This window comes from Neltuma alba, unplaced genomic scaffold (genome assembly GCF_004799145.2).
Source record: "Neltuma alba isolate B1F8T4 unplaced genomic scaffold, ASM479914v2 tig00013509_pilon, whole genome shotgun sequence".
Lineage (NCBI taxonomy): Eukaryota > Viridiplantae > Streptophyta > Magnoliopsida > Fabales > Fabaceae > Neltuma > Neltuma alba.
In genome coordinates, this window is record NW_021637732.1 from 5,659 (window position 1) to 58,444 (window position 52,786).

Below are 52,786 nucleotides of genomic sequence, written 5' to 3' on the forward strand. Positions count from 1 at the left end.
TAAAAAAGTAGTTAAAGCTGCTGGTATTCTTAATTTTAATTTAAAAAATCATATCACGACATTCTGGATCATTTTTCATTAAAATCATTATGCGAACCCTTTTTTTGTCAATGCCGAATAGCATGATTTATCATGAATAAATCTCATGACACGCAGAAATTTTTTTTCCCCAAAAAACGTTTTATTTGGTGTCAGTTTCTACCAAATATAGGGTTTTCACTATTAGTGTTTGTTCTGGATAAAAAAATTTAGGTGAGTTAAGTCATAGAGACTCACAGGACTAGGGCATACCTCAAGATTCAAAAAGTACTTATAAAAATACTTACAAATTATTTACTAGTAAGATTCTCATTAGGGCTATGCAAAAATACTCATAACCCGGTCTCCCTTGCAACTACGCAGCCTAACCAGATTAGGAAAAAAGCTCCTCCTAAAAAAAAGACTAGACCAATTGGGTTAGACTGGGCAACCGGATAAGATCGGGTTCAAGACTAATGTTTTTGACCATTTGATCTGGCCCAGTCCAGGTAGATTTTTTTCCTCTTCTTCGTATATGCCCTAACCCCTTTTAGCCGTTCTATCTTCCCTCCTCCTCCTTCGACTTGGCCACCCCTCACTTCTCTCAACTGTGCATCTTCGAAAGGAAGATGAAAACGGGTTGGATTATTGTTCTCTTGGTGCATTGAAGATGCAAAAGGTGATGATGGTTCTCAGAGGGTTTATTGTTCGAGTTTATAGGAAGAAGACGGAGGCTACTGAGAGAGGAAGAATAAAATATACTTTAACCTTTTTTTTGTTGAGAAAAAGACACAAAAATACTTTTAAATGTACAAAATTCTATGTTAGTGCTAGTGACAAGCAAAAACCCAAATTAGAATAGAAGTATTGATTTGGTATTTCCAAATTAGCCAAAAGACAAGCTTGCCCTCATAAATTGACAAAAGGAAAGACAATACAAAAAGCAAATTAGTGTAATTCATCTATATAAAAACATTGTCAATTGATATAAGAGAGTTGTCAATACACCAGACAAGAGGGCAGTATACGATTTGCCCAACTTTTCTAATTAGTTTGTTATGTAATGAATTTTGCTAATTACTTTTTAATATATATATAATTGTTTTCAATCTATTTGAAAGAGTTGTCAATAGCCTTAACAAGTTAGTAGCATGTGATTTGCCTAGTTGTGACAATTGGTTTACCTTGTAATAGATTTTTTTGATTACTTGTTAATACATATAAAAGTATTATTAATCTATTTAGAAGAGTTGTTAATATACCTAACAAAGTTGTAATTAATTTTTTAATTACTTATTGCCAATACGTATAAAAGTATTATTAATCTGTTTGAAAGAATTGTTAACGCAATTAACAAAGTTGTGATGAATTTACTTATTACTTATTGTCAATAAGTATAAAAGTGGTGTTAATATAGTTGGAAAAATTATCAACACGACTAATTAAAATAAACAAATGAGACCACTCCTTCAAAGATATTTACAACTTTTGCTCATTTACAACCGCGATATAACAATTCACTGCATCCCATTAATTATTCACCATCACAATGTTGTTGTTGATAAACACTTTTCCAAATTACAAAAATTGTTATAATGAATTAATAGTCCTTCCTCTGTTTCGGATGGAAGAAAGCCAGGCAGATTCTCCATCCATTATTGTGACACTTGGCCTTTTAGTCCATTGCCCATCTTTTTCTCAATTAAAAGTGTATCCAACACTCCTAAGTATTTTTCTGGGTATATCCAGTGACCTAAAATAATTTATGGTGCAAGTTCATCCTTAAAGTAATTAAAATAGTATACCCATATCCCATAGTAAGAGATCGGTTAATTTGACTGTGAAATTGATGAGTCAGCCTATGTTTGACCAAAACAATCTTATCTAGTGTGTCTAATAAGCATGTCACGTGGCTTTTTTTTTTGTTTAAAAATTATTTCTGCGGCGTCTTCTCTGATCCCTCCTTCAATCGAATGAACGCACACAGTGTCTCTCCCCAGAACTCATCCGGCCTCGCCGCCACCGTCGCCTCGTTCACCGCCGGGTGGTTGTACAGCATTGATTCAGCCTCCACGCCACTCAGATTCTCACTCCCACTTATGATCACATCCTTTGATCGATCTTTAATCTCTAAGTACCCATCTGGATGCATCACTCCCACGCCCCAACTGTAGAACCATCCATTCTTGAAGCACCTGGAGTTCTTTTGGATCTTTCAAGTAGCGCAACGTGAGGCAACCACCTCGAAGAACTACTTCACCAAGGGTCAACCCATCTCGCTCCATGCTTATACCCGATCCGGATCCACCACGTCCAACTCCGTCATCCCGATAGTTCTCACCCTCTGCCACTCTGGTTTCAGAGATAATTCTCAAACAACAAAAAAGATTTAACAAAAAAGCCACCTCACATGCTTATTAGACGTGATAAATAAATTGTTTTGCTCAAACGTAACCTAACTCATCAATTTCATGGTCAAACTAATAATCTGTTGTCATGAGATGAGATATGTGTGTACCATTTTAATTACTTTAATAGTAAATTTATATCATAAATTATTTTAAATCACTGGATGCACTCACAAAAATACTTAGAAGTATCGGGTTCACCTTAACCCTTCCTTCTACCTTGAATCCATCTCTTTCCATCGGCTTCTTCTTTTCATCTTTCTGTATTTAGTGACCACTTACTGCTCTTCAACCCAGCAAATCAAGTCCGTTCAGCTCCTCCACGTTGCTCAAAATCTTCTTCTTGTTACCCCCAAACCAAATTCGTGAATGCCATCAAGAAGGGCGAGGACGCAAGGTCGACAGAGTCAGGTTCAGCAAAGATGGTTCTACCCTTCAGCTTATCGTCGTCAATTGCCACCGAACCACCATCATCAAACTCGATGACCCAAACCTTATCGATATTCTAGCCATTAATGGTGTCGATACTTCTGTCTTCAAATGTGATTTAGGTATGAGTTGTTTGATTTCATTGGCAATTTGTTGCTCCCTTTCCTCACGTTTGCTGGGTTGTTCTTAACTCTTTCACCCAGTACAAGGAGCACTTAATCCGGCGGAGATAGAGCTAGTAGTGGGGGTATGGGTTGCTTGTGGTACAGAGAAAGTGAGCAGGCGATGAAAAGAGAGAATGGAAGAAGGAAGAATCAGACTACAGTAAATCAACAACATTCAAAAATCCCAATTTGATATCTGGATACCGATTTGAGATAAGTGGAATTGGAGTCACTAATATGGGATTTTCATATTTTAAAGGTATTTATTTGGGATTTCCTCAGTTTTTTTTTTCAAATTATTTTATTTATATGCTATAAAAAAAGCTGAAAGGACCGTACACATCCAAGTGTTTACTGTTTAATGATTATGTTTACATGTATTGTAAGCATTAAAAAAAAATTGATAGTCCTAGTCCAAATCCAGTTTTTCTCTGCCATGTATCATTTTCTTTTAAAGAAAAGGAAGCAGCAAAGCTGGGAGACTAAATCCAACCCAGTCTTTATTTTGGGCTCAACCAGATTAGTCCGGTCTCCAGACCAAATATTATAGCCCAATCATTTTTCAGACCAGATTTCGAGCTAATACCTAATCCAATCTAACTTGCTCTTTGTACAGCCTTAGTCCTCATATTAGTAATAGGGTTTTAATTAATCATTTTATAAGTTATGAACCAATTTTCTTACCAATTAGACTAATTCTTGTTGGTGCTATCTGTGTTCTTTTCCATCCGAAGGAAAGGAGATGAAGTTTGGCAGTTGGTTTGTTTGTAGGGGTGAGCATTCGGTTTTTTGGTTCGGTTATCGGTGATAATCGAATTAACCGAATAACCGAATAGAGTAAATTTTAAACACCGAACCGAAACCGAACAACCAAACTAACCGAAACCGAATTAACCGAAAATTTCGGTTCGGTTAACCGAATAACCGAAATATATAAATATGAAAAATAATTTTAAATTAAAAATAATAATAAAACACAATTTAACCATTAATTAATAAATATTTCATCATTCAATGTGATTTATTATAATAATATTTATTATAATCATATTTATTGAATATAAATATATTTAAAAAGTTCACATATACCCACATATATATTTATTATAAAAATATTTATTAAATATAAATATATAATATATTTATTTCGGTTATTCGGTTATAACCGAATTTTTTTTTCTACTAACCAAACCGAACACCGAAACCGAATTGTTTAAGAAATAAAAACCGAATATATAACCGAAAACCGAAATAACCGAACCGAAAATCGAAATTAAATTCGGTTCGATTCGATTTTCGGTTACGGTTCGGTTTTGCTCACCCCTATTTGTTTGGGTGATCAAAGGGGCAAACAAACAAGGGGCGGGAAGAATTCTAAAATGGAACCTTGCGCCCATGTCACGTGGCTCTTGCTAATTCGCCATTTGAGCGTCACATCGAGTAGCGTGCAAGATGCCTTACAACTTGCAACAATGAACAATCCAAATTATTGAAGCATAGAATCTCAATTTGACGGAGAAAAATAAAATCGAAATAACATTAAAAGATAACAAGAACCACGAACTGCCCAAACAACATAAAATTTGCGCGCATGAGCTTGATGTGATCAAAACCATCAAACGAGTAGGAAAAAAATATGCTAACTTAATCAAACACAATTTTAATTTTAAATCAGACAAGTTTACATTTTTTTTTTCAGCTAGCAAAATTAACGCTGGTTTATTTATGGCCCCTCGGTCATGTTTTTTCAAGTCATTATATTTTTACTTATTTATCTGATGGCTTTAATGCGGTTAATTCAATGTCAGCAAAATTAATACTGTTTGGAGTCGCTCCTGGTTTTTGTGACTATTTTTCAAATTGAAAGGACTAATATTTGAGAAGAAATACAAAAATAAAATATAAGAACTGAAAACAAAACATGATCAAAGTATAAGAATAAAATCAAATTTAATCATTTAAAAAATACTCTCTTATCTTATTTATAAGTCACTTTTAACATATTTCATATAAATAAAAAAAATTTAAATTTCATTAACTCTAATTTAAAATTTAATAACTTTTTATTTTTATTTTTATTTAATATATATTACAGTTTGTAAAAACAAACCCAACATAATAATAAATGAAAGAAAAAATTATATAATCATGTGAAAATTTTTCTTTCTACCTACTAAAAATTTTTTTCTCTTTGTTTTATAAACAGGATAATAGGATAAAAGGAGTAAATAAAGCTATCTAATTATATTATTATGCAAAATTCTCGCGAATGCCCTGTTTTTCTCAACGGATAAGACAATAACGCAGCTATCAGTGCAGCAATAAAATATTTCCGAATTTTATCCAAACAAATTGCAATATTTATACTTAAAATAATTCGACGTCAGTTTTCTCCGATGATATATATCCCTCCTCTGTTCATCTCCCCACCCTCCTCTTCTGCCCATTTCATTCGAAGCGAGCTCTCTTTGACCCTTGATCTTCCTTGAGCTCTGCTATAGATGGCGAATCGCTGGCTCAGGCCCGAGGTGCTTCTCCTTCGCCTTTTCTCTCTTTTCGATTTTCGCATTTCTTAAGTTTTTATTGCATGGATTACTGAACATTTGGGCGTTTAGGTGTACCCTTTGTTCGCGGCTGTTGGAGTTGCTGTAGGGATCTGTGGGTTTCAATTGGTTCGCAATATCCTTATCAATCCTGAAGTCAGGTTAATCCCTCTCGCTTTCTATTCCTGATGTGTTAGGTTTCAACCAGTGTAGTGGAATATTCGTCTTTGATGCCAAATTTTTTATTTTGCTTCCGTTGATTTTTCGTGGACCCTGTTTGATTTTCTTGTTCAACCCCTGGTTTGGAAATGGATTGACTAATTTAGTCAGCAGAAGCTTGGGGGTTAAAATATTTATGCTTCGCCTGAATTTCTTGTTTGTTATTTTGATTATCGTAACTTTTTCCAAATGATTGTCACAATCGGTGAAGAGAAGAGGGCTGATTTGATCTGTTAGGCATGACGCTGAGTTAAAATATCTTTTGCCGGCTAAGTCGCTGGATTTGTACAATTTTGCTGATTGCTACTATTATGGAAGGGTTAGCAACTTAGCATAGGGAAGATGGATCCTATTTATCAGCACCTACCAAGCATGGATGCCAGTTAGGACAGGAGACCCGGTGTCACAATAAAATCTGAAGTGTTTATCTGTAATTGGAAGTGGTATTTAGTATGAGTGTCTTCCATGTGGTAGGTCGACAAAAACTGCATTTGAACAACCATTAAGGGGGATTCTTAGGTAGACTAATCCAAGTCAATCCTAAAATTATTGTAAGATTGGCATTACTGAACAATGAAATACTTGGAGTTGGATGTCTTTTTAACGTTGATGCAACCTACTTGTTTTCCAGAAACCGGGTATGACAGAAAAATTTAAATAATCGATTGGAAAATAAAATTTGAAAATTTCCTCAAGAATTATGCCATGATCACAAGTGTTGATCTTTTCCTTGTTTAATTAATATCTGGATGAGAGGGTAATGAATAATAGTCTATTTTTCTGTCTTGTGTAATAATGTATTCCCAAAAATAGGGTAAGCAAAGAGGGGAGGGCTGCAGGAGTGCTGGAGAACTTTGCTGAGGGAGAAAAGTATGCAGAGCATTTCTTGAGGAAGCATGTGCGCAACAGAGCCCCAGAGATCATGCCATCCATCAACAGCTACTTTGCTGACTCAAACCGCAACTAAGTCTGTTTGAGATATAAGTATGTCTTTAATGTAAACCCTGTTATGTCCAATATAAGGCTTTCAGGTGCATTGATGAAATGGGAGTGATATTAGGCTGACCTGTGTGATGTCAGCGATGGAAGATACACTAATAATTTTTATGTGTGGGTGCTTCAATGATAAAGACTTGGAGGATTTATCTATTCGTTCACCTCAGTTATCATCATATCATCAATCTGTGCTTCAGATTAATTTACTAATTCGCTGACTTCTGCATATCAGTTAATCGGTAACTTCATCAGTTCAACCATTCATTTTAATCCCAGTGTATTGAGATAGTGATAATTATTAAGCTCCGTATGCCATTTTGTGGTGGTAGGAAATAAGCATGAATAAAAAAGACGGGCATCTGGATGGCTGTCTGCATAATCTGGTACAATCTGGGTAATCTCAGGGCTTTTGTATTGTTATAAATACTTGTTTTTAACGTTAATATCAGGGTGGCAAAAGGATTCCTCACTATTGGTTCATCACCGTGGGACCCTTTCACAAAATATAGATGATGCATTTAGAGAGAGAGAGAGAGACTCCCGCGCACACAATACGATGTGGATGAAGAACGTAGGATGCGCGTCTAATAAAATTATAGATAAGGCTCTCGCTCCGCTTTTTAATTTTTAACCCTATTATATATTTACTTTTTTTATTTTTAATATAAGTGCTACTTAATTAATTTTAGTAAATTTAAAAAAATTAGTGAAGCTAATTATTTATAATAAATATGAATTGAGTTTTTTAAAATGCTTTTCTAAATTATGATTATCCTCAAATGGAAATCCCTTGATAAATTAAAAAATTGTACGGAGGGGTTTTTTTAAGAAAAATTAGCACAATTTTTTTTAATATGAATTAGATTACAAGCTTTTACATTTAAAATTGAAAGGAGCATAATCGATAATGTCAACAAAGGATTGGTGCTTGATGCTACGATTTCGTTGCCTCGTAACATATAGACGCCGCATTATTTACTGCTCAGGCTCTTCCCATGGAGTAAAATGAATTCTGATTGTAAGCGGCTTTGGTTCTTATCGCAATTAAACCTTCAACAAAGAGGGATTGGCAAACCTTGCATGTACACTGCGTGTGTAATCTTGGGGTGTTCGCATAAGTTCATAACTATGAACTCCAGCACGGTGGCTCTGGGTTTCTTCTGCAAGACTAGAACAAAAATACTCTCCTACTGTCGTTATGTGCCGGGCTAAAAGAAAGACTGACTCAAGTAAGGAGTTTCACTTGGAGGTCGCCGAATGAGAGGAGGATGATGCTCTCGGTTGGATGGAATATTCTCTGAAAATCCAAGGAGCATGGGGGCTATGGTTTGAGAGATGCAGAGAGTGTGAACATGGCTCCATTTTGGGAATTTTGGCTGGAATTTGTTGGCCAACCCAGAGAGAATGTTGAACTGATGAAGGCTTATCTCTGGGGGGATTGATATCTTGGAGATTAGAGCACAGCCTGCTCCTAGAAGTGAAGATGGATCAGATAGGACGGCGTGGCTGAGATCTATGAAACCAATTGAATCGTAGAAAGGTACTGTGGGGGAAGTCATTTTGTTTCAATTTAACTTCTGTAAAAATCACAAGTAAAAGTTAGGCAGTGTAATATGATTTATATTTGGATTGGTTTTTTAAGAAAAGTCAATTTGAGAAGCTGAAACTTGTTTGAATAATTAATAAAAAAGTAAATTTACACATAAAATAATTGAAAAGGACATGAATTTTATTAAGTAATATATATATATATATGAGATATTATATGTATTTAATGTGACAACTGCAAAAGAAATATTGACAATAAAATTAATTTATTAGGAAGAAATTGAAAAATACTGTTCAAATATAAAATAAACTTTGTTGGAGGAGCTGAGTTTTTTCGTAAGATAATATTTATTTTTGTCTAAGCATTTAATGAGTTTTTTCAAGCTTTGCCACCATATATTTCTTTTCCTCTTTGATTCATTTGTTGCACATTTTATTTATTCTCTTCATTAATAATGATATATTTGAAAAAAAAATATATGCCTTAAATATTTATTATTTTAAACTGATTTTAATAAATGGATAAAATTTATCTTATTTTTTAAACCAGAGAAAATATTTAATTAGATATATTTAATAGACAAAAAATATAAATTAAAATAGTACATCGACGTAGCACCTTTGCCCTTGTCTTCTTACGGCCACAAATACATACAAAAGGCATACAAAAAGAGACTAAAGGGGTGTTTGGCAACACGATGAAACCATGGTTTTGAGATTAAACCATGGTTTGGGTTTCAAATTTGTCAAACGGGGAGAAAAAATTAACAAACCGCGGTTTCAGGCTAAAACCATGGTTTTGGATTCAAAATCATGGTTTCAGAAAAAATGAATCTATTTTGCTTCTAGCTTAAATTAGAGAGTGTGATTGTATCTATCAGAGTAGATCTTAATGATAATATGACTTTAACATCCCTCAATTATTTTTTATAAACATATTTAATCTTATATTTTATAAATATATACACATATTAATTAATTATTAATTATATTATCTTATATATTATTGATTATGTTGATAAAAAATATACTACCTCTCATCTTTAATATAATTAATTAATCGTTACTACGTGTGTAAAAACATTTATAAAGTATAAGATTAAAAATGTTTTTGAAAAGATAAATAATTTTTTGTGAACAGAAATAAAAAATGAATAAAAAGAAAAGTACTGAAGGCGGAAGAGAATGTAACAAATCCTACCTCTAAACGTTAGTACCTCTTTTTTGATTGATTAAAAAAAAAACATACTACCTCTGAACAGTGAAGGACTGAAGGCGGAAGATGAGGGGTATATGTGTCTGGTAAAAAAAATCATATCCATTGGCAAGCATCTGATATATGTGTCTGGTAAAAAAAACATATCCTCATATCCATTGGCAAGCATCTGACACTCTTCCGCCTTCAGTCCTTCACTGTTCAGAGGTAGTATGTTTTTTTTTAATCAATCAGAAAAGAGGTACTAACGTTTAGAGGTAGGATTTGTTACGTTATCTTCCGCCTTTTGTACTTTTCTTTTTATTCATTTTTTATTTCTGTTCACAAAAAATTATTTATCTTTTCAAAAACATTTTTAATCTTATACTTTATAAATATTTTTACACACGTAGTAACGATAATTAATTATATTAAAGATGAGAGGTAGTATGTTATTATAAAAACTAGTTATGAAAAAATGTTATAGAATTTCATGTTTAAAATATTTAAAGCAAATTAATATTTTTCCTGTTAATTTCTATAAACATATTTAATCTTATAATTTATAAATATATATACACATATTAATTCATTATTAATTATATTATCTTATATATTATTAATTAAGTTAGTAAAAATTATTTTATTAACAATTTTACTTCTTCAAATTAAAATATATTATAAAATTATCTTTCATATGATTATCATATTAACTTATATCCTTTTTATTAATTTGCACATATAAAAAGTCTTTCTGATAACAACTATCCAAACACTCTCACTTTATCAGAATCACTTTTTCACAAAATTTATTCTTTACAAAATCTATTCTTCCTAGAAACTATTCTCCAAGCCCTGGTTTGGTTTCATCTAAACACCCCCTAAAACATAATTAATGCTTCTAGCAGCTTCTCTTATTGCACCATCCTGTGAAAAGCAAAAAAATATGGAACTTCACTCTAAAAGCTCATTCAGCCTCAAAAGTCAGATTATGAAAACGTGAACCCAAACAATATTTTAACTCAAAAAGTTACTTTTGCTTGTGGAGAAATTCATTTAGACCTTCAACTTTGATTCCAAGCACACCCTAATGGTAACTTGTTCATATTAGATGAGCTGCCCTAGCTTTTTATAAATTTTTCATGGGAAATTGTGTGATTGGGATGTGTTTTTGCCGTGTGCTGCTGTCATCTGTGGAATTAGAGGAACATTGTGCTTTTCGATTATGATTTTAGATTTCCTAATCAGTCTGATATGGTGATTAACAAGTGTTTGCGACATTTTGTATATGACTAGAAATTTTGGGAAGGACGGACTAGGCAAACAAGTTGTGTATAACTTCTCCCGTTTTATGCATTTCTCGCCAACTATGGAGGTGTTTGGATAGAAACAAAACCATGGTTTCAGAAGTGCTTTTACGGTTTACGAAGTAAATATGTGGAGGAGTTTGTCTCGTTTTGCGAAAAAGTGCTTCTGAAACCATGGTTTTCATATTGCCAAATACCCCCTAAAATGAAGTGGACCGAACATTAGTGAAGACATTTTCCCCTCAGTGAGCTGGGAGCAAGATGTTTGAAGATTGAGAGAGGCTTAAATACTACTCCTCCGGTTCTAAATATGAAACATATTTTGTAGTATAAATTATAATATAAATTTTACATTACAAAATAAGTTTTATATTTATGACTAAAATAGTAGTATTATTAATATCCCGCAATGTGATAGGCGGAAAGTCTTTGAATCGTGTTTAGATTTTATGGAAGTTTAAACAAAGGAAACAAGTAAGCGGACTGTTTAACTAATTATAGTTTAAATTTTGTTTTTGAGACGGGTCTTTATGCTAGTCATTTGAAGAAGTGTAGGATATTTTGCACAGTGAATTCTTAGCCTCACGGTGTCCAACAAAGGTTTTGAACTTTTGATTGTGTAAACGGCAGGCAATTGATCCGTTGATAATAGGAAAAATGATACCATTATTTAATAGTATTAACCATTATGTTTATGTTTGTAAAGTAGGTAGCCACATGATTGGGAATTCGGAAGCGAAAGCACATCCGGGAAAAACTAACGAACAAGGGTGAAAAGTGTAATTACAGGTAGGTGGTGCGGCGCGTCAAGAATTCAAATTCCCGCTTGTTCGAAAATACTGAAACTATAAAACAAACGAATTGAAAGACAGGTATCAGATCCAAACCCTCGCTATTCGCAAATTTCAAAATTCCGACCCCGCCATTTTCTCCTAAACGCCCCTAATTTTTCCTCCCTATTTCATAACGGTCCCCTCTCTCTCTTCTTCCCCCCATTTCTCTTCCCTCCAATTCTAACTCACGGATCGCTCCATCAGATCTAATCTATGGCCTCTTCTTCTGCACTCGTAGATCCTTCCAGGCACTACACCTATAACCGCAAGCAAAAATCTCTCGGCCTCTTGTGCACCAAGTACTTTTCCCTTCCTGCTCTTTTCTTTTCTTCCTTTATATCATCTAGCTTTCTCCTTGGCATCGTTTGTTTTAAATTTGATGCGCATCGTGCAGTTTCCTGAGCTTGTATAATCGAGATAGCGTTCACTTGATCGGCCTTGACGATGCGGCTGCGCGATTAGGTATTTATGCACCTGATTATGCTTGAGGAGCTTCGTAAACTCTCAATTTTGGTTTTGAAGAACCCGTCTCCGGATACTCTCTTCTATTTTGTTCCCTTTAAAATTCAGCAGTTAAAAGTTCATTTTTTTCAAGAAAAACTTGAAACTTTTTGAATATTGATATTTTCCTTTCTACTTTGAGGAATCCAACCAGTGAGTAACGTTACGAATTCGAGGTCCTATCTTATTTAAACGACTAAAAATAAGAGTTTAAGTAGAAATATGCATCCTTTTAAGGAAAATATAGTGTAGCTACTCTATCATTCTTGAATATTGCATTGCCTTTGGGATAGATCTAATTGTTGCTTTCAATTTTGGTGAAATTTCAGGGGTCGAGAGGCGGCGGATCTATGATATAGTTAATGTACTGGAGAGTGTCGGGGTAAGGTGCCTGAATCCTTTTAAATCTCCCTCCCGTTTTCTCTTAATTTCCGCTTTCTTATTCATGTGTCCCGCGCTGTCTGTTAATTTTTAGGTGCTTGCAAGAAAAGCTAAGAATCAATATACTTGGAAAGGATTTGAGGCAATTCCTGGGGCCTTACAGGAGCTCAAGGTAAATTTAGTTTTTAACTTCTAAGAATTCTGTTCAGGACTAGATTTTCCGAGAACTTGTCATGTGCCGAGGTGCATGCCGTGCATCAAATTGATGGTTCAAGGATTGACAATAATTTCAATTTCTAATTGTATCATAGGAAGAAGGTTCAAGGGAGAATTACGATGCTTTTGATGGCGGCCACGAAAATGCAAAAGTAAGTGGAGTCGAAATTTCAGAAATTATTTCATTTATTTTTTCTTCCTGACACTTAAAATTTGGTTGGAACTTGGAAGGGTTATACTAGTCTGATATGAGCTGTTTGACTTCAATAATCCGTTTCAGGTATCAGACGATGAGGACGATGAAGAAACATTGTCCAATCCTAGTACTGGAAGTCAGAATGACAAGTCTTGTCCAAACTCCACTCTTCCCAAAGCCACGAAGAATGGTATTTTAATACTTTTCCATGGATTAAAATTCAGTTACAATTTGAATCGTAAATTGCCCATGCATCTAGTTTTATGGTCAATATGTCGCATTGCATTTCATTGTATTAGAATGGTAAAAATAACACCATGAATTTGAGAGGGGAAGGTAACTTTCTTTCGTTTTATTCATATTTAGTCTGGGTTGCCATTTCTGTAGGAAGCGGCGGGCTCTGCTTTTGCCTTTAGGGAGCATAATAGGTTCTCTTACGTCTTGCCTGCAAAAAAAGCTTTGATGAATTTTGTAGTTTTGAACTGTGAAGCATTGGGATTTCGTTACATCTTGCAATGGCACTATACTGGTTCTGAAGGTTGACACTGCTTCAATTGCACTTTGCAGATAACCGAAGGGAAAAGTCTCTGGCACTTCTCACTCAGAATTTTGTCAAGCTCTTTGTTTGCCATAATGTGAGGGTTACCATCAGTTTCTTGATAATTAAGCGGTCCATTTTCCTACTAGCCAAATCTATTATGTCTTGTTAAAACTTTCCAACAATCACTCTACAGATGGAGTTGATTTCCCTCGATGAAGCTGCCAGGTTGTTGCTAGGAGATGCCCATAATACGTCAATAATGAGAAGTAAATACTTTACTGCGGTTATTCATTATCCAGTGATAGAGAAAGAAACGTTGAACTTTTCACTTATATCTTTTGACCTTTTGACCTTTCAGCGAAAGTAAGACGTCTATATGATATTGCGAATGTGCTGTCCTCCATGAACCTCATTGAGAAGGTGCTATTCCATTCTTTCTTGTTATTTTTTGAAGTAGAATTGAGCGGGCAGTGGTAATATATCTGCCTCTTTGCGTTAACTGCTGTTGAAATTAAAGTTGCATATCGTTTTCTGTTTCAACTGTAAGTTTTTGACTAATCTGTTATGGTTGTAGACTCATACATCAGACACGAGAAAACCTGCTTTTAGATGGCTCGGCTTGAAGGGGAAGATAGAGAATGAGTCTATTCACAATTCAAAACCCAACGAATCCAGGAAAAGGATATTTGGTAATGATATCACAAACATCAGTTTTAAGAGGAGTAAAGTGGATTCATTCTCTAGTGGGGGCTCAAGCCACAATACTAAGATATTAAACAAAGTGGATGGTGATAGTTGGCTCGGTCAGGCAGACAAAAGCCATCAAGATCAGGAGGACTCAAAGCAGAGTTCAAGGAGCTATCAGTTTGGTCCTTTCGCTCCCGCCTTCGTCCCCAAAGTGAGTGCCTCTGAGAATAATAATGCCAAGCGGGTCCATGATTGGGATAGCCTGGCAACTGCCTATCGTCCACAGTATCAAAACCAAGGTATTTTTTTTTTAAATTATATTTTATAAACACTGTCGAATCTGAAACTTTGTTGGGAAGTTGCTTAGATCCATCTGTCCTAGGGCTATATCAGTTCTAGATTCATGAGGAAAACTGAGAATAGTCATGGATCATGTGATTGCTTGGTGGCTCTTAACTTATTCGATGGCCACTTGCCCACTCCTGAGTAATGAAGATTGATTTCTTAGTTGATTGGCGTTATTTATTCGACGTCAAATGGATTTGATACCGATATATTCTTGAATATTCAACTGATTTGATGTCTGATATGAAATCCTTATCGTGCAGCTTTGAGAGAACTCTTCAGTCATTACATGGAAGCATGGAAATCATGGTACTCAGAAGTCGCTGGCAAGAGGCCCATCCATATTTTGTAATTTTTGTTCGGTGTAGTCAAATAACGAGGTACATCTTTCTCAGGAGAATCTAATGTTGGAAATGCATGTTCTCCGTGCGCCAGCATAGAGCTGCCATCAAGAAATTGTTAAAGATCTTTCTGCAAAATTGAAGTTAGTTAGGATCAGTTAAGGCAGTTCTTGTGATTCTTTTTTCGTTCTTTTTTTTTTTTTGGGTGATATTATTCTATATAGTGGCATTTTTAGCTGTTTTATGTTAAATGATTAGTGTTCTGGGAAGTTTGAGCCCAAGCATTTCCTCTAGTTTGTGAAGCAATTACAAAGAGAAAAGCCAACTTCCTTCCTTATACTAGTCTAAATTTCGGTCAAAAATAATCTGCACCGAAAGAACTTTTAGCGAACATTGTAAAAAGACTGATAAATTTTAGAACTTTTGCAATTTTGTAAAATTTTTTTAGTAATAAAATGAATTCAGTTGGCGCAACAACAAAAAAAAAAAGGCTTCAGTTGGAAATAAATTAATAACAAATGCTGGATAAAATTTTGGGGGTTAAGACTTGATAAATTACACGCGTTTGCCAAAGAATATGGTCCAAAGTTTGATTTGCCTATCAAAATTTGACATGATTGCGGCTTTAACTAGTATCTAATTTGGACCCCAAAAAAAGCTCGTATCTATCTTTTTTTTTTTTTTACCAACGTGTATCTTAATACTTATGCTGGTAACAATCTTTGTTAGTTCTCTTTTCCCATATAATTCACAAACTCGAACTGGGAAATTTCAATGTAAAATTCCCCCTCAGGATTATCAAATAAGAACCCTCACTTATTTACTCACATTTAAATTAATTAAAAAAAAAACGATAGCTGTTAATACCGTCAAAATACACGATCAACATAACTCAAAATTATATAAATACTCAAAATATATATACTTAGGATGCATTGCAATAAAGATCTTACATTTATGTTTTGTTTAAATTATTATTTTTTACACTTATTCTAAATTAATTGTAAATTTTTTTAATTAATTAACCAAACCTCTCTAATTAATGACTTTTATTAAAAATCTTTTTAAAATTTTATGAAAAATAATTAATTTCACCTAATTTTTTAACTAGTTTTGAGATTAATGTCCAGAAGTCATTGATGGATAACCTTTTGTTTCTTTTACTGAGAAGTCGTTATTTCATTGTGATGAGCTCATAGTAATAACTAAGTTACTTCAACATTGATTCTTTCAATTAATGGGAAAGAGTTGAGTCTAATTAAAAAAGTTAGTCTCCCACAATTTCGAAATGCTCTGGCAATTTTATGTCCGTCTTTCAAATTCTTGAATGACCTACCCATCTCTGCCCTTGAATAGTCTGATATCCCACTTGATGATGTGAATTTCAAGACTATATTTAGCATTTAATGCAAAATATGATTACAAATTAATAACCAAAGGGGTTATTATAACAGCTATTAATTACATTTCTCTGGGAAAACGGTTTTCTCGGGGATACTGGTTTGGAGAATTTAAACGGCATAGCACAGTGCACTTTTTTTAGAACACCAATTAGTAGTGTCCATGCTCATCAACCAACAGCTTGATCAATAAAGGTCACTTTACAAACGCAATAAATAGCACGCTACATTTTCTGTCCTTGGCTTCCAACATGGAACTGTCACCCACTAGTAATAATAACAATAATAAAAAGCAAATACAACTATAAGGAATCAAACAGAGTCTTGTGAGGAGGACCTATAAGAGTATCTCATCTTGAACACCCACATTTAGGGTCTTGTGAGGAAGAACGATGCTATTAACAACCACAACCTCGTCTTCTACAATAACAGATTCACCTGGATGCAACATGCAAACAAAGTTGCCACAAAGTAAAATATATAAATGCTCTAGTTATGGTCCTTTATAACCAAAAAAAGAAAGAATATCCATAGAAGGTTCGAAAAAGGTACCAAGAATTGTGACGCCAAGTTTTGCATTGTAATCTCCACTAGCCTGAACATTAGTTGGTTTAATTTAGTAAACAAATTGCAATAATATATGGTAGAATTAACCAAGGATTATCCAGAAGTGAAATTGAACAGTGTCTTTGCGTACTAGGAAGTTAGACTATGCTTAATTGTATATGATATGAGAATTAATGAACTATGTTATACTCCAAAAAGGAGTCTGTTTAACAAAAGCTTGTCATACAGATGGATTTCCATTTTCCAAGACTGCATCACTCAAAGTGTGTCTATGCAACAGGCAGCCCTGAGAATATTAACAGTAATAGGGAGGGAAAAATGCATGTCCTTTATGAACAGAACATTTAACTTTATAGTTACAATTTTTGAACTTGCCTGGACGCGAGCCCATTTTCCAATGGAGGACTTCCACCCAACAATGGCATGACTGACAACCGCATTTTCCTGTCAGAAAAAAACATATAATCACAGGAATAGGAAAAACTACGTGTGCGTTTCAAAACCAATGAAGGTTTACACTTGCCTTAATTTCAACACCATCGAGGATAATACAACTAATAAGCCTTGCACCAGCTCCTATACGAGCATTTGCAGATATTGATACATTCGGGCCAATCTGTTCAACCATAGTTATATGAGTCAATTTGAAGATAAGCAAGAATTAATTTCTCTTTACGTGCAGCCTAAAAAATGGTTGGCCATAAATAACCTTTTTCTAGGATAATGAGGGTTACAAACACAAGTAATGTCCTGTAAGGAAGAGTTCTTGTGGGCACAGATATGTACAGTTTAATGGAAAAAGAATTAACACTTAAATAGTAACTTATTGCCATTATTCTATTTTTGAATGTCAGCAACAGCAACATCCGACTTTTTTTTTTTTTTTTTTTTTGGGGGGGCCAAAATGGCATATGACTTAACTAAAGAAGTTGCAAAACACAAATAATGTGCATCAACCAAAAGATCCCTAACCAATGGATGCTCATGCCACAGATAAGGCAGCCATTAATAAAAACGTGAAAAATTTGGACTATCGTGGCTACAAGCACAGAGCGACTGACATGACCGTGAAAGTCAAGATTCCTTCTAGTTAACAGTCAAATAATGGGAGGTGAAAATTTACCTTTGCAGAAGGATGCGCTTTTGCAGATGGGTGAATATAAACCTCACCACTAATGCTGGGACTATTAGTTCCATTTCCATTAGCCAATAGGTGGGGGGATGTGCGACGGAATTGGGCAAGATACAAGGAAGAACATTTTAAGGACATTCTGCAAGCATTGGACGAAAAAATCGTAATTGCCCATGAAAAAAGAAAATGCTAACCAGGCAACAAAATCCTCTTCTGGTAAGGCTTACCCAGGAGTTTTAATTTGTTCCCAGAAGTCCTTGGTTTCATATACATACAACTGTTTCTTTCCTGCAAGTGGTGAGAGGATATCTTGATCCAATCTTACAAAATCTGAAGGAAGACTCCTGCAAAAAAGCTTTGGTGAATCAGATACAAGATGAACTATAGAATTATAGCGCTATTATTGTTATGCTGTACTTTGGGGTTTTATAAAATCTTCTGACCAACTCGGAAGAAAAATGAATTTTTTTCAACAGCATAAGTACTTACCTTGTGTCAGGTTGCAGTGCTTCAAAGCTGGAGACACGTCTCAGATTAGCTGCAAATAAAATAGTGAATAAACAGAGTTTAACAAAAATAAATAAATAAATAATACTAGGACCTATTCTAGTAATTAGTAATTATCAATAGACTAAGTCATGAATTAAAGAAGTAAAAAAATGATTTTGTCATTACTTCACCAAGTCAAGTCCAAAATAGTTTCAACATCACAAATTCTAGCATCAAATTATCCTGAAATTCAAATTTAAGTAATATGACTAACAAAGCAAACGGCAATTCATCCACTTGGAAGTTCCCTTACCTCTATCTTTCCGCTGAGTAGAAACTCCCTGGATGGCAGTAAAGACATCTGGTGTGAATACATACACACCACAATTTATTCGGTCACTAACCTACATACAGGGAAGCTATCAGAATAAGATGGGGGACAGCAGCAGCCCGGTCCCTTAGATTTATTTATGGCCTTCGAGGAGCCGTATGAGGTGAAAATCTCATGTAAGGAAAGATTCAAACACTAAGTCAGCAGTTAAAGGATCTGTAAACTTATGAACTTACAAATGTTTCAGGTTTCTCGGTATAATGCAACAGCTCATTGGTCATTGGATCAGCTACCAATTCTCCAAACTCATTTGCTGTCTCAGCTGAAACCTTCAAGGGGATCATAAAATGATTGCCAAATATCAAAACTCATGCTCAGAAAATATAAATCCGTTTGTGCCATGATTGACCAACCTTCACAACTAGGATTGTTCCCATCCCACCATATCTTTTATGAGCATCTGTGGACAAAATAAAACAAGGCCAAAATTAATTTTTCAGTAAACACATTCAAGCATATCACTTTAGAACAACAGAGAAAATATATGGTCTACGTCCTAAGTAGCATGAACTCTGAAATGTCCAAGGAACCATGAAGGCTAACATTGATGCAGGGCACAACAATGAAATGGACACAGCAAAAAACCATTTTGAAGCGTCCACATCTGAGCGTCATGTCATGTATAATACGAGTGTATGGTATGTGCTGAACAATGACGTTTTTCTGTTTTTGAAGTGTCTATGCTTTAGTCTATATGAGAAAAAGGAATTACCCAGCATTTCTGGCAATGGAAAACTGGAACAAACATCACAATTCAGCAAGAAAATGTGTGACTGCAGAACAAAATGTGAGCATCACCGTCAATATACTGTCAAACCATGAACACATAAAATGTCAGGTATAGACAATAACCGGGTTATCCTCCATAATCAAATCTCTGAAATTATAAAGACCACCAGCTGAACCGTGAGGTTTGTCTTCCTTCAGGTATCTATTATCCAAGTCAATGGTATAAGTGGTTAGTGTGATCTCATTCAAAATGGAGCCAAACTAGAGTAAACAATTTCTGAAAAAATCAGAAAGATAACAGATGATGAGATTACCTAACAGGGACTTTGAGCTCATTCGATATGGACGATGTGTATAATGCAAAATCACGTTCCTCATAGAAACCAATAAGGTAAATTTGAGCCAAATTTGGAATCTGTGACAACAATAACAGTTAACTCATTGATGGATTGCATATAGATTCTTAAAAATGAAGATTCCCTTCTGTTCACAGTAACATACCCTTTTACAGGCAGAAATTGGATGATGAACCATGGGTTGTCCGGCTAAAGGAAAAAGTGGCTTGGGTATGTTCAATGACAATGGGCGGAATCTGGTGCCTGTACATCCAATTACCCCACCAAAATCCATGTTTAACATGACGAACCACGTATCTAATCTCAAGAAACTAAGGAACACACACCAATACAAAGTTAAGCAACGTAAAGTTTAGATCCAGCCACCACATTTCCCATTAACAGCAAGTGGTAAAGAGAAATTCAAAGTACACGGAAAGACATGGGATTTTTGGCCAGAGAGAGGAAAAGAAAGGGACGGAGAAGAGACAGTAAGAATAGTATCGGTGAACATAACGTCCCATCAAATCCAACGTTCTTTGCGCAACAGAAAGAGATAATCGTGGCATTCATTGATTCAAGATTCAGAACTCAAAAACAATAAACTATGAATTGTGAATTGCTAACTGCTCTACAATCTCAAATGAATTCATACCTTTAGTCGGTCCTCCAACCATGATCACAGCAACCACCCTCTCCTCTGCAATTCCCATCCTCTCCAGCGAAAGCTCAGATCTCCTCAAGCCCCAAACTGTCTGCTACAATGCCAAAGAAGGCTCAGCTTCTTGTAAAAGAGAAAAAGCTCATTATATTTTGGCACCTTCTTCGTCTATCGCCACGGAACACTAATAATTACAGTAATTCCTTTCATTTTTACCTGTCGTATATGTCAAGAGAGAAAATATATCTGAACAGGCAATGTTGCTAATGCTAAGTAAGACCCACAAGAAGAGAGAAGCTGGAAATGGATATGCGATCTGAGATAGAATTTACGCGGACCCACTTTATTGCAATCTTATTGCGAGGGTCGGTCGAGCATGCGAAGGAAAACAAATTAGAGAACGACACTTCACAGTTGGGCGGGTTGTGCACAGTTTTTGCTAAAGAGTTAAAAAATGGTTATCACTCATCGTGTGGATCCCGAAAGAGGAAGCTTCCATCTACCTTCCCTCCGCGAGGTTATTCGGATTTTAGTACCGAATTTGTCACTTTGGTCCCTGGGGAAGATTTTCTTCGAGAATTTGTTCATTTGTGTTGTCTCCTATCTGGTTTTTATCTCAGAAGGAAGCCGTTCATGTCATTTCTTGTAAACAAAGGAGATTAGTGCAAGTGGTAATACGATTCCGCTGCTTCTGTTGGCACATGAAAATACTAGGAATCTTCTCTTCTCCATTATGGCTTTACATTTATTTCACGTCATAATTTTTTTTAAAAATGACTTATAATTTATGACTAATATGACTTCTTTCCAACTATGTGTAATTTTTTTCAAGTTTTTTTATACACTTGTAGTTCTTCAAATTTTGTAAACATGTTTCGTTGGCCAGAAAAAAAAAATTGTTGACATATTTCAATGGAATTTAAATACTAAAAATAATACTCCTTCACAAAATCTGTAAATTATTATTTATCACGTGTGAAGAGAAGAATGTCTAGTTTGATTTGTATAAGAGATAGATCCAGATGTAATCTTTAAATCAATTAGTAAGATGATATTACTATTTTAAACAAGTACGATAAAGAGCTTTTTTTTTTTAAAAAAAAAAAAAACTAGACTCGGTTTTATTTATCGTATTTATCTAAATACGAAAAACAAATGATATCATAGGATGTTATAAAATTTACAAGTCATGGAGCCTAAAAAAATAAAAATAAGGAAGGATTACATTTTTGCCTTCAGTGTCTTGAGCCAACGGGACTAAAAAAGTGGTTGACAATCCTCAAAAGTACTTTTAAAAAGTACTTTTTGGCAAAATAAGGCAAATTTCTCAATATATTTATTTCGTAAACTATAAAAACACTTTTGAAACCATAGTTTGGTTTTCATCCAAACATTCTTTGATATTGTTGCCAATGAAAAATACTACTGTGTCACCCAACTAATTATGAATTGAGTTATCAAATATTTATCTTAGATCACATATTGATAATTTAAAAATTGAGTTTGGAATAAGAATGCATTGACATTTGTATCTTTCATTTTTACAAAAGCATTTTCTCCGTTGCTTTTTAAGGTAAAGTGCTGGGAAGGATCTTGTTTTTGGCATTGAGCACGTAATCCTAGCCAGTTGTTGCACCTAATCACATGGTAAATGGACAGACTAATCATGTCTTTTCTCAATGAGCGCAGTTACTGCCCTTTGCCTTTCTCTACACTGCAATTATTGTAATTCTTTTTAAAATCAATTATCGCCATGTTACGATTACTATATTTTAGGATCATTATGGTAATCTTGTTTATTTACATGGAGCTGGAAATTAAAAAAAATGATAAAACCTTTTTTTTTTTGGCCAAAAAACTGATGAAACTTATGATACCTTCCATATTTTGTATTTTACGTTGAATGTTGATGTTTACTAGTTATATATTTATTAATTAATTATTATAGATATTGATTTTTTAAAATAATTTTCTTGAATTTTTTGGCTATAACTCAAACCCATTATATCTTTCACAGAACTTTCGAACTTACAACCTCGCAATATAAAAGGAGTCAAGAGAGGCGTTTGGTGTTTTTAAGCTACAAGACCCCCATAATTTCTTAGATAATTGAACTTTCCAGTGAATGAATCCCCCTAGTTAAAGTTGCCATGTAGGGACTTACTTGATAGTAAATAAGAATTCATTGGCCAGAAAAGCAATATATAAAAATTTCTCATCTCATAGATACCACACAATTATTATAGGAAAAATTTGAATGCCCGTTAAATTAAATGTAGTAGCATAAAAATAAAGACAGTTGCGCAATATTTTTGATTCTCAATAATGTATTGCCAATTGTAATGGGGATGTCTGCGAAAAGAGAATGAATTAAAAAAGTTCTTTTACACTTTACCAGCCAAAACTCTTCTTTCAATGGGTGTTTCTTTGTAAGGGAATGTTTGCAAAATGTGAGGATGAAATCCAAATATTGAGAGATTGAAATGGTTGTCCCAAGTCCCAACTACGTGCACTCTCAGGAATCCATTATATCATTCAAGCTGAAAAGCTGTGACTCACTATAGAGCATATCCCTGACCTATAAATTGATCGATACTGTGTAAATTTACTGTGATTCGTCTCAAACTAGTAACACTAATTCCCTTCAACTCATCTATGCTCAAATGCAACCATACAAGGAAGAACTGATAATATAATATGCTATGACCAAATTAAGAGCACAGCAAAGCATAAACTTGACCACAAACCAGTCTCATAATATGTTTTAGAAACTTAAATTTGAAGACTCAGATTCGTCCTTCCGAGTTCCGCGTCGGTTTTAAATACAACAAATTATGATTAATTAATTTACATGGTCAGCTATCACAGCTTTGGAGGAAACTGGTACCACCCCCAAGGTTCATCTGATGTATATTGAGTCACTTGCTTTACACTCAAATAGTTTTCAAGCCCCCTGAAAATTTTAAAAATTTAAAAAAAAAAAAAGATCAGACTCCATTGTTCAGATGATGCTAAACAGGTGTAAGAAAGGGATAATTTTTTCACCCTCAGATTCGACAAAATAAGTATATTTGCTTTTACTTTGCATCCGAGTCTATCACAGTCTTTTTGTCTTGTCAGTTTTGTAGCATGCTTGTTATGTTCATAAGACAGTGTTTCTGTTACTAACTTACTATGAATAATTTTTAATGCTTTTAGGCATAACATAAATCGTGTTAAGGTGGTGTTGTCGCAATCACTTGTAGAAGCTATAAAAGGCATACTCTTGCATTTATTATTCAGGAAATAAGGCCATACCATTCTCCTAATTCACGACCAAATCCACTACGTTTAATGCCTCCCCATGGGGCTTGAGTGAAGCACGGCTGAGAGCAATTGATCCATACAATTCCCACCTGAAAAGCCTGCAGAGATGCAAAATAAACTATTTTAATCCAAAAGCAACCGAATCTTGGCGTGTCTATGACAATCTCGGATCAGCCTCACCTTTGTTAAGCGTTCACATCTTTCTAGGTCATTTGATATCACAGCAGCAGCTAAGCCATACCTATGAAAGATCAAAATATATATTAACTTTGGCGTTGGTATGCAAATAAAGTGAGAGGGAAAAAAGTGCAATTGTAAAAGTAATTTCAGTTCCCAGACACTGAAATAAACTCACTGGGTGTCATTTGCTAGTTTAATAGCTTCTTCCTCAGTACTAAATGTTTTTACACATAGAACAGGTCCAAAAACTTCTTCTCTCCAAATTTGCATAGAGGTAGTTACATCCGTAACGACAGTTGGTTCAATAAAAAAACCCTTATTTAAATGCTGTCAATGAATTTGAAAAGTCATCAATCCTCTAAACAGTAATAGAAAATCAGCAATACATAATTGAGCAAATATAACAGAGGAAACAATATACCCTAGGGCGAGATCCACCAGTCAAAATTGTGGCCCCCTCACTCCTAGCAGTTGAGATGAACTTCAATACCTTTTCGTACTGGACCATATAATTGAAGTATTAGATATTGCATTGGACCGAAAAAGAACATTAGATGTCGTATAATCTCAGATAAATCAAAATAATTCCATAAATTAACGAAAAATTGATTTACAAGCTCAGGAGGAAAATGTGTGAAATCTACCATTATATTTTCATTGATTTATGTCTTTGATTTCTTTCCTTATTTTGGTCTCCATTCGTCATCGGATTCTAGTGAAAAATATGTGGAGGTCATCCCCGTAAATCAGTGTCTCAGCCATCTGAATGAAATTGAAGAATTTAGATTATTTCTCTTCTAAAGATTCTTGAAAAACTTGGCAGATTGCTTTATTGGTCTCCAATTTACAACACAAAGTTGGTCCCCAAGAAACTGATTGCAAGATGTCTGTCAAGCGACTAAATATAATTGTTCCATTTGCAGTAAGATTTTACTAAAGAGAACGACAATGTTATTCACCAGTTTGAAGATAAGTAGCTAAGCTCGCATTCCCCTATACATGCATTTATATATTAAGTTGACATGTATTTAGCTTTTTGGCATAAATTATTAAGTTGGTTGACCCTCCTGCAAAATATCTGTTCAATTTTGTAGGCAAGTAATATGAACATCATTAAACAGCATATGTTTTCACTTTAATTATAAAACCTTCTGTCACAGCAGAAGCAGCCTTCCTAAAAATGAACACGGACTGACTTTTTTTTTTTTTTTGCATTTAACTTTGTTTATAATACAAAAATGCAATGGACTTAGCTCGCAGAAGTGAGAACATACCTGTCCTTTACTAACGACTGGACCTAGCCTGCAACCTTCTTCCAAGGGATCTGATATCTTGATGTTTTTAATCCATTTCACAAGCCTATTCAAAAATTGTTCGGCTATGCTTTCCTAAAACAAGAGATCTTACGTTACCAATTTTTCAGAAATGAAGTCAAACGGAAAGTCTCCAAAGTAGCTAGAACAAAATTTATGACAATACAAGTCCACATGATATTCCCATTATGCAAGATAGTCAAAGGGAAAAAAATATCAGCGAGAGAATGGAGCATTTCAAAATCTTAGTCCCTATAAAACTCACATGTATAATAAGACGGGTAGTGGCAGCGCAAATCTGACCATTTGTCCAGAAGCAGCCAAACATGGTCCATTCAACAGCTGCTTAAGCCAATAGGTAGCTTTTTAGATCAAGAAATCTACCTTTGATACAAAATATTTACTCATCTACAACTGTTTTAAGAGGAAATGTCGTTAAATATGCAAGTAGACATGGGCAGTCCGCAAATAAATAGCTATAATTGAGATGATACAGACCTTTATCAAGGTCAACATCCTCGAAAACAACAATTGGGCTTTTTCCACCAAGCTCTAGTGAAACAGGCTGCCAAGAAACAAAATACCAGATATTTCATGAAGAAAAGACAGATGATGTAAGCAACATAGGAAGCCTGTATTGGGTTCTGTTTTCCCCTTTAGCTATCAAAGTAGACGGACTGTATGATTCATGGACTGTACATAGTTTGCTGACTATGCCGGTTTAAAGTACCTTGATCAGTTGAGCTGCTGTTGACATAATCTTGCTCCCAGTCATAGTGCTTCCAGTAAAGGCAATCTGTTGAAAATTTAAAATTCAGCGATGATGACATGGTAGCATTGCAAATTTGGAAAACATCATGGTAACAATACTTAAAAGACCTAGAACAATATACTGCCTCCAGCTCTTAATATAATAGCTAGTTAACTAATTTGAGTAGATTAAGAAAGTTTGTAGTTATTTGTAATAAATAGGCATTATCTTCCCAAGAATACTCTTGCTAACCATATATATTAGCTAGAACTACTATTGATGGAACATTTGACATACGTAACTACTACATGATTACTTTGGAAAAAATGGATAAATATGAGAGAAAAAGTAGACTAAGGTCTTATATTTATGACCAAACTGAATGTTAAACTAGTTCTTATATTAAGGACCAGAGGTAGTATATATATATAATATATCCCAACAATAGTTTCAATTCTCCTAAAATATGAAGGATCATCAAACCTTGTCTACATGAGGATGTGATGCCAAAGAAGCACCAGCTTCAGGGCCTAATCCAGTTAGAATATTCAAGACACCTGAAGGAAGGCCCACATCTCTACATATCTGACCCAGCTCCAAACAGGTCCTGAAATGGCCAACGATTATTATGGGAACCAACATAAACAAGATAGCATGAGTTGACAAGGACATACACAGATGCCAACTCAGATGGCTTCAATATTGCAGTACAACCAGCAGCCAAGGCAGGAGCAACTTTCCACACAGCCATTAATAGAGGATAGTTCCTAAAACACAATAGCCTCCAATCAATTAGCCATTGACAACACTTCATTAACCACTGACAGACCGGAAATCATATTTAACATGTGGTTCCTCCCAGGCTTTAATTCCTTTATTTGTTTTCTTATGCTTGCTGGTTAACAGGCCATGATCTGCACGCATTTAGGGGGAAGACTCTTCATGAGAATCACATGGGTTTTTTCGTGGTCACTAGGCTGAGCAAAGAAGTTACTCAATTGTGAGAAAAAAAGAAACTGGCGCCAGTATCAGTTTCAATGCAAAGTGATGGACGTGCACAGCTTCAAACAATCACTAGGCCTACAAACAGGAGTGCATGTGAAGCTAAAACAAATAAGAAACAGATACCAAGGAGTAATCAATGCAACGACTCCAACGGGCTCCCTAAGAACATGACTCTTGAAGGTTTGCATGGGAAGAGGTATGGGAGCCTTTTGTTTTGCATCCAATCCGTCAGCGAGGTCAGCATAGTACTCAAAGCAACCAGCAACATCATCCTAGATAAAATCATATGCATACACAAGTAAATTTACATGGCAGAGAATTATTGATTTGCCAGCATTAAAAGTTACCATGTCCCACAATGCTTCATCCAGTGGTTTTCCACAATCAATTGCTTCAAGTTTTGCCAGTTCAGACTTCCTTTCTATTATCTGCGAGCCAAAGTGCAGGATGGGCTTAAGGCATTTACAATTTTGTGGGGGGGAAAAAAAAAATTAAAAGAACAAAAATATTCCCGACCTTAGCAGCGATAGCTCGCAAATACCGAGCACGAACGGACCCAGAAGCTGTTGCCCAATGTTTACCCTTCTTACTGATCAGGGCTCTCCGAGCAGCAGCCACTGCAAGCTCCACATCCTCCGCCGTAGCAGCTGGAATATCTCCTGAAGTGCAGTTGAATGATCTGTACCTTAGAACTTGTTTAAAACAGAATATAAAGCTGCAAGATCGATTTAGAAGTAAAATGTTTTGTATCGTGATTTAGCAAGGGGAAAATGCAGGGGACAAAAAACATGAGTGATAATTCCGCTTGAGCAATGATCCAGAAAAGCACAGTCCATAACGGCCCCCATATTTTATCAAATCTCAGTATTATCTACTCGAACAAACAATTGACATAACACAGACTGAGTAATCAACATTTGAAGAAATCGTGGTCCAATCAATGTAGTGAGATAAAGAAAGGGAAAGAACCAATTTTGAGTTCAGTGGAGGGATTGATGATAGGAATTCGTTTCTTGAGGATTGGCTCTTTCCACTCGCCATCGACAAACAGCTGTCGGCTGGGAACAGTGATCGTCATCTTCGCTTTGCTTTCCTCTCTCTGCAATGCAAATATAACAGAGCTCAGTAGCAACAACTGCAAGATTTGTGGTGATAATTTGCCTGATTATAAGAAAATGATAAGGTAGGTGCAACTTTAAAGAGAAGCCTCCAATAATTTGATGTGAAGTTTGACAATGGATCATGATCATGGCGTTAAAGCGGGCGTGTTTTGTTTACTTTTGCGTCAGCTCTTTGATGGCCGGTGCGAAGTTGGTCGGTCGAGGGGTATTTACCATTTCCCGCCAGCGGTTGTAGGGAACGTCTTCACTTGGATTGACTGTGATTTATAGTTACGTAGGAAAAGAAGAATAATTTTTATTTGGATATTTAGTCCTTTAATTTTATTTAAAATTTTGATTTAGTCTCTTAACTTTAAAAAACACACATTTAGTCTTTAACTCTAAAATCGTTAGACTTTAATAATGATTTTTTGTAACAATAATTTAGTAAATTTAAAATTATTTGAAAAATGAAAAGTAGATGCACCATGCATGGGAAGAATAATAATGATAATTAAGAGCCCATTACAATTATTGTGTGAATTTGGTTGAACTTTTTCTTTAACCATGATGCTTCTCATTACAGGTTTTATTGAGTTTCCTTCTACGTTTTCAATATACTACCTTCGATTCTAATTATAAGAGTTAGTTGACTAATTTGAGGAGGTTAAAGAAAGAAGTTAAGTTAGTTATTTGTAATAAATAAGTATTATCTTTTCTAAAATATCCTTGCTAATCAAGTTTATTGGCTAGAACTACTATTATTAAAAGGACTACTTTGAAAAAAAAATGCATAAACATGAGAGACAAAGCGAATTGTGGTCTTATATTTAAGATCAAAACAAAAGTTAAAAAAATCTTATATTAAGGACTCTGAGGGTTCTTATTTGATTTGTGCTTTGTTCAAACTCTTCCAGCTTGGGGCTTGTTTGATTTTATTGATTATTATTTACTACTAGTATTATGTATGCTTTTGAAAAAAGAAAAATGTAAGGCTAATAGCACATACATTAAAAATTAAGAAACAATCAGTTAAAACTAGGGTGACTAAATAACACCTGCTTCAATACTTTTTTTGGTGCAATTTACAGAATCCTCAAATTACTCTGGATTTAAAACTAACCACGTGAACATTAAAATTAAAACATTCTTCTAGAAATTTGAACTAAGTAATGGCATTTAATTTTATTAGTATATAAAATCTAAATAATGAGTCATTCAAAGTTTCACATTTGTGAATATATGTATTCTTCAAATATATAGAATAAATGTGCTGAATTAGAAAAGAAAGGTGTTAAAAATCTCAAAGCACATGTGAAGTGATAGAATGTGCCTAAGAAATTAAATTTTGTTCCGAAATCTTTCCTTATGTCGCTCTCTGCTTTTTCTTTTTTTTTGGTTTGACTGGTATTTGTATTTGATGCCTCAATTTATATGTTAAGGGACGCTCTGAATGTAGCTAAGCGTCCCATAGTAGAAGACTTGAAGATTCAATAATCATCATTATGTGAGTTCATGCAAGCACCAAGCCACCAACACAAGTTACTAGAATGATTTCAAAACAATCGGAATTAGTGATTACTTTTAAGACTTTACTTGACAATTTCAGTTTCATTTGTCATTACACCACTTATTTTACAAATAGAGTCTCTGGCTAACACGATAGTAAAAAGCCCTGAATAAATCTCATGACACAACTTTGAGAAGCCTATGGATCGCTGTCCTTACTGTGGTCATCGTACCTTGTATCCCTCTCGCGATAATATCTCCAGGAACATGTTGGAGACTTTTTAGAAATTCTTTTCCTGGATCATTAACCTTGATTGTTATTTAGCTTTTTCCAGAAAAACGTCCAAAGATAACTTTAACTGATTTGAACATTCGATAATGACACAAACCTGTACATGGAGATAAATACGATGAGCTGATGTGATTGCTTTCAGTAAGGGGTAATAAGCTCCGTCCCGGGACTGCTCAAGTATCTGTTGAAGAGCCATTTTGAAGTGTTTAAAGCATCTCCTGTACCCTTCACTGAAAATATGTTGCCACGGCTTTGCCAGTCGTTGGTAAGCTTTATCCATTCCCTCCTCCATTCCTTAAGCCTGAAATCCTCGCCCCTCTCTAAGCTTTCTATCAAATATTTAAAATAAATAGCTGCTCTAGGGCCATAATAATCACGTAGAAGCCCACTCCAGTACTTGTTTCCTATTTAGATGCCAACATAAAGTAGTAGTCATCATGCCAAAAATTCATAGAACTTTCGTAACTATTTTTCCGTAAGGTTCATGGGAGATTACTCAAGTGATGCGAGTACTTTGGACGAAGAAACAATAAGGTAAACCCTGGCTTATAGATATAGCAAGGCATTGAAAATCATACCATAGTCACGGAGAAGGCTGGGTTCTTCCTCTGTGTTGTCAAACCACATAGTGATTTGTGTTCTCGCATTCCACTCAAACTGTGGATGTAAAAATCGCATCAATAATTCAATAATAAAATTCCAATTGTACTCCTCCAGTATTTAATACAGGACCTAATTGGAGAATCAATATTAGTCTTAAATATAAGACATATTTCATATACTTATCAATTTTTTCCCAAATAAACCCTATTGATCTTTCCTCAACAAAAATCAAATAGAAGATGGAGGAAGGGAATTAAAAAGATGCTTAGAGGATTTAAAAAAAAACATCTCATATTAACTAATTCAACTAACATCCTTAATCTATTCAAATTAGTTAATTAGGTCTTACATTAAAAAGTGGAGAAGTATAATAAATCAAATTCACCTGTTTCTCCTGCTGTTCATTTTGTGCCAGTTGCTTCGCACTTTCTAACCAAGGTCCTAGGAGAAATCCGTCATGACAAGCCAATAGTGTGTCCATATCCTCCACTAGATCTAGAAACTTTTGACTGTGGAAGGTCACACTATGGACATCATGTGATTGATAGGCCTCTATGATCTTTAAGAACAACTGGTTTGCATATTTTGCCAAGGCTTGTCTCGTTAAGTCAACAATGTCGTACCTGATTGAAGAAGAAATAAAATGAATATATATTGTATATAATGAACACATTTGGTAGAGATTTTACAAGAGGAAGAGCATGTTGTTAAAGTTACTTACCTGTAAGTACTACTACTTGACAGTTTATCTCCACTTGAGATAAAAAGCTTCAATGAACGAATTACTTCAGAAGTTGAATACCACAAATGAGGACGATCATACGAGTCTGTAACTTCCCTGATGACTGGTCTTGATTCGGGCTTGCCATGGTGGTAAGGCCATTCTTGCTGGACTGCAATTAAAGAAGGATCAACATCTGGGAACGCTACAATGACGTCTCTGTTTTTATCCTGTCCGCAAACAAGAAGAAAATATTATGGAACGACTAAAATATGCTATAGACTTCTAGTTCTTTCTGCATAGTTAAAGATGGATCGGAACTGAGCATGAAGCTGTGCGGCTAAGGTTGACTTGTGTTTACAAGGAGAAATAATCGGTCAGATTAAGGATCAGAGGTATGATTGACAAATATGTTGGCCTAAGCAGTATGTTTTTCTAGAAATGACCATGTTAAAGGAACCACTAATCTGGGGAAAATTAAAGGATTGAAACAAGCACTTACATAGGCACCATCGGTGCAATTGTAAATTGTGTGATGTAATATATTCCATGCATCCTGTATAGAAGGAATAGGTCGACCATATCGTCTTGCAGAATACCGATCAACCCATGCCTGAAAAGGAAAGGATAATGAATAATTTTAACGAGAAAAATAGATAAAACAAAGCAAGCATGGATTTAGAGAAGCTAATGCAATAGGGACTAGAATGTATGCCATACATATATAGCTGCAGATAAATTAAAGCCGTAAAATACAGGGAGAAATGAGAGAGCTCTGGTAATCATCGTACCAATAAATGGGACCTGACAACGGACTAAATGACTCATGAGAGCACACTTTGGCTACATATTATTCCAAGGAAATGCTCGAACTAACCCATTATTTAAGACGCAATTCATTTAGCAATTGAAGAACAGATACTAAAAAACGCAGGAAGTAGGCGTTATCACTTATCAGAAAAAGGTCAGAGTTGAGATGCAAGCAAAACCATTTGTTACAAGATATAATGATAAAATGATGCCCAAGGATGAAGTTAGATAAAGTCCACAATTAAAAGAACAAGGAGAACAGAAGCTGACACAATAATCAGACTTTCTAGAACCACAAGTGAAATAAATGCAAGAAACTGATGCCACGATTCCTCATTATTACCTTAACATTAGGCTTCTCATGATGAAATGCCATTTCGGACATCAGATCATAGACAATGGGATTCTGTTCTATGCCTTCCATCGACATTCCAACACCAACCTTCATACAACAAGTACACAATAATAAAATGTACAATTTATATCATAAAATAAGGAGATAAGGTACTTAAATATCTCGAAGTATACACAAAGGATTGCCCAACACCTGAAAGTTTTTTTTGACTCTTATATGCCCTAGAAGTTTTATTTCGTAGCATTTCTGTGCTAAGCTATTATCCGCTGTTAAGCATCTTATCCCTAAAATAATCTGTAACATTATTCATAGAATGACTTGCTTTGAAAAACACTATCATATTGGAATCGATAGCGTACCGTGTATTGTGGGTGAGAGTGGATAAAGTTGCCAGATCAGTTTGTTAGCATAGTTTTAGGAGTTGTTCATTTATTTTCTGTTATCTCAACTAGTATTTGTACGTAATTGAGTCAATGTTGGTTAGAATCTAATCAGTTATTTTCTGATTTATTTATCATTGTTCAATATCTGTTTTTCTATTATAAATAAGCCAGAAGCTGGTAGAGATGGGTAGAATAAATTTTGAAATTCACTGCAATCTTGGGAGATTCTTCTTAGGCTTTAATGAGGTATTAGTTTAAGATACTTGATCATATTCTAATAGTGACTTTCCTTTCATCTATATTAATTTATGCTGTTTCATTCTCATTTTATATTCCTTTAGTCCTATTCATAAGTCATTTCTAATATGTTTCACGCAGATCAAGAAAACTTTAAACTTCATTAATTCTCATTTAAAATTTAATAACTTGCCAACTTTATCCCTATGTCCATTAATATGAAAAATATCTCTCTCAAAGTCTTATAAATAGGACCAAAGGAGTATTTTAATAAAGTTTGTTTCCTTCTTTCTTTCTGTCCCTTGAATCCTATAAGGAAAATAGGTGGATGATTAAAGATACAGCGCCCATGGGGGTCTGACGTTAAACAAGGAGAGAAAGAGGGAAAGTAATGTAAATCTACTCGTACATCAACATAGAAGCATAGTCGTCCAACTTAAAACCAGTTAGCTTCCAAGGTATCCAACATAAAAATGCACGAAAGACTTTCCGTCAATGTTTAGTAACTTTTTTTTTCATGTTCCTAGACTGCCGTAGAATAAGATAAGTAGACGATTTAATAGATCTATTTTGTTGCTTGGTATAAGGTCATAAAGCTACATAAACTAATCAGATTGATGAGAAGCTACTTAATACGCAATTCATCACAGATGAAAACAAAAAACTTACCATAGTTGAGTTAACACTTTTGCGTGCTTCAACGGGCCCAGATGCTATTGCATCTAAAATACCATACATCTCAATATTTCCTGCAAAGTTATGCAGCATACACCTGTAAAACAGAAGACACCCTATCAATTTAAAAGAAAAACAAAGAAAAGGAAAATGGAATCAAGAGTATGCAGTTCGCAGTCTTGGCAATTCATACCAAGTCTAGATTGATAAGCCAATTCCAAGCATCAAAATACTTAGTTCTAATAGACTAATTTGTTGAAATATACACGTCTCAAGGTTGTTATGGGTTTCGAGCATTTTGTAGAGAAACCCACCAAGATGCTCCACAAGGGCAATTTCCATTCCTATACTATAATGTCACCATAATTTTTAAAACAGCCCTCTTTATGAATGTCTGGTTTAACAACTGGACCCGTACTAACCCAAACCAGGTGCCAGGAAGGATTTGATGTTCAGAGAACGTCCTCAAACAACATAAGAATACTCAAAGCAGATCAACAAATTGAGGCAGGCTTCACATCCTTATGCCAAAACAGAAAATCAGAAAACGACTACTGCCGGGAAAGTTAAATTCATCAACAGAAATGTCATAAAGATTGTTTTCATTGAATTAAGGGCCAATGACTTTCCAGATGTAGGGGACACCATAAAATTGCTCCGAAGTGATCCATATGGGTTTTACTTCGGCAAAGAGATCAAGAACCACCAACTTTCCAGTAGGAACAGAATGTAGGAGGGCCTGAAAACAATCATAGAAATGATTTTAAAAATAAAACAGATTGATAGGACTCATGTGAAACTTCTTATCGACTGAAAAATAGAAGTAGCAAGTCAAAAGAAATTACCAGAGAATCCATAAAGAAATCAATTGACTAATATGGGTATCTTGTCAAAAGTCCATATAAAGTTTATTCTAAAGTATTCTACAGAGGCAAAGAATCCAAGAAGAAGAAGAAAGAAGAACAAAAAAGAATAATTGTCGTATGGAATGCCAGTTTGCAGCCAATATGCCAAATATTCTTTATGTCACTCTTAGCAAAAGAGCTCTAAACACGCAATTCTCAGACAATCATTAATGATGGAAAACGCTTGTTCTAAAGAACAAAAAATATAGTCCAGAGGAAATAATTTATGGATATAACCTTCATTTGTGGAGGCCTCCAGAATGGATCATATGAAAATAGCCACCCCTGCTAAATGAAATCGGAGTTTCAGTGGAATGTATATCCTTCTGCATGTATAACATTGGATTCCTAAGAAAAATTAACAGCACCAAAAGTTAAATTAGAAAACCCAAACTCAGTCATATACCTGCATCAGCCACACAGCTTCACGATCACCACTCTCCATTCCTTTAAAGATTGCTGCACCTAGTGATGAAATGTATTCCGGATCATCAACAGGTGGGGTATTTTCATCAAAAGTATCACTGCAATAAATGCAACATACTTGATGTAATCCAATGGAAAAAACATCTTCACTATGAGACAAAACCATAATATAAAGCGCTATGATGAACGTGATGGTGCATTTCTAGAAAGATAAATTATGAACCTCAATCAAATTAGCTGAGATTTAAACACTCGAATCCTCATGTGGTATTGAATCTTTTAACGAACAAATTGAATCAACCCCACTTGCTTGTGAAGTTTTGTGGCAGACACCGAAAAGAAATTTTCAGCATCAACCATTGCCAATTTTGTGCTCAAGCTTCGTTAATGCATCCAATCAGACCTTCACATAATTATAATAACTAGATTTTTGCCTCATGATCTATAGTTGACAAAAACATCCTATCATCATGAGTCTCCACTCAATCACCTAACAAAAATCAAAATACTATTCAATCATCTTGCACTGATGATATTAAAACCCTTTTTCCAATATATCTAAAGTTAGCGGAATTTAATTCCTCTTATAAATTAAAACCAAGACAAGATAATGTAAAAAGAAGTTAGAAAATAATTCAGGCCAGAGAATCAGAAAATTGTAAAGTTGTCAGGGCTTCTGATAATCCAGTGAAAACTCTGAGAATCAAGGATAAAGTAAAAATTACTGATAGTAAGCACAACGGTAGGATATAAATAAGCACGAGGACTTCAGTGATATGCATTATGACCCAAGGAAGTTAGATAGGACAAAATAACACACTTTCAGGCAGGGAGAGGCCTAGCCAATTACACACACACACACCCCAATATATTAAATTAGAAAACCCGCATCCGATGTTGAAGAAAAGTAGTACTGTCCTCTAGAATCTCCATGAACCAAACTAAGGTTCAGGCAATGATAATTTATGGATGCATTATTTTTCTTAATTGATGAGTGATTAAAAACTTACCAGTTGTATATGTGACTGGTCGTTCCATGCACTAGGTGAAAAAAAAAAAAGAAGAAGAAGTTAATTTAGAACAGCATTGAATTTTGCTTGGGGAATAGATGCCCAAGTTAATCTACATTTCACAAGCTAGACAACAAAGTTAAAGCAGATGCATGTACATTACCTTGCAATTGTCGCTCAACAAATGCTTTCCCAATCTCAATAAACAAGGGGTCAGTTGCATCAAGAAGATAAGTGCAGCACCATCTAGGGTCACTCTTAACAGAAAACCTATACAGTATGAGAGAATGTTATGTAAATTCAACAAGATGGATGTACAGGAAACAGGAAAAGAAAATGGTGATAAATAGAATTCCCGATTATAGTTATGCACAGGCTACTAACCAATTTCCCAAGCGTGTTATTTTCGCTGATGGGAATCTATATTTGAGCGCAGCAGGGACATTTCCAGAAAAGGCTGGTAGGACTGAAAATCGATAAGTCAGTATGTAACTGTCACTTCCCCCAAAAAAAGTATAATAAGATAGGCTAATTCAGCATATAAGTAAAATGGGTACACCACTGTTTTATGCATGGGAACCTACTTTTGGGTTGGGTGCTACTAGGAAGCAAAAGTTAAGAAGAGATCCAAAATAGTAAGTGGCACCTGGTGTCATTCCAAGTTCATACATTCTGGCAAGAATTTTCTTCTGTAGGATCAACTGTTGATCCAACCAGCTCTGAGGCAGTGGTCCACCCCATCTGTGATTATGAATAACAACAACAACAATAATAATAATTTTGTCAAACACTTACAATACTCTTAAAACGAGGACCCTAACATTTATTAATCATGAAAATAAAAAAATAGAAACATAAAAAAAATCAGATTGAAGCATCTGACTGGACAATTTTACGAATGACACCTGAAGTCATATGAACTACCGATGTAACTTAAATTAGCTCACCCCAAATTCAAACACATGAAACTGTCAAAATACAAGCCCATGAGTCCTCACACTCACCCATGCAAATTTGCCATGCATGACCACGAAAGAAATGCCGGACCACCAAAGAAATCTTCCAAATCTGAACTGCTCATGTTAAATTTCTCCTGGAAAATAAATATCATTTCAGCATCTATGAAATTCTTTAAGAATACTGAACTACTGGCATAACAATGAGGTGTGAATACAGTGAGCTAATGAAAAGGCTTGTATTAATGGGCAATGGGCAAAGTTGTGAATGTTTACTGGCAAGAAAGATAACACTGCCTGATATTAAAAAACAAACAAACAAACAAGAGATAACACTGCCAGTCAGTAAAACAGTAGGAATTGCACATCCAAAAGAAGTGCAACCGAGAACTAGGTTATCAGCTAACAGCAGCAAAACTATCGTATTCTATAAAACTATCAGATATGAGATAACTACAAATGTTATCTAGTGATCAGATGGCAAAGGGGAGCGAAGCTATTCCAAACAGATTGACATGGAGGCTGCGGCACACTTTAGCTATGTCATTACAGTTGTCTCATGACGCCATTATCATAAAAAAATGTACAAGTTCGCATTAAAATTACCAATATGTAAAGGGAACACCTCTAAGAGTGAGTTACTTGGACATAGCTAGGTTTGACAATTTGTTGTTCTTCCAACAAACTGCTATAAAGTATGAGAAAATTATAAATTATGATGTATAACTTGTTTTCTTACTCTCAATTTCTTTAACAAAGTGAATTAACATCCTCATGGTGCTGCTTACTTGTTAAATTTTATTACTTGTGATCAAGGATTCGTCTAAAGATGCATTTCAAGCATTGTCTATTTATGTGATTTGGAGCATTAAAAAAAAGAAAGAAAGAAAGAAATCCAAAGAAAGTTTCCCCAAACAGCAAAGAGATGTTAAAATGTCAAACACGTGCCAAAAATTACGTAAGACCCAAGGCAGACAAAAGGACCTGGAAAACTTTCTGCCAGATAGCCTCTTGTCCTGTGAATGCAAGTGGTAAGTTTACACCCTGCATAGCCATCCAATCAATTTCCTTTTCCCATCTTTTCCAGTCCCACCAAGCAAAAGAATCTTCCAAAAGTAGATAAAATAAGATAATGTGAAATATAATCTTCTAGTACCCAACCCTAATATTTCAATCCACATACACCAGAAAAGCATAGGGTGACTTGAAAGTAGCTTACAACTAGACGTAACAGCATTTTGGTAATAGCTCCATGGAATAGGCCTCTTAACTAAAATTCCAGTATCATGAACACGTGGGAGAAATCCTGCTTTTGGTACAGAAAATAATTGCGAACCACCAGTTTTGTCCCAAGATATATGTGAACCACACCAATGCTTCAAGTACCAGTGAAGACCAGCGGCGACCTCCACTCCTGTCGTCCCAGCAAGTCTGGTGACAATTGAAAATTTTGTACTCATTTTCTAAGTTCCACTAAGTCAGCTCTGACTTCCATTCCAATGTGTGTGATAGATACCATTTATTTGCATGTATTACAATTCTACTGAGGCTGATATATAAACAACACCGTTTCAATTGTGGCATTGATTTGCCGGAAAAGCAACTACAGTTTCGAAACTATGTAGCCCTTTGCCATAAACTCCGATCTGTTTATGTCAGCATCTTAAAGAATCAGATTAAGCACCTACAATATTTACAAGTGCCGTTAATTTATCCTAGTTAGAAAAAACTAACCGTTAGAGAAATAAATAACAACTTATGAACTTCTTAGCGTTAAATCTGACTATTAAATTATCCCTAGTCCACTGACTCAGATATTCTAAAAATGTGACAAAATAGCTCGTCGGCTGAAGCCTGAATGCGGGGTTGAGACATTCTAAATCAAGCAAGCAAGCGAAGAAATTAAAAGCATACAAGATTTCAGGATCCCCAGGTCTTCTGAATGAAGGATGGTTTCTGATCATAAAGCAATATTCATCACCACATTGCTCCTGTTGATTTGTTAAAAAAAGAGAAAGTATGAGTGCCAGCAATGTCGTACCAGTAAAGAGGAAATTACCCCAAAAAAAAAAACAGAGAGAGAGATTAGTGCCGAGACAATAACATCCACCTGCGGACCAAATGAAGTACCAAGACAAGTCAATTTTCCAAATACAATCTAAATGAAAAGTCATATAAATTCAAAAACCTTGGAGACAATTTGGAAGTCAAAGCTGGATGAATGAGAAGGAAGCAAGCGGTGAAGAACGCCGCGGGCGGCGACTTCCTGGACGGAAGGCGGAGCCCTCTCGCGGTCTTGAATTTCAAGAAGACGGGAGATGGAGTCAACGCCAATGGTGGAAGACAGAGCCGATGATGCGAAGGAACAGAACGTCAAGACGAGCAGGAAAATGGGGGGAAAATATCCCTCCATGATTATGGCAGAGACAATCACGCAGGAGGAAGAGCGACAGGTGAGGAGTCTACTGGATTGAAGGCCCAAATCATGTAAAAAAGAAGAAGGGAATAGATTATCGGCGAAGCGGTTTGATCAGTGAGAGACAAGTTCGAATGCCGGCCGAGTCGAGACAAGAAATGAAAGTTTGCCGCCATGTTCGTCTGTCCGTTTCTTGTTAAATATTTCTTTCCTTTTTGAAAGATTAAAATATATTTTTACTCTTTTAACTTTATACAAAATTTCATTTTAGTTTCTTAATCATAAAAAGTATGATTTTAGTCTTTTAATATCAAAATTATTAGTCTCAAATAATAAATTTTTTATAACAATTATGATTGTTTTAAATATTAAATTTACTATATTAATATTTAGTAATATTTTATCAACATTCAGAAGCTTAATATCATATTTTTTGTTAACAATTTTAGGATTAGAGGGCTAAAATTTTATTTTTTAAAATTAAGAGATCAAAATAAAACAAAGACTAAAAGTATATTTTAGTTTTTTTTTTCCTAAAACAAAAGGCAAGCTTGTGGTTGAGAAAAAACACTTCGCGGTATGTGGTTATCTTACGCCTCTTTAATAGTAGGGCAGTGTGTCTATAATTTTTAGATAATTAAAACATGCATCCCAACGGTTTCAAGTTGGTACACAAGTTTGAATCTAATGTATAAAGAAAATAGTGTTCAAAAAAATTTTAAAGTCGTGATGAAACTCAATTTGACTTAAATTAATTAAACTATAATATTTAAATTAAAAATTTACTAACATCAGTAAAGACATAAAATATTTTTTGTCATACAAAAAAAAGATATAAAATATTAAATTTAGTCAAATATTACAAAAACATAATATTACACTTTACACCACCAAATCATAAACTCACTGGTTCTTACGGATTCAAACAAAAAAAAAAAATTGGTTGGCGTTTTTTCTTGGCTTTTGGACAAAGCATAATATGGTACTCCCTCCGTTCCTTATTATAAGAGACGAATAACCGATTTACGTTGATCAAAAAAACAGTTAAAATTAGTTAAGAACAATCAATGTGTAAAAAGTATAATTTTTTTTTCAAAACTACCCTCATTAATAAGGAGAGAGAACATGAGAGAGAATAATTAAATTATTAAAAGAAAGAGAAGTATGAGGGAGAGAGAGTGTGAGTTGGAGACAATAAATATGGGTAAAATAGGAAATCAACACAAAAAAATAGAGACAACTTTTAAGTGTCTCTTATATATAGGAACATGCCATAAGCATCAAATGTCTCTTATAATAAGGAACGGAGGGAGTAACATGTATCGGTTAAAATGTTCATGTATGACGTGTTGTTCACACATGAAATGATTATAAATATCAATATAAAATACTATCTTCTGCCAAGAGCTTGTTTGAATTTTATTTTGATATTAAATATAAGATTCTAATCTACTTTGTTTCTCATATTTATTTATTTTTTTCCTAAAGTATTCATCATAATAATAGTAATTTTAGCCAATAAATTTGATTAGTGAGAATATTTAAAAAAAAAACAACACATATTTATTACAAATAACTAACTTAACTAATTTTTTAATTTATTTAGATTATTTAATTAGTTTTTATATTAAAGACAGAAGATAATATAAGTTTATCACTGACATGCAGTATTTATAAAAGGATCAAATATTTTTTAAATCCTTTGTAATATACTGGGCCATCTATTTAGTTTATTTGAACTGTACCGCGTGGGCCACATTGAATGAGTATAAAGCCCAGTGCGAGCTAGAAGTTCGATATAGAAGAGGCCCAATTCATATATTAAGAGGGAGCCGCGTTAGGTGGTCGGAAAAAAGGGGCGAAAAAGAAGGAAGCCGAGTAAGAAACTATTAGATTCTCCTGCCGTAAAACCCCCCGGCCCAAACCCAAAAAAGGTGTTTACCGATATGGGACTAATTGTCGCTCCTGATACTAAAGTTGTTTGCCTTCTTTTCTAAGATATGCACAAAAGAAAACACCCCCCCCCTCTTTTAGCATTCCCAGTTTGCCTTTTATATAGCGGTCTTTCAGTTTTATGCGGGCACATAGGAACAAAGAAAGGTAGGTTTTCATTTTCTGTTTCAGAAAGGTGGAGATAATGTTTCCAGATTTTGGCATTTAAAATTTGTGAAGACCATACGACGGTCAACCTCTCAATTATTAATGAGAAGAAAAATTCTACGGTGCAAACTGGTGTGTGGTGCCATGCCTAGATGGCCAAAATAATCCTGTCCATAGACAACCCTCCACTGTTGACGGCTCATTCATGTTCTCAGTGACGTGAGCTCAAACCAAATCAAGCTTCATCCACAGGGGCTTGGAAAATCTATACCATATCCCTATGTCAAAAATTTAACCATTCATATATTATTTATAAATAATGATAACATAATTTGCTTTTTAATGTATACGTTATGCGATATAAAAGATCCACGTTAGTTATTTCAATATTAAGCATAGGACAGAAGCGTCCTCGGAATTTTATTACCTATGATTCCTTCCTAACCTTCCTCAAAAATTGCAAAACCTTATGTGGAACCAAACAGCAACATTTTATGATATTGTTATGTTTCCACTTTTAAATTTAGGACCCAACAGAGAATAAGTCTTTCCTAAACGAGGTTTAAGGAGATCATAAGATTACATTTTGAGTGCTTTTGATGAAGTACTTAAGCTTCTCCAAGCAAACTTTCGAGGACTAGAAAAGAAGTAGCATGAGTGGCAGACGCTTTGTTTAATAGAGAGATAAGATTGCTTTTCTTGTTCTTGGGTAGTTTTCCTTTCAGGGTGATATCCGTTTCACTTTATATATTTTTCCTAAGAACACTTCACTTTCAACAAATACACCATGTGAAGAAGCGCAGGAAGTTGGGAAACAAAACAACAGTCATGTGAAAATGGTGATCAGCAGATTAAAGTACAATAAACGACCACAACTAAACACATGGCATCTTTCTTGAGAGCAACATATGAATCTGCAGAATTTTCCCACAGACAGAAAAAAGGGGAATTGATTGGATGACGAGAGCCAGTAACAGCAAGATCACATGCCCTAGTTTCTATGTTTGTTTGCTCAACAAGGAAATCGCTACTAGTGCAACTGAAAATGCAATATAATGGCAGACCATCCAGTGGCTTTTAAACACCACAGATTTTTACGTGTTGGGAGGCAGTGAAAAGCTACGACGAAGATCAAATCAAATCAAAGCCATCAAATATATATATATAGATATCACTCTCAGAATTTATCACAGGTGTCTGTGTACCTACCTGCAAGTGTCATCCATGGGACCAACCAGACACAAATAATTTATAGAAGGATTGGTTTTTGCTTTGCAACTTGATCTGTGAATTGTGCGTTTCTGCTTTGTCTATTTAGTGCTCGCACGACCCCATTTGTTGTTCTTGATGTGCTCAAATAGTGTCAAAAAAGTTATGAGGAAAAAAGGCATTTCTCAATTTGAATGACCCTACTCATTTTATTTCACCGTTTGAATTTGGTTCTAAATATATATATTAATTTACTTTATCTCTTATATTTATTATTTTTTAAACTAATTTACCTAATTTATAAACTGATATATAATTTAATATTATACAGTGATACTTTAGGAAGATCATATCACGTTCATTGTAATTAGCTGATTTATTTAATTTTTTTAATTTATCAAAATTTGTTAAGACTTGAAAACCTCTTGTTCAAAAAGTAAAATGATGAATTTAGGGGAATTCTTTAAAATTTTTAGATGACTAGTGTAAAATGAATGCAGTGTTGCATAAATTGTACGTGAGGAGGAAATATTTAAAACAGGCATGTATATATTATTTAATTTTAAATAATATGAATCTAAATTGTTTAATCACCTTATTAACTAAACCTAAAAAATCTTACTAGACATATTTACAAGTCAAATCACATATAATTTAGCTTCTAGAACTTAATAATTTAAAAATAGATAGGGAGATAGCATATGCTTTTGACATCAGCTCTACAACTTGGAAATGAAGCAGCTTTGCCAACTTTTTTTTTTCTTGGTAAAAAAAAAAAGATAAGTTGGGTTCATGAACTCATCAGGATCATGATACTGATACCTTTTTTAGGCTTAGAAAGCATTCATAGAGTCCAAGCAACTTTGCCAACTTAATTACAAAAATATCTCTTATAAATTACTCCTTCAGTCTTTAATATAGGACCCAATTCTTAAGTTGGTTTTGGTCCTAAATATAAGACCAATTTCTCATATTTATCAATTTCCTCTAAATTACCCTTATAGATACTCCCTCAACCATAATCAAATAGAAGAGGGAGAAGGATATTAAAAAAGATGATTATGGTGTTTTAGAAAAAATGTGTCACTTTTTTTATAATTAACTAACTTATCTAACTTTCTTAATCTAATCAAATTAGTTAAATGGATCTTATATTAAGGACCGAAGGAGTATAATGTAAGTTCAGGCTCACATCATCCGGTAGGTTCACTGTGTTTTTATTTTTTCGTGGTAAAAAGCGAGGCTTGGGGCCTAAGTAAACTACAAAAGAGGACTCTCCTACTCCTAGCTAGGGAGCATCTAGTTCCCATATTATTGTTATCTCTACCAAAAAGCAAAAGATGAAGATCCCTCGATTAACAAAATACTTATTTAAATAAACATATCAACCTTCGAGACATCATAGATTCATTTTATGAGCTTTAATTGACATGAAAATTTCACATTAATATATACTAACGTTTTAAATGATCATCACAGTCTTTTAAGCGTTCATCAAGCAACTTTTTCAAGACCTTCAGCACTCTGCAGCTAGCTAGGAACAAGGTATTTTATCGCAAGTTATATAGTATTTTATTAGTATATGATTGCGTGGTTATGTATTTTCTAAAGAAAATGCGATATACAAAATAATTGCGCACTCAAGTCAATATTTCTACTTATATATATCTCTATATATATATCTCCCTATATTAATTACATATACAGTCATAAAAAACAACTGTTTATGAATTATGATCCAGAATTAATCCATATTAATGCTTTAGATAATTATTTTTCTTGAAGCATAAAGGACAGGGGTTATCAATTTTTCCTTTTTACTTTTGGACCATGCAGTTTGACTATTATGGTGAGCAAGTGCATGCATGCTTCCACGTCCCCATCACTATCCTTTGACGATTACGCATGCATGCTTCTCGGAAACTACTGAAGAGATCAATTGCCTCAAGGCTCCTACTTTCTCAATATATACCAGTAATAGTCAAAACTAACATGGCGGATTGGCTCATTAATTCCAAAATTATAATTCGGACTTCTTGTGGAATTAAAATTATTATCCATTTATTTAAGGGATAATTAATTATATAATTCATGTAATTTTGACTCAATTCTAACTCAATCCGTTAACTTCATTATCTCAGTATAACTTAATTTCTATAATTTTAACTTGCATTGAAGCTCAATTCACAAACTCAGATATGGTATATAAATTAGTTCTTACCGTTTTAACTATTTTAAAATGTGTTGATTCCCGCATTGGACTGAAGTTATTTTTTTAAACTTATGAACGAATGTTTTAAATGGTTAGTTATAGCTATTGAGTTGTGCTTAAGTCAAAATATAAAGACTTATTTCAATCAAGTTAAAATTATAAGAACCATAAATTGTATAAAATTTAAAGACTAATATGCAATCAAGGTAGAATTAGAGGAACCAAATAATTAATTTTTCATTTATTTAATCACATAAATAATAAATCTCATCCCATTTTTTTTCGCGTAGGCATGTCGACACAATGGCTCAAATGCCTCCTTAACAAAGAGGGGATTAAAAGTTTAATGTCGATGTCAATAGATGATTATAGGTGCTTGTGATTCTCCGGCGCTGTTCCAAACAAAAATAAATCTCATTTTTTATATAGCCATGCACTTTTTTTTGTGTGGGGTAAATCAAACTATCAAAGTACAGCTATAAATGTGGTTGAAAATGCTGTCCACATACGCTCATCCAATAATGAGGAACACATCAAAATTATTCTATGGTCTGAATTCTTGTTTAGAAAAAGCCGATGCCTCCGTGACAAAAGAAAGGGGTTAGGTGTTGAAACTTATTGCTCCTTTATCTTTAGATATTTCTATCTTCGCTTCTCAATGTAAGACCTGATTAACTAATTTGAAAAGATTAAAAAAATTATTAAATTATTTAATTATAACATGTGTTATATGATATCCCTAATATACTTATGTGTATTGTTAGATTATATATCAATTTATAAGTTAGACAAATTAGTTATGAAAAAATAATAAATATAAATACTTTAAAATAATTTAGTTTTTTTTTAATCTCTTCAAATTGATTAATTGGATCTTACAAACCCAAAAGGAAAAATAAAATTCATAGGCTTTAGTTCACAATTTGTAGCAAACTATTAAAATTAATTATCTTTCCCCATCACATCGGGTAACGTTTACCCCCTACTTGCGCATGCACAGACAAGAATATAAAATACTTATTTAATATAACTTAACAAATAAAAGTATATGTATAGTGTAACTTCTATTGTTATCTAATGAAATTTTGACTTTTCATTTCTGTGCCTCGCTCTTTATGCGGCCGTGGGGCGAAATCAAGTACATGGAAGGAAAATTGGTACGAAAGAAGGGCCAAACTTTAAAATAGAGATGGAGATATCACAATGGAGGTTGACGTGAACAATGAATCCAATTCTGCCACCTGGACCCCACACCACCTTCCATTTTCAAATCACTCTCCCAACTACATTTTTTTTTGGGTACAATACATGTTTTTGTTCCAGCTTAAAAATTAAATCCTGAGAATTGTTCTCTTAATCATTGGTCATTAATTACCATCTCTCTTCTTAATATAAAATTGAAAGAATTACAATGAGGTCCCAAACAAGAAAAATAATTGAAAAACAAATCTTAAAAGTTGTCGTCCTCACTATAGAACTTGTCATTGATTATAGGCTGTTGATGTTGTTATTGAGACTTTTTGGTAATTATTTCTCTTATGTGGAACTTGATTGTAATTGCCCCTATAAAATTTACTTAACTAATTTAAATAAATTAACTAATTACAATAAATGTGACATAATCTTCATAAAATACTGTTTTATAACACTAAATCACTTCATAAGTTAATTAAATTAGTTTAGAAAAAATAAAATGGTATCTTGTATTTAAAATTAAATCTGACTCTCAATTAACTTTTATATTAAGAACAAGAGGGATTATTATTATTATTATTTAAATGATAAGGCGAGGCTACTGAAGGTCCGATTTTCCAAGTGCATGGATTTGTGCAAAGCTAACAAATGAGAGTATTATTGTTTGTTTCTTTGTCTGTATGGTATAATCTAACATTTCATTGACTTGTCAAAGATGAAGCTACGTTTCATCATGGATGGAGGGCTATAATATTTAATTTTTTTTTGGTTACAAATTATATTCTCAGAGAATTTAAACAGGAGCTGGAAGCCAGAACGGTGGGACATGAAACTGATTATGCGAGCGGACAGATCAAAATTTGGAAGTATTGGCAGAGAATGGGATCCAGACTGACGCAGTGAGTTGAAAAGACAGAGGCCTTGCTTCAAGTGTGTTGATATGGGGCAGGCTAAGCTATGGGTTGCTGAATGAAGGGCTCAGATTCATGAGGGAAACAAGAAACAACATAAATGTAAAAGCGATAGAATGAGACACAGAAGAAAGAAGACAAGACAGAACACAGCGTGGGCACACAATCACCTCAGTTTTGTTGAAGCCACATGGTTTCACTTCCCCCACTGTCCTTTTCCTTGTAAGTAACCAACCCCATTAAACATTTTGTCCCCTGTTTTTCCTTACCCCTCCCAACATGACCACGTATGTATGAGTAATTGAGATTAGGATCATCCTAATAAATCAACTGACAGATTGATCTGACATAAGGAACTGGTAAAACATAGAGCAGGTCGGTAAAATTGGATAATTCATAACTTAAAATGCGTGGAAAATGACACAAGGGGACTAGAGAAGGACATGAATTTTTAAAATGACACAGAAGAACCACCGAATTTTTAATTTTCAAAGAAAGATAACACTTATCAGTTAGTAAATATACACTTATCAAATATGAGAACACATCTATTTCTCTTTTTATTTCGCTAAATTTTATATTTGTTAAAAGCTTCTTTTTTTCTTGAAATATGCCTACCACTAATCATACCCAACAAAATAGGGGACATGAATAAGATTTAATATGTGCTAATGCTGTCCTGTAAGCTGCACAAATGATGCTCCCAGTTGTCCTACATTTCTGCCATCAGTGCTTAGACCCTAATGTCTACAACTTCCACCTTTCCTTCTTCTTCTTTTTTTCCTTTTTTTTTTTGGTTGCATATCTTCAAATATATATCCGTAAAACCTACTCTGTCCATATTCCTATATTGTCATCATTTAGCCAATTTTGATCTATAATATGCCTAGCCTTTAAAGGGTTACTTTGCTGGTGGCATGCATCTTAAGATAAACCAAATGACATTATCCACTGTGGGATCTTTCTTTTTCTATCGGTTTTCTTCACGCCTAGGTCTCTCTAGTAGCTACATGGCTTATTCACAAATAAATTAATCAGTCTCTATCTATTGTGTGTGTGTGTGTGTATCTTAAACATTTAGTGGCCTTAATTCATGTACTGACCCCAATGAGTAATACCGTTTAATGAGTACTAACCAGAAAAGAAACAGCTTCTAAAAGATAATAACGACCATCTGATACAAGTGGCTAAATCAGTCGAAATCATCCTTGACCCATTGCATGATTATTTAATGTTGTTTGTCCCCCCGCCAAGAAAACTTTTTGATCTATGTGTACATAATTAAATATATCAGTTACCTATTATTGAGATTTGTTCCTAAAGGACTTGCATTCTTGTTTTAAAATAATTAAATTGAACACAGTTAAAACACACTCCCAACAATATAGAATTCAGGCAAAAACCTTAGATCAAGCGCGCTAGCTAGATTACGATCACAAAACAAAATTAGGTGAAAGGAACTTGGTGGATGCTAGCTAATACCCCCAAGCTGACCAAGACTCTCTTTTTTTTGTTTTTAACTTGATATTACTGTGCAGATGGTGGGATGAGTCAAATTTGCTGGTTTGAAACTTGTAAATCGTATTAGGCCTGAAATGATGAAGGTTGAACCTGTCCATTCATGCTACCTAATACCTGCCGCTTCTCTTCTAAGCAGAGAGGATATAGAAAGGACGTGTGGATGGTGAGGAGTGACCCCAGCTTCAATTAAGAATGATATGATGCTCTAATTACCAAACGGGTTTTGCACAGTGACTTGAAAGCTCAATATCCCGTTTCATTTTTTTAGAATGGCCCCCTAATGGATCAATCTTGCTTCCTCACTTTGTCCTTGCAGACCCCACGCCACCCAACTCTAATATAATAGCAGCAGTCTCACCAACTAGCTACTTCTCTATCCAATATCCCCATCTTCTATATATGCGCGCACACGTATATTAGAGACAGCTCACTTGGCCTTCTGATGCAAACTGGTCCATTCTCTCTCTCTCTCTCTCTCTCCCCCCCCCCCCAATATGTGAATCATGGAGTTCCACCGATCGTCTTCTTCATCCAACCATCCTCAATCTAGACTAACCTCTCTGTCTTCACAACGCAGCCTTGCTTCGGTTCCTTCCCTGAACTCTCGGTCTCAGCACCATGCCTCGACCTATCATCAGTGTCTTGCCACTCTCAAAGGTCACACATCTTATATATCCTGTATAGCCCTTGCTGGGAAATTCCTCTACACAGGATCATCTGACAGAGAAATCAGGTCCTGGAATCATGCTTCTTTGCATTCTGAAATATTCGACACTGAACAGTCAAACTCAATCACTAACGTGGTGACGGCAGGGAAAGGTGCAGTAAAGTCCTTAATAGTTCAGTCTGATAAACTCTTCAGCGCCCACCAAGACTACAAAATCAGAGTATGGAAGATAAGCAGCTACGAACCTGACCATCAGAAGTACACCCGTTTAGCCACGCTTCCGACGTTTGGTGACCGGGCCACGAAGGTGTTGAACCCAAAGAACCATGTGCAGATTAGGAGGCACAAAAAATGCACCTGGATTCACCATGTGGACACTGTCTCTGCTCTGGCCTTGTCCAGGGACGAGACCTTGCTCTACTCAGTTTCATGGGACCGCTCAGTCAAAGTCTGGCGAACCAGCGACTTCACCTGTTTAGAATCAGTGAACAACGCACATGATGATGCCATAAACGCCATGGCAGTTTCTGATGATGGTTACGTGTACACCGGATCAGCAGATAAGAAGATCAAGGTATGGAAGAAAGGCGAAGGAGAGAAGAAACATTGTCTGGTTGATACGTTAGAGAAACACAACTCTGGGATTAATGCCTTGGCTCTGAGCAGTGATGGGTCTCTGCTCTATTCAGGTGCTTGTGACAGATCTATACTGGTTTGGGAAAAGGATGAAGAAGAAGAAGATGGGAAAATGACGCTGGTGGGTGCGCTTAGGGGACACACCGAGTCCATATTATGCTTAGCCATGGTTTCGGATTTGGTTTTTAGTGGTTCTGCTGATAAAACAATCAGAATATGGAGAGGAGTTCATGATGATTACTCTTGTTTAGCAGTTTTAGAAGGACATAGGGGTCCTGTTAAATGCTTAACTGCAGCGGTTGATCCTAGTGGTCAGTCTGAAGAATCTTTTCTAGTTTACAGTGGCAGTTTGGACTGTGACATTAAGGTTTGGCAGATCATTGTACCTGTTCTCTAGTTTCTGTTTTCACGACATGTGGGGGAAAAAAATTTATATCAAGTGTTTTTCTTTCTCTTATCTTCACTCTGGCCTCCCCAGTTATTCAAAGGTAAAAGTATTAAATTTTGAATTCTCCTCTGGATTGATCAGTTGAAGCAACTAATTAAGGCCGCCAATCAGCGTTTAGAGATTAAGCTTCTATTTATCCACAACTGATCGAAGCGTATTTGGTTCGTATATAGCATATAATATGAATCAAGCTTCTGGCACTAAATGATTAAATAATGTTGAAATATCTGGAATCCTAAGAATCTAACAATTGAGAACTAGTTGCGTCCTGATAGATAGACAGATGGATGGATGGCACGTAAATGCCACATCTAAAGCGAAGAACACGGATATTTAGCAATTAGCACAAGATGACAAAACCAACTTTGCAAAAAGCCACTTAAAATCTAAAATGACAAGGCACCTCATGTAAACTTCTAATGCAAATTACCTTTCAGGAAAGAAAACCACCAATTGATTAAACTCTCTCTCAGTCAGGGATATTTAAATTTGACCGTTCATACTATAGTGAAAGAAACTTATGGGATAGCCTCGACAAGATTTTGGCACTTACAGGAATCCTCGTTGGTCGCGGTCCAAAAATGGAAATAAGATAGTAGTATTTTGCTTATTTTATGAGAACTTTGTGTTGCTCGGATGACTTTTTATTAATTACTATGACCTTTGATATTGCTTCGCAATTGAGTGTCTGCGTAGCCTCTCGGGATTTCTGAAAGACCTCACTAATCTTGCAATCTAGTGGTATGAGAACTAACTACTAAATATCGTTTATAACCCTAAGCTGTTTGCCCATTTAATTCCAAAAAAAAAATCTCTGAAAGATGTCTGAGAAATTAGACAAAACGCTCTGTGCTTATAAAAATGTAGCATTTCAAACAAATTAAAACCTCCCCCCTACCTAAAACCAGAAATGTTTTCATGATGAGAAGTAGAGGAAGATGAACGAGAGAATAGATAAAGCAACATTTCAAGTCTACAACAAGAACCATATGGACTCAACATGAAACAGAGAATGAATAACAACATCTTAATGAAATTACAATATTAATACCTTAACTCTGTCATTGGTATGAGAAAAATGGAGGGGAGGGAAGAGGAGAATTTTTTTTACTCAACTCAATTTAAAAAATTGGAAGAATGAAGTTTTAAAATTATAATAAAGAGAAGATGCAAGATAAAAGAATAGTAAAATGTAATTAAAAGCTTTTAACCTCACTTTTTTAATTTTTTAAATCAAGCTCATTAAAATTTCTCCTGTTTTTCTCTTCCCTTCATTTCCTTCATACCAAATGGACCCTAAAGGAATCTACATCATCCCCTTCTATGGCCATTGCAAAATACAAAGGTTCTGTTTGGTATGAAACATTGAAAATGAGATATAAGGATTGAAATTGGAATTAAAAACATATGTTAAAATGATATTTAGCATAAATTATTTCTTATCACATGGGATTAGGTAATCCCATGTAGATAGAATTGAAGAATACCACTTCTCCTAATAGTATTCTTCAATCCCATATATATGGGTTTGTCTAATCCCAAGTATTACACGATTACTCATACTAAATATCTTTTTAATATAGCTTTTAACTTCAATCTCAATCTTATTCCTCATTTTTAATGCTTCGTACTAAACGGGACTAAAGTGCTCAGAATCATAAGAAAATTTTATTTAAAAAAAAAAAAAAGAAGTGCCAAAGTCAGGCCCAGCACCATGAAACGCAGGGATGAGGGAGAGTTGAGGAAGCCCATGGATTGGCAGGAGCCTTTTGTTGGCCCAATAAAGCAGCCTTATTGTAGCCCAACCCAATTCAGGTTTGGATCTTCATCATTATCTCACATAATTCGCTTAGCTTAGCGTGTCCCCGCCCTCCCCTCTGTTTTATATTTATTTTTAATATATATATGTACACACAATTTGTTATAAAACAACAAATATCATGTGCTTTAAATACAAAGCATTATGATAGAAGAGTTTAAAAATCAAACTAAACTGTTGAAAATGTCATATTCAAGTTAAGAAAAGAAGATAAATTTTGTAAAATTTTAATACAGATGCACGCAAAGGATCTCAGTTAGGCCATTCCTTTTCCCCCCCTTGCTAGCTCGTACTTGTTCCTTTGATCCTTTATCGATAGAAGCATAGTCTTCTTCCACTTTTTTGGTACAGTGGAGTCCTCCCTCTTTCATGAAAGACATTTTTACGACATTGAACTTGGTTGCCTATGCTAAAGAAACTTTTCAAGGCTTCACACTGCCCCAGCTCTTGAACATGGACATGTTTGTGGGTGGTGCCCCACAGAGTTTTTGCCTTCCTTGGTCTCTGTGCTTCTTTAAAGTGCAAATCTCTGATTGTTTAATAA

General features: G+C 34.8%; 6 protein-coding genes and 1 long non-coding RNA gene across 16 annotated transcripts; 3 read left to right on the plus strand and 4 right to left on the minus strand.

Moving 5' to 3' along the window:
- Positions 1 to 1,967: 1,967 nt before the first annotated feature.
- On the minus strand, positions 1,968 to 3,100 carry LOC114737886 (uncharacterized). The gene is made up of 3 exons (XR_003739474.1): positions 2,892 to 3,100; positions 2,646 to 2,854; positions 1,968 to 2,388 (listed from the first exon to the last, which is right to left on the minus strand). It is a non-coding gene; the product is annotated as an uncharacterized LOC114737886 (long non-coding RNA).
- A 2,311-nt stretch (positions 3,101 to 5,411) lies between these two features.
- Positions 5,412 to 6,983, plus strand: LOC114737898 (uncharacterized). Its single transcript, XM_028925891.1, has 3 exons — positions 5,412 to 5,547; positions 5,635 to 5,723; positions 6,595 to 6,983. The coding sequence occupies exons 1-3, from the start codon at positions 5,521 to 5,523 to the stop codon at positions 6,746 to 6,748; spliced, it is 270 nt and encodes an 89-aa protein (XP_028781724.1). The 5' UTR covers positions 5,412 to 5,520; the 3' UTR covers positions 6,749 to 6,983.
- Positions 6,984 to 11,805: 4,822 nt separating this feature from the next.
- LOC114737917 (E2F transcription factor-like E2FE) lies at positions 11,806 to 14,886 on the plus strand. 2 transcript variants are annotated; one of them, XM_028925921.1, is made up of 11 exons: positions 11,806 to 11,959; positions 12,055 to 12,122; positions 12,491 to 12,543; positions 12,637 to 12,714; positions 12,854 to 12,910; positions 13,039 to 13,144; positions 13,522 to 13,595; positions 13,689 to 13,761; positions 13,854 to 13,915; positions 14,070 to 14,481; positions 14,791 to 14,886. In XM_028925921.1, the coding sequence occupies exons 1-11, from the start codon at positions 11,874 to 11,876 to the stop codon at positions 14,877 to 14,879; spliced, it is 1,158 nt and encodes a 385-aa protein (XP_028781754.1). In that variant the 5' UTR covers positions 11,806 to 11,873; the 3' UTR covers positions 14,880 to 14,886. The 2 variants fall into 2 exon arrangements, with proteins under 2 accessions (XP_028781754.1, XP_028781755.1); XM_028925922.1 differs by having other exon boundaries at positions 11,807 to 11,959; positions 13,522 to 13,589.
- A 1,431-nt stretch (positions 14,887 to 16,317) lies between these two features.
- Positions 16,318 to 21,150, minus strand: LOC114737892 (mannose-1-phosphate guanyltransferase alpha-B). Of its 4 annotated transcripts, none has more exons than XM_028925884.1 (16): positions 20,789 to 21,150; positions 20,567 to 20,666; positions 20,078 to 20,175; positions 19,891 to 19,991; positions 19,700 to 19,778; positions 19,560 to 19,620; positions 19,201 to 19,247; positions 19,024 to 19,116; positions 18,770 to 18,860; positions 18,457 to 18,505; positions 18,195 to 18,311; positions 17,959 to 18,106; positions 17,359 to 17,451; positions 17,211 to 17,279; positions 16,821 to 16,863; positions 16,318 to 16,706 (listed from the first exon to the last, which is right to left on the minus strand). In XM_028925884.1, the coding sequence occupies exons 2-16, from the start codon at positions 20,622 to 20,624 to the stop codon at positions 16,606 to 16,608; spliced, it is 1,248 nt and encodes a 415-aa protein (XP_028781717.1). In that variant the 5' UTR covers positions 20,625 to 20,666; positions 20,789 to 21,150; the 3' UTR covers positions 16,318 to 16,605. The 4 variants fall into 4 exon arrangements, with proteins under 4 accessions (XP_028781717.1, XP_028781718.1, XP_028781716.1 ...); XM_028925885.1 differs by having other exon boundaries at positions 20,567 to 20,669; XM_028925883.1 differs by having other exon boundaries at positions 20,567 to 20,695.
- Positions 21,151 to 23,201: 2,051 nt separating this feature from the next.
- LOC114737925 (betaine aldehyde dehydrogenase 1, chloroplastic) lies at positions 23,202 to 28,329 on the minus strand. 2 transcript variants are annotated; one of them, XM_028925928.1, is made up of 15 exons: positions 28,097 to 28,327; positions 27,644 to 27,786; positions 27,475 to 27,555; positions 27,251 to 27,399; positions 26,797 to 26,889; positions 26,606 to 26,729; positions 26,102 to 26,167; positions 25,870 to 25,936; positions 25,637 to 25,713; positions 25,333 to 25,446; positions 24,480 to 24,557; positions 24,234 to 24,385; positions 24,059 to 24,119; positions 23,870 to 23,976; positions 23,202 to 23,525 (listed from the first exon to the last, which is right to left on the minus strand). In XM_028925928.1, exons 1-15 carry the CDS (start codon positions 28,203 to 28,205, stop codon positions 23,435 to 23,437), a joined length of 1,512 nt encoding a protein of 503 aa, XP_028781761.1. In that variant the 5' UTR covers positions 28,206 to 28,327; the 3' UTR covers positions 23,202 to 23,434. The 2 variants fall into 2 exon arrangements, with proteins under 2 accessions (XP_028781761.1, XP_028781762.1); XM_028925929.1 differs by lacking the exon at positions 23,202 to 23,525 and adding an exon at positions 23,680 to 23,704 and having other exon boundaries at positions 23,836 to 23,976; positions 28,097 to 28,329.
- Positions 28,330 to 29,778: 1,449 nt separating this feature from the next.
- On the minus strand, positions 29,779 to 39,665 carry LOC114737911 (alpha-N-acetylglucosaminidase-like). Of its 5 annotated transcripts, none has more exons than XM_028925915.1 (20): positions 39,298 to 39,665; positions 39,024 to 39,100; positions 38,329 to 38,540; positions 38,094 to 38,215; positions 37,158 to 37,246; positions 36,800 to 36,894; positions 36,538 to 36,619; positions 36,317 to 36,423; positions 36,154 to 36,184; positions 35,124 to 35,241; positions 34,955 to 35,002; positions 34,442 to 34,551; positions 33,807 to 33,909; positions 32,506 to 32,604; positions 31,855 to 31,965; positions 31,353 to 31,582; positions 31,017 to 31,254; positions 30,607 to 30,685; positions 30,126 to 30,432; positions 29,779 to 30,032 (listed from the first exon to the last, which is right to left on the minus strand). In XM_028925915.1, exons 1-19 carry the CDS (start codon positions 39,520 to 39,522, stop codon positions 30,167 to 30,169), a joined length of 2,442 nt encoding a protein of 813 aa, XP_028781748.1. In that variant the 5' UTR covers positions 39,523 to 39,665; the 3' UTR covers positions 29,779 to 30,032; positions 30,126 to 30,166. The 5 variants fall into 5 exon arrangements, with proteins under 5 accessions (XP_028781748.1, XP_028781749.1, XP_028781746.1 ...); XM_028925916.1 differs by having other exon boundaries at positions 30,126 to 30,357; positions 34,955 to 35,005; XM_028925913.1 differs by having other exon boundaries at positions 34,955 to 35,005.
- Positions 39,666 to 49,060: 9,395 nt separating this feature from the next.
- LOC114737913 (protein JINGUBANG-like) lies at positions 49,061 to 50,434 on the plus strand. Its single transcript, XM_028925918.1, has one exon. It carries the CDS (start codon positions 49,176 to 49,178, stop codon positions 50,370 to 50,372), a length of 1,197 nt encoding a protein of 398 aa, XP_028781751.1. The 5' UTR covers positions 49,061 to 49,175; the 3' UTR covers positions 50,373 to 50,434.
- Positions 50,435 to 52,786: the final 2,352 nt, after the last annotated feature.

What these genes read in the sequence shown, in the direction of transcription:
- LOC114737892 (XM_028925884.1), bottom strand. Translation starts at nt 20,624, where the DNA reads ATGGGAATTGCAGAGGAGAGGGTGGTTGCTGTGATCATGGTTGGAGGA. An exon ending in GAGCTCAAAGTCCCTGTTAG is followed by an intron (nt 19,779 to 19,890) that starts GTAATCTCATCA and finishes CTTGGATAATAG; the next exon opens with ATACCTGAAGGAAGACAAAC. An exon ending in GAAAATGGGCTCGCGTCCAG is followed by an intron (nt 16,864 to 17,210) that starts GCAAGTTCAAAA and finishes ACTAATGTTCAG; the next exon opens with GCTAGTGGAGATTACAATGC.
- LOC114737913 (XM_028925918.1), top strand. Translation starts at nt 49,176, where the DNA reads ATGGAGTTCCACCGATCGTCTTCTTCATCCAACCATCCTCAATCTAGA.
- LOC114737911 (XM_028925913.1), bottom strand. Translation starts at nt 39,522, where the DNA reads ATGGAGGGATATTTTCCCCCCATTTTCCTGCTCGTCTTGACGTTCTGT. An exon ending in ATTGCACCGATGGTGCCTAT is followed by an intron (nt 31,583 to 31,854) that starts GTAAGTGCTTGT and finishes GTTTGCGGACAG; the next exon opens with GATAAAAACAGAGACGTCAT. An exon ending in CAGCCTTCTCCGTGACTATG is followed by an intron (nt 30,433 to 30,606) that starts GTATGATTTTCA and finishes GCATCTAAATAG; the next exon opens with GAAACAAGTACTGGAGTGGG.
- LOC114737925 (XM_028925928.1), bottom strand. Translation starts at nt 28,205, where the DNA reads ATGACGATCACTGTTCCCAGCCGACAGCTGTTTGTCGATGGCGAGTGG. An exon ending in TGCGAGCTATCGCTGCTAAG is followed by an intron (nt 27,556 to 27,643) that starts GTCGGGAATATT and finishes TTTGGCTCGCAG; the next exon opens with ATAATAGAAAGGAAGTCTGA. An exon ending in AAACTAGCAAATGACACCCA is followed by an intron (nt 24,120 to 24,233) that starts GTGAGTTTATTT and finishes GATCTTTCATAG; the next exon opens with GTATGGCTTAGCTGCTGCTG.
- LOC114737898 (XM_028925891.1), top strand. Translation starts at nt 5,521, where the DNA reads ATGGCGAATCGCTGGCTCAGGCCCGAG. An exon ending in ATCGCTGGCTCAGGCCCGAG is followed by an intron (nt 5,548 to 5,634) that starts GTGCTTCTCCTT and finishes TTGGGCGTTTAG; the next exon opens with GTGTACCCTTTGTTCGCGGC. An exon ending in CTTATCAATCCTGAAGTCAG is followed by an intron (nt 5,724 to 6,594) that starts GTTAATCCCTCT and finishes TCCCAAAAATAG; the next exon opens with GGTAAGCAAAGAGGGGAGGG.
- LOC114737917 (XM_028925921.1), top strand. Translation starts at nt 11,874, where the DNA reads ATGGCCTCTTCTTCTGCACTCGTAGATCCTTCCAGGCACTACACCTAT. An exon ending in GCGGCCACGAAAATGCAAAA is followed by an intron (nt 12,911 to 13,038) that starts GTAAGTGGAGTC and finishes AATCCGTTTCAG; the next exon opens with GTATCAGACGATGAGGACGA. An exon ending in TCCACAGTATCAAAACCAAG is followed by an intron (nt 14,482 to 14,790) that starts GTATTTTTTTTT and finishes CTTATCGTGCAG; the next exon opens with CTTTGAGAGAACTCTTCAGT.